A 70,986-nucleotide genomic window follows, 5' to 3' on the forward strand; every position below is an offset into this window, starting at 1 on the left:
TGCTACGCCGTGTGTACCACATCATGGTTTTGGAAGTGACGTCATGCTGCCCGGGCGCGTGGGGATGGTGAAAACCTCGGCTAGTCTGGGTGCGTGCGTGCGCTCGCTCGTGCGTCCAGACCGTCAACGGTGCGACTAGAATGGTAACATCACGTGCACCCTCCTGTCATGGAGGCTGCTCGGCGTTCGTTTTGTCAAAACCAATACTGACACGAATAAATGACACCATAATAATTATTTACGCTGCGATCGACCGTCAAAATGTGCCATTCTATGATTAGAGGGCTAACAGGCACCCATAGCAGCGAAAAAAAAACGCAACATGAAAATTTCATGTCAGTACTCCTTTAAGGTTGGTGGCCACACTGTCTGGCATGCACACGACGCATACGTGTCGAAAACGATCTTTTGAGCGGTACTTCTCCTGTAGAGCTTGAGCTCAGACTTCCTTCATACCCTCATGATGCCGCGGGTGCATGTTACCAGTTGCAATGGGTGCAGAGTTTTTTCCCCTTTACCAAACGGAACCCCTGTGTCGTCTTCATGGACGCATCATCTTTTTAACTGGGCTACTCCTCCCTTCCCCTCCTTCCCCTACCCCTATTTTGGCCGCATGGCCTTCCCTCGCCTAATAAAGGACTACAACAACAACAACCCCTTTACCAAACTTTACAGATAAGGCTCAAGACATTCACAAACTTATGAACTAAGTACCCAACAGGATGACAAACAAGAATTCAGTGAATTGACAATGCCGTTCCTGTAAAAGTTTTTGCAATCTTAGCTTGTTTGATGTAAATGAATAACACTTTCTTTCAAGTACAGTAGGCATGTCTGGCATCAAAAGAATTACAAGGGCCACTTCGTTCATTGGCTCTGGGCACCCTAGCTCCCATACGACAGGGCAGACCAGTGTTAAAGGCAACACTAACGAGTGGCCTATGCTTTTTAACGCCTTTTAAGCTGTAAGTGTGGTGCATACTAAACAAGCGTCCCTACCTCAAAAACAGACTCTTCCACATTCAACGCACCAGCCTATTTGTTTCTTGGTGCCTGTCAGGGGCGTTCTTTCAGCCCCAACAGTGCTCTCGTGTTCCACATCACAGTGGACTACACGTAGGGTACCCGACCATAAAAAGTTACGTCAGGAATGATCTTAATTTCATGACAACACTTGTTTACCTCGCTCAACTAGAAAAGCCATTTACACGCAACCTACAAAGCTCGTCACGCAGGTAAAGGTATGCACAAGCATGATATTCATACTGGGGATTGTTAAAGGGACAGACAACCGATTTTTGTCGCGTATATGTTCTCTAGCTCATATGAAAGCCAGCAATTTCTAAACAAACTGGCGGAAATAATTTTAATTTGGCAGCAAACTTCCTGAAAACGGAAGGGTGGCGGTTCGTAGTGTCGAAACTTGGCACTACAATATGTGTCCCTGTCACGTGACCTGCAAACCTAGCAGCTACTGTAACTGCCTAAATGTTTATTTACGTATTGGAAACCTTTTAACATAAGTATTTGTACAAACTTAAATTGTATATGTATTTTTTAGCATTATTTTGAAATTTTTTTAGACACGCCGCCCGCCGCCGCTGGGTTGCTCTCAGTGTGGCTAACTGAGCCTCCATGCCCAGAATCAATGGCAGCGTTCAGTAAACAGACCCAGTGAAGGAGCTTTGACGATTCTGCCCGAGTCAGAGGCGTTTGTTCTGCCAAAATATTTGATTTCAGTTTCCAAATACGCCAACGGCAGCGTTAAAAAAAGTAAAAAAAAAAAACCGTCGCGCCCGGGGAGAATCGAACTTCCCGCCACCACAACGTGAAACCAGATTCTACCTATCGTCTATCCCAACAGATGGCGCATTCGTGCAAAATAGACTAGAGTTCCTGTATATAGCTCCCGCAGGGAGCTAAGAGTTGCGCGACCGACCGCCATCTTTGTTATCCGGATTGCTGCGGGAAAGCCGCCCGTCGCGAGTGAAGGAGCCTCGCCGCCACGCTTCCGACGGCGGCCGACGCGCGGTGGGGGCGCTTCGGTCAGCGGCGCCGCTGGTGCCGCCCGCGTCGGCGGCTGCGGCGCAGCCGTAGTGGGGGCTTCTCTGCGCGGCATGGATAACCGGAGTGTCGCAATCACGGCGGCGCGTGGAAAAGGGTCGCGCAACTCTTAGCTCCCTGCGGGAGCTATATTAAGGAACTCTAAAATAGACGGTTGCATTAAGAAAACACTAAAGGAACAGGAAAGCCTGCGATTCAAACTTTTTTAGTTGGGAACAAGTTTTTAAATATTGTTTTTTATTTCGCATACAGACAAAAGTATGTTGCCGAGCTACTCTATGTCATGGTTGCCAGCATTAGTTTTGGGAGGGACACATACGGCTCGTAGATAAAAAAATTCGATTTAAAAAGTTCTAGGGCGTTATCAGCAAAACCGTTTCTCGTCAAGGTGCTTTAAGTGATGCCCTTTCATTTGGAATAGAGAATATATACTCGACAAAAATCGGTTGTCTGTCCCTTTTACCCCCTTCCTATTCTCGTCTCGAATTCTTACAATGTTAATGCTTCCAATTCGTGGTCTGCCTGAGTTTTGCGATTTTCAACAGCTGTGCCACGAGAAATAGTGTGGAAAAATAAACCAAATAACCGCCTCCTCTTAGTTTCTGTACAAATTCGTAGCAATGCACATTTAATCGAGAACAAAAGACCACATGAAAATTCAGGACGATTACTCCAGAGCAGGTGTACAAATGACTACTCTGGCAGAAATATGAAATTTGCACAAGGGTCATATGCTGAAAACATTTATTTGGATAGCCACAAAAAAAAAAAGCACGTGCTCCCCCCAAAAATGTCACATGCCTCACATAAAAAAATTAAACCACACGTACTCACAGGACTCGCAACAATATGAACAACAAATTCAGAGTTTGTGAAAACAAATATGCTCCCAGAACACAGTCAAACATTTTTAAAAATTAACCTGCAAACAACGCGCTGATGGGCATGATACGATCAGTGCTTCTGTATAGCTGCATCAATGTCATCAATTTGGTTTTTCAGTGCGTTCCACTGGTCCAACTGGAGACAAATGCCTGAAAATGAAGGATACAAGTGAAGCATGAAAATTGGGAAAATTTGAAAACACTTCATGAAACACAAAAAACCTTGGCCATATTTTATTCTGCAAAGTTGCGAAGTGCATGAAATAGCCTTGCACCTTAGGTTGAGTTGGAGTAGTTGCGGGGAGAATTTAGTGCATTACAGATTATACTGCATTGCAAACGCAATGCCCATAGCAAGACTACAACATAATAACTAAGTTCCCATTAAAAAAAAAAACAATCAAGAGGGGTAGCACCAAAAAATTAAATGCCAACTGCACTCAAAATTCTAACCTTTTGAAAACACTTTCCATATAGTCGACTGAAAAAAAAAAAAAAAAAAAAAACATGCTGCAAAATACAGCAGCTGCAATACGCGCATGGACGCCCCAACCTGTCAGCAAAAATCGGCGATCTTGACACCAAAATCGAGAAGAGCGCGCCTGTTGAAGGGACGTCGCAGCCGATAAGCGAGTGGCCGGATGGCAGCTCGGGAGCAAGCCTACGCGCAAGCTCTACCTGCGCGCAGGGCAGCAAATGGGTGAAGCGTTCGCAGCCGAGCTCGACCGGTTCTCCAGCTGCGTGGCTGGCCAGGGGTAGTAAGCTGAAGTAACACGTCGGCTGAAGCGCCACAGGCGCGTTATGGCTGTTTACACGATCTGCCAGCAGCGTGGTCTGCGGCAGAGCTTTTTTAAACGTTCCCGAGTGATTAACGAGGCATTTCGCAGGGCTACCACTCGTGTCCCAGCTGATTACTTGCTACTTACTACACATTAAAAATAAAATTGGTCGAGGTGAAATTTGAGTGCAGTTGGCCTTTTTAAGGAACAATCAAGAGGGGTAGCACCAAAAATTAAAGGGTGCCAGTGATAGAGTGGGAAAGGGCCATTGGATGGGGGAGCAAGCTGGTTAAAAAGCAAATAATACACAGGGGGAGCGGGGAAGCACGCTCCAAAAGCACACTTATGGCCATAATTTGAACCATGCATTTTCCTTGTAAATCTGATGGGGGCACACTTACGATTAACCGAAGAGGAAAGAGAAAAAAAGAGAAGAAAGAGCTCCCATAGTTAATTGACAGATTAGCTCTGCAGCCTGTGCACCTCACAACGTGGTGAAGCGACACTGCATGCCAAATACTTCTGTATACCTTTCCTCTAGATTTTTGAATTGTTTGCATTTTTGCCTTAATAGGTCTGGTTAACAGCTTGCTATGAGGATTACCTAATCAAGGCTCTCATCTTTCCAGAATGTCCACTTAACTATTAAAACGCTTTTAGAAGCCAAAAATGCAACTGATGCTCCAAGAATTGTTTTTTTTTTTCAAAGCATCAGAATTTCGTGTTTAGGAGACACACGGATGATCAAGCTCCATGATCACCATTTTGGTGTCAAACTCGAACAATTTCAAATAAAACCCCTGTGCTGCCTTCTAATGACATCCTAGTAAACGGAATGCCAAGACTGAAACTGAGCTAACAATTTCAAATTTCCTGAGAAAGAATTGGAAGTAGTGTAGCGTGGATGTGAGAAACATGATGGAAGGTGAACAGGTGGGATGGAGATTGATTTGATTGTGAGGTTTAACGTGCCGTGCCGATGCTACATAGGCGATGAGGCGCGCCGTAGTGGAGGGCTAGGCGGGCTAGGCTGGGGATCTTTAACATGCGCCGAAATCTAGAACACACGGGCGTTTTTCGCTTTTCGCCGCCATCAGAAAAGCGGCCGCCGCAGCCGGGAATCGAACCCGCATCCTTGGGCAGGATGGAGATCCACTCAAAATATTTCCACCATTAAAGGGATACTGAAGTGGTTTGTAAACATTGCAAGATTACAAGCGCAAATTGTAGTCTGGAGGCCATGTTTCGATGGCTTTCGCTGCATTTATGCGACTTTATTCACCAGAAAAATCAATTCTAAAATGCTGTCCTCCTCTCTGCATCCTTGCTCATTTTTGGCGCGTTTTGTATGACGTCAGGAAAAAATGGCTTGGCTTGACTGACTACAGCACGGCTCGCCGAAGCTCCGACAGAGTCAGTCGGCCCAGCACCGCCGGCCGCCGACGGGTCGTCGCAATTCGTTTGCTCATTTGAAACTAAGCCACGACACGTTTGTGAATGGAAGAATCTGCTTTTCTTTAATTTGCTAGTTTGTAAACTGTATCAAGAACCAAGTTCAAGTCACTCAACCCAAGCACTGCACAAGCGCAAATGCAACGCTTCGCTTACTGCTACGAGGAAAATCTAAGGCCAATTGGAAACGGGAAAAGAATCAGCGAAGTTAATATAGGTACAAAGAAAATAAAATCAAGCGAAACTTTTGCCGTACGGTGTAAAACTAGGCTGCAGGAAGCACTTTTTTGTGCTAGGTGAACAAGAAGAGCGGTCAGCAGCACGTCCACACGTCTGTGAACGCTTTTCCGTCTAAGATGGACCTTTTTCCAGTACCGGTCCCTCTAGGGGCCGCCACGGCGAACTAAAAATGGCAGTAAGGCACACCCCCAAGAAAGTTTGGCTTTCGGAGAACTCGTGCACAAAATATCCTGGTCCTGCTGCCCCTCCCGCACTGACCCGTCACCCACACCTTTCACATGAATGTCACCGTAGCAGGCGAACGTTCTTGTGACTAATCTGCAGTGTTCGAAGCGCCCGCCACTCCCCTCCCCCCCCCCCTTTTTTTTTTCCTTTTCGTAACCCCCTCACTGGCAGCCACGTGCTGGCAGCGTGGTCAGTCTCAAGCGTCTTCGCCCCTTTTCTTAGAAATCCATTATTGTACGCACGTACGAACCCACCACGAGGAGTCCAAAGAGAAAAAAAAAAGAAAACGTGCAGATTATAGCCGCTCCCTCAGAAAACCCAGGGGCGCGCTTTTGTTTATTTTGCCCGAGGCGACTGCCAAGAATGGCGGACCGGCAGCCCGCGCATGCGCAGATCGCTACTGGAAAAAGGTCCATTGCTAGACGTGAGATATTGTGGAAATTTGGGAGACACTTACTGAAATAGTGCTATACAACAAATAGTCGTTTAAGCTGCTTGAAATGCTAAAACTAAATAAAAATGTAGACTGCTTGTACGTTACATAATTTATATATCTAACTCCGGCAGCGCTGGCACGTGGACGAGTAGTCTGAAGCGCTAGGTATGGTATTTTGCAAGTTCGAATCCCCGAGAGTTCATCCTTCTTTTTTTGTAAGTTGATTTCTTCGCTTTTGGCCGATGTTTCATATACTGAATTCACCATTTTTGCGCTGTAACGTACTGTGCTCCGCAAGCAAGTTTGCAGAAGGCGTGCAGACTGACACTGACGCGCTAGCGAGTTCTCATTGGTGTGCTGTTGCCATAAAGCACTGACTGCTTGCGGGCAGTGGGCAGAGGCCAGAATCAGCAGACTCTTGGCCTGGTGCGAACACGCTTTTAAATGCAGAGCATTTCAGTAACTCACGATGTCACCCGCGTTGACGTCCGTAGTCCGCACCGCACCCCTCCCTACTATATATAAAAAAAATACTATCCGGCGCCAGGTTTCGATCCCTCGACCCTGTGGGCAGAACGCAATGTACATGGTGCTCTACCCACTGCGCCACAAAGCCGACACAGAATGGGACACTACGAACGCGCCTTATATCGTTGACTCATTCAAATTACTGCTGACGAGCGCTCTCTCGTCAGCAGTTGCCACAAGTGCAACAACATTAACGTAACGCAAACTACTTAACGCCGTGCGCCCCCCGGAAATGCTCTGCATTTGATCGTGCCCCTCGCGAGGGGGATGTTTCACTGAGTCTTCTCTCGGTCGCGGGACCCGTGGCGCCATCTGGCGGAGGCGAGGCACAACTTGTAGCACTTTTACGATACAGGCACGAGTGAGGCAAGCTTCGAATATGCAGGAAAAGCGCATGGCATTTGAGCGTCTGTGGTGACGCGGAGGGTGTTCATCCACTGCAAAGGCCTACGATTCCAAGCCGTCCTGGTAGGCTAATCTAGCGCATTTTACAGCCAGCAACAAGGCAGAAGCGTGGTATGGCGACTATTGAGATATCGAGAATGCCCATCCAACGATGCCGTCGGATTCCGAACATGTTTCAGAGAACCAATATCGAAACTTGTTTGAATGCTGATCTTGGACATCGTCCAATCACGTAGCACCTTTACCTGACGTCACTGCGGTTAGCTGGTGCAGCCACCATAAACCACGCATGGTAGTTTTCAGTTTTCCTTCTTTCAGGCTTTATAAAATAAATACCACCCATCGCCCGGATAAACGATAAAAAGTGTGTTCATTCGAGCCAGTCTACGCAGTGCAAGCAAAACAGGGAGTGTGACGAATTCCCTTCCGTGCCCCTTTAACATTCCTGAGAGAGAAAAGTACGGTAAAAAAAAAAAAATAGAAAGGTACGGAAATAAAATGGGGACAGATGCCCCCTTCCCCAATTCTTTACCTGTCATGCTGTTTTTTCTGTTTTCCAAAAAATGCTATCGATCCAACTAGGTGCATAAAGATGGGGACGCAACGAAGAAACAGAGGACATTGTGGCACATCAACTAATATTTAGTTTTGTGCGCGGAGACGAACGCTGGAAAGTGTCGATTCAATGAGTGTGCACCAGATACCACATTATGGGCATACAACACAACCATGAATGCTCCACTCGCCAACTCCTGATATTAATATTTGAGTTCACTGTTTGTGAGTGCCAAGGAAGGACTGCTAACGCAGGTATCTCCACATTTTTAATGGCCTTATCATAATACGGGTGATCAAAGGATCTCCTCTAATGGCTCTTCGTGGAAGTTGTGCCCCCACCAAGCAGAGTATATTTGCGTCCACTCTGTATGTCGTCTTTTATGCCTGCCTTATTTCCACTTTCACCCTCACCATTTTTAAACTTTAACCAACTGGCCGGGCAACGAGTTCTATGCAGGTAATATTTCATCTGCACAGCTAACAATGGGCACTGTGATAATGGGTAATAAATGAGAAAAATAAAAAATAAAGAGAACCTTTCTTTCCAGGCTTTAGGTCACAATTGCTGTCCTCATAGTATTCGCGGATGTCAACCATGACTCTTCCTTTGAACTCCCGCACGGAGACAAAGCGTTTCTTGCCAAGCTGGGAAAAAAGAAAAGAGAAAAACAAGGGGCATTCCACAAAATATTCAGTGCAGCAGGCCTACATGGGTACACTAAAGATACGAACAACAGAAAAGATTTTCCCAAGATAATGGTGAGACAAAAAATTTCAACGGCACTAACTCAACCTTTATTACTTCGAAAGTACAGCGCATTTTCAAATGTCGAAATGTTTTCAAGCCCTTAAGTTGTACCCAACTGTATGCGGCGAAATAATGAATTCTACAACAGTTCGACAGTACAAGATACGTACCGTGAACATGCCATCTTCGTTGTCACCACCTGATGATGAATTACCCTTGCTCTTGTTCTCTGTAGCCTTTCCCTTCTTTGCTGGGGGGTTCCTCTGCAATAAGTGATCCACAAGCACGCGTTTACTATTACCGGCCGTCGAAAACGATGACCTGCTTAGTTTTGTTTATTTAAGGGTACTTTCCTAAGCTCCTATTTTGAAGTATCCAGTACAGACATCATAAATCACTCCATGTTTATGTAAATAAGCAAAGTAACAGAATGCCGTCGGGCAACGACGCGATGCTACAATGGCATCCCAGGCCACGTACTCAACACCTGCTGTAGAGCAACCAGACCCCAGACATATCAAACGCAACAAAAATAATTTGCGTCAGCATCCGTCCGCATAAACGCACCAAATCGCACGAACGCTGCTGTACCAGCAACTTACATCTTCGGGGCCCGAGTCAGAATCACTGTCCTCGAGCTTTGACCTCTTCTTCGACGACATGACTTCGGTTATGGTGTGCTAGGCGCCTTCTTTACGAACTTCAGCGGGGACAGCAGGCTGCCGTATGCACATAAAAAACAAACAAGGAAAGTTTAATAAGGAAACCGCACGGTCATGCCGACATACTGACGGTAAGAGAAAGCACACATCTAGAAAGAGCTCCTCACTTTAAAACTCTCAATAATCTCCCGCTCTGTTTGAGCCCTCCAACAGCTGCCCATCGGAATAAACTTTAGTTTTACCAATAACTAAGTAGGACTGAAGCCGAACACCAAGGGATAACTACAGCCAGGCTTAACGAATGGCCCGATTAACGACGATTGGCTGCGAGTTTAAGATTTCTAGCCCAACATTGTAACTTTCCAACGTTCGCTTAGTTTTCAAAATAAATCTGCAGTTGTAACTCACCTAACTTGGTAGCTTCGAATGCGATAACTAACCTCTGCAAAATGCCGGTAAATGCGCCGCGTGAACAAAAACAGTCTGCAATAAACGTTTGGTGATGCATTGGCGATGGGCAAAGCAGTTTTCGCAGAGTTTTCACGGAGCAGCAGAGGCGGCAGCTGGCGCGCTTTTGCGTGCGCGCGGCGTGGAAAAAAAATAAAAGGAAAACGTCGTCGTATATTTTGTCCAGCGGGGCAATATGCGTCGAAAGAGTCGGGGCTTCACCTATGTTACACCGTCTACAAACACGTGCCTTCTATTATCTAATTTGCCAAAGACAGGCGCCGAATTGGGACAAAACAAAATAGTGGGAATGTAGTCTTGGCCAGAAGTCCCGGGCCACAGCAAACGTTTCCAGGCCGCAAAGTATTCCTCGCAGAATCTTAACAACTGAAGTCAGACAAAATGTCTTATGCCATCGAGAGTTAAGCTTCTCCTATTTGGAGCCTAGAAACTTTGGACCAAAACTGTACACCGTTTTTTTTCCATAATATTGATTTTTTTTTGAATAGGAGTTAATTTTGTTTTCAGAGAATGAAGAAAACCGCGGAATATAATCTCAAGTAACCACGCAAACAGAACACGCCTGAGCTCATTTCAAAAATTCAAGGCGGTCTTTCAAACTGAACGAACTGAACAACACCAGGTTTCCTGGGAACCACCTCACCAATCTTAGCAAACGAGTTAATACCTCACTCGGTTGACTCCTCATACCCAAACGTAACCAGGTCAAGACCACTGATTCCTATCAACAGCTCTCAAACTTATCAAAAGAAAAGCCTACAGAACTTTCAAAATTTCAAAAATACATCACGGCTGAGGAACCAAAAAGAAAATGCATCCTCCCACTGCCGACTCATTAACAGAAGAATTATTGGACGCTGAGCACGCAGCTATCCTCTTTGCCCACATTTGTCTGACGCAGCCCTGCAAGTATTAGATATTCACATTTTGTCACCACCTCTGAGCCCTTCGCAGCCATAAGTATACCTGGGCATGATGGGACTGCATGGAAATTCGCAATCTACCTCCACCTGCCCCCCTCTCCTCGTTGACCACATACTCATCGAGGCCACCTTGAACTCATTGTCATATATCCCCTATTCCAAAATCTCTAGACACATGGACTAGAACAACTGATGCCTTCATTCTTTGACTAGTCTCAACCACTGCCATTCTCTCTAAGCTTATTTAGCGCCTTATAAACCACCACCTTTTTCTTTACCTGAAATATGTACAGTCGCATTTTTAATTTGTCCAGGCAGGTTTCCATTCACACCTACACACTCACCTCCACAGTGCCTGGGCTTTATGAAACTCATGCACTGTGTTGACTCACATCTAGAGAAGACGAGGGTGGCACCACAGCAGTCGTCGCACCTTTAAACGACGAGCTTGTAACTCTCAAAACAGACGTATGCACTATCGATGACCTGGAAACTTGTTTCATTGCAAGTCATCCACATTGCTAGTTACTAGGGTTGCCATCGGCCCGACCAGTTTTTTAAACAGCGGGCTGGTTGCCGGTCCATACTTAAAACGGCCGTCATTGGCCGGTTTTCTGGCCTTTGTGCCTCGATTATGTCCGTTTCGGTGTTTTGTAAGAGTCAATTCAACAACTAAGCCGATAAATATGTGTTGACAAGCTGCGCAAAGACACACGAGCAGAAAAATACGCTGGTGAGCGTGCTGCCCGAGATGGAGGGGGACCTAAGGGAGGAACAAAGCAATGGAATGTTGCCGCCGCGGTCAGAAATTACATTTTTTTTTTTCAGTGAAGCAAATACAGAGCAATAACCAAGCTCTCAATCACTTTCAATACAAAAGTTATGTTGATTTCTCTCTAAGAAAATGCAACAATAAATGGCACTGCATGTCAAAAACGTGGCGTCTTTTTTTCAACACAAATTAAACATTCTATATACCCCACCCCTCTTGGCTCGGAGGGTCGGTTTTTCTTTTCGGGGAAAGGTGGCAACCCTACTCGTTACCAAATACCCATAACCATTGCCACACATTTGCAAGCTGCATGCAGACAATTATTTTGCAGTGACCTGCACCAGTGCACAGCCCGCCTAATCCAAGATGCACACAATTACAGCCCACACGTTCCATATTTGGACTCCTGGGCACGAGGGTTTGGCAGGAAATGAGCGGGCGCATACGCTTGCTGAGCACTCTTTACCAGACACCCGACCAGCACTCCCCCATCTTGCCAACCTTAAAAGAATACACAGCCATCTTCACCTTGAGCTTTTCCGTGTGTAGCGCAATTTACAATTTGTATGATCCCTCACAAGGCAGATCCGAATAATGACAATGTAAAGTTACGACATGCAGGCAGATACATCAAAACTTTTCAAGCTCATTTCAAGCCCTCATCAAGGCTGATAGCATTGATGGATTGCAACCTGAGTAAGTTCCGATAACATTTTGCTTGTGCTACGACACATGGTATTACACGACAAAAAATCAGTGCATGCCAGTGCTTGAAACTGTTCCGGCAATTGAAACCAGGGAAAACAACCTCCATGCCAGGGGTTCCCACCATAGCTTCCTTGCTTTTGTAGGAAAATATTGTGGGGCTACGTCAGTGCTATGAAGAACCACAGAGTGCTAAGTTTGCATCGGCTGGGAGCACAGAACTGCAGCTTTACTGTCTAATAACATGCTCCTTAGATAGCTACAATTGTACCGATGGTGGTATGACAACAGCTCCTTGTTGTCTCAACTTGAAAGTGCGGTTTACCTTGCAAGCTTGTTTAATGCCACTTTTTAGTACTTTTCAGCGCTTTTCAGTACATGATTAGCCCGAGGAATTTTCTCGCCGCAGGAAGGAAGTGAAAAACAAACTGAGATCGTGTCTTGAACAATTCAGGGTGAGTCTGGAACTGATAATACAAGGCCACTCTGTTGTTTGAGATCCTCCCTATCCTGTGTAATGGCTGGGCATGCCATTACTCCATGCCAACGACTGGTTCTGCCATGCGTACTGGCTGCTCATGCTTCTTTATACGTAAGTGCCACAAGAAAGAAAGCAGACGAGAAAAAACCTGAGCATCCAAGTTTTTATTTGAGGTGAAACTTGGCATTATGTACAGCTTTCCCAGTAGACCTCAGTAATAGGGCCGTCTTGGGTTGTTCTGGAACAAACAAATACACAGAGGTGTTAGGAACAACAAAACAAATACAAAGCGCCGCAACCACTTTTTAAAGAAACCTCTCAATCAAACAACCCTCAAAGCACAAGTTACAGGGGTGGCCTGCTGCAAAAGTCGGAATACAGGCCAAAATATTTTACTAAAAAACTTGCCTAAAAGTTACCCCTCAATCTGTATCCCGGTCATTGGTATAATGTTAGTTGTAATCTGGCAAGCAGGCAGTTTATCGTGGCCACCGACATCAGTCGGACGCGCTGCTATCTTCCTTTTTGTTGCTTCTATTGCTGTCAATGAGCGTGTGCATATTTTCTTCTTGCTCAAGATAAGTTCAGGCGCTTGGCACGAGTTCACCACAGCGATTAAAAGAAACGTCGTACAGTATGCCCAAGCCAACGGCAACTCGTCCGACTAGTGCCAGTCCAGGGTCACCAAAAAGGGTTCGCGCTACTGATGTAAGCTGAAGGGGCAGCTCTCGGTATGCAACGCTCAGAAGACCTTGTTTCGTGGTCGCCACGCTGTGCAGCTGGAACTAAAGAACAAGGTGACGTTTGTCTGGGAGCATCATGCAACGTCTCTACGAAATGGATGGGTGGCGACAACCCCAAAACGCCTGCTGGCCACCTGCCCAGACTGGCTCTCACAGAGGTCTGCACATGGATGTCCCATGCTTGGCGCTCACCCCCTGATCACATGTCTTTGTGAGTGTTTAAAGGAGCCATGAAGAGAAAACAAAAGTTTGTTTTATTCGAAAGATTAGGTGTTTCATAGTACCCCAAGCGCTTTCCCGGAAGCAAATGATGCTTTATTCACTGAGAAATAAGGCAATTTAAGCCAAAATTTTAAGTCTCCCGCTAAAATTGCACATTCCGTGACGTGAACAATGGCGTCATACGAGCCGGTCCATGAAACAGATACTTAGTATGTCGACTCCATATAGCACCCACACGCGGGAGTCCACCGAGACGGCGGCCATTTTAAAAATACTAGTAAAACCTAGTGCACCCGCAGCCCTAGTCATGGAATCGCCTGATCCGGAGAACAAAACTCTCGCCGAGGAGCTCGGGCTTGCATTTAACAACCTCACACCACTTGAACGCTCAATGCTTCTAAGTGCACGAGCGGCAAGAGTTGTGGGATACGCGGTGGACGCGAAAGCGACCATTCCGCGATAGCCACAACAGATGAACGCCCTGCCGTCGGCACCGCTGCCTCGTCAGCCCCGTCGCGACGGTACGTATGTGCCGTATTTTTATTACGGTTAATAATAGTTCAATTTCAGTAGCAGTATCGCTTATGCCAGTTGGTTGGTGTCGTGTATGGAAAGCCGTTCGCGCGAGCTCTCTGCTTCGACCAGAAAGATACGAGCGTCAATGCGCGGTGTTTACAGCATTTTTTTCCCCCAAGGCCAGAGCGCTTTACGGCGATTTGACGAAGTCGGCGACGAGCGCCAGCATGTCCCAGGAGTGAGCTAACGTAAGGGTCCCTGCCGTAATCACTTCCTCGGAAATGAAGCGAACACACTCGTACTTCCTTTCGCTCTCTTTCTCCTCCGTTTGCAAAGTTCACAAAACGTAGCCACTTGCTTCGCCGAGGTTCGTCGTTGGGCAGCACATGAAAGGAGATCTCCTCACCGGGGATGTCGCACTCCCTCGACGATTTGCCCGTACTACATGGGCATTTCAAAACGTAGCAACGAAATTTCATTGTAAAGTACTCGAACAAACTGAAGTTTTCAGTGGTTGTAAACTGGAAACGAGCTTCTAACAATAGCAGCAAGCCAACACCATTCCGAAACTGCGACGACTGTCACTATCTCGTCGCTGCTTGCCTGTCCTTACTCCCCTCGTTTCTATTTTGACCTTTGCTGGTTGGCGATATGATGGCCAACCTCCTGTGAAGGGATTACGATACCAAGCAAGGTCGCGGCTGTACGTGCTGGAACGGTTCGTTGGCCCCGAAGAGCCTCGAACCAAAAAATTCGTCTGCGCGACGGCGCAATGTCGAGCTCGGCCGGCGGTAGTTTCGTACGCATTGGCGCACACGCATGCGTGTTCGTTCGGAACTTCAACCGTTTACTCCACCGTTCTTTGTTATAAAAAGAATGTGCAGTATGTTTCACGGGCATTTAGCTCGCTATGCAAACTGTAAGCCCTGCCTAACATGCGTTTGCTTTTGCCGGCCTCCGCCAATCGCAGAGCATTCTCGATTGACATCATAGGTTCTGTTGCGGAAAATGAGCTGGTGGGTCGCATGGTCATTTCCTTTTTTCCTAATTATGTAGCTTATTTGAGCGAAGTTTGCGTTATAAGTGGTGTCGTTATGGTTCTAACGAGGCAATCTTTCGAATGAACCAAACTTGTGTTTTCTCTTCATGGCTCCTTTAAGAAGTGCTCTATAAGCAATTCCCCCGACTGCACCGAGAATGACTTACTGTGTGGTCGACAACCAGACAGAAGTGGTCAGCCGGCATGACGCCTGACGGCTCTAATTAACAACCTTAGACAAAATAAGTGCTTATAGCTTCAATAACTTCTTTCCCATTTCTCGGCCACAAGGTGAAAGGGTTGACTTATACTCTGGCTCCACCTATATTCTGACTTGTGGTTCAATGAGCTCAATTTTTTTGTGGCCCACTTGAGAGCGCGGCATTAGCACAGGGGCCACGGGCAGTATGACAGGCCCTTATAAACTGTAAAAGCTGACATCACAATCCCAACTAACGTATGGTAGTACCACCTTGCAGCTCTATTGCGACAGAATGCACAATTCTAGGCGATTCACTTGCATAAGCTTCAGTTGTACTACAAACAGCTACAAACAGATAATGTGTTTCGGCACAAGCTTGGCAAATTCACTTGGCACAAGCTCATAAAAGCGGCTGTGCTAATAGAACTACAGTTAAACCTGGATGTAATGAACCTCTATGTAATGCATTCCTGGATTTAACGAAGTTTTTCAATTCCCCATTGCCAGCCCCATTGAAGCCCATGTGTTTGCGACCTCCATGTAACAGAGGCATTTCTATGGTTAACCTTGACGTAACGAATTCGCTATGCTGATAAGTCATTGTTGTTTGCACTTTTTCTGAAAAATCGGCTGGAGAAGTGCACTAATGTTGCTAATCTCGCCCGCACCGCAAACTACCGCGTTTCCACATGCGTGAGTGCGGTGTCGGTTAGGTGCTTGGCATTCCTGTTGGTGTGTAGTCGAGCATCTCCACTCATATGATTTCTATCTGTGGTGTCAGTTCATTCGTGATGAGGTTTGCTGCCAGAAAACAAAAAGTTCTGTCTTTTTGAGAAAATCTGGCAATCTTAAACGTTGCCTCTGCCGGCGAGACAGAAGAACGTCGCCCCCTGGTACAGTATCCCAGCTAGCACCCTCTCAGCGATTTTGCGTGCGGAAAAGAACCTTACATTCATCAAATTCATAAAAAGGTGCCCTTTCAGAATAAGTTTGGACCATGAAATGCATTTGCAATGAAAAAAAAAAGTGCCAAAGGCAAAAGTGATACTGAAGTTAGTCTGTGAATATGGGGGTAAGCGACGTTGCTTCTTTGGAGTACTGTGTAGTTACTAAGCTCGTGGGAAAGCAGCTGGCGCAAATCACGCGGTTTTCACTGTGAGATAAATCCTCGAAGGCGAGTTCACCGTCACCAATTTCGAGCATTTTGGTTTCGTTTTTCGTTCATTCACGTGAGCCTAAGTCGAAACCTGCATGTAACGAAAACCTGGACGTCACGAAAAGTCGTAATGTTTTGTCAACTTCGTTAAATCCAGGTTTAATAACTGTACAACAGGCCATTGCACGTGCATCAGCAGGTCACACGGCCAACAAATGACCAGGGCACATAAAGCTAAGGAAACGAGCAGTCAAGGTTGAGTGGTGCCGCACCAGGGGATTTGGACGGAACCGGTAGGCGAGCATCATCCGCTTCCGGTAGGCCTCGTACTCGTCATCACCGGCGTGAACGTCGTCCGGCCGGCCCTGGCCCAAGCCAGCATTGTCCACAGGTTGGAGGCCCCTGCACGATTCATCGCAACCGGTCACAAGAAGTTGACACACTCTAACAAACAGAAAAGATTACAATTTCATTATTACATTAGGTATCAATATTATGTTATTATAGAATATAGTTATAATTGGTATAGCAAACGTCACCACATTATGTATTAATATATTTGCTAGATGTATACAGTCTAGTCCACTTATAACAATATCCAAGTGTCAAGGAAATCCCATCGTTATAACCGATAATTGTTATAAGCGGGTTGCGAATAAAAAGATGGAACAGAGCTCAAAACATTTTATTCGCATGCCAGCAAGGTCGTACTATTACTGATTTGTGGAAAAGAAGCCACAGTCGGTCACCTTTGTTTGCCGCGTGTGAAGCTAGCGCAAATCTTTTCCAAGAGCGTCTATAGGTGGTTCACCTAGCTGAGGTAAATGTCCTTGAGTGAAAGAAAGTCCCCGAGGGATTGTGTCACGCATTGGGCCTCCGACGAAGACACTACCTGAGTAGGCTGCACAAACGCGTCATTAAAGTCGTCAATGTTGCACTTTTGGTGCTCAATGTAACCGGATTCAATCGTTATATCCGATATCGTGCACTGGAACATTGTAATAAGCGGTTTATTTTACCATAGAAAGAATACAAAAGCGGACGGTGCCATAGCTGTTCATCGTTATATCCGATGTATTGTTATAAACGGTATCGTTATAAGTGCACTCGACTGTATGTATATACAGCGTAGACCGCTTATAACGTATTTCGCGGGAGCCGCAAAAATCCGTACTACAAGTGGTGCCGCACTGTAAACGAAACATGCGCGAATCCAATCACATCGCAATCTACCTTTCAATCAATTTTTGTTTATCATCACTCAACGAAGCCCTTTTAAAAATAGCGGCGTGGTATTTATTTCGTCTTTTTTATCCGCATCAGACGCAACAGCGGGGTTTGCACGCTGCTGCATGGTCTTACAAACGGCTTTCTTCTTTGTGTTTGTGTTTTGAGGGAGCGCTTCTACGTTTCTTAGCGTCTATGAACGGATGCCGCGGGACACCGTGATAAGAACGCAAGTAAGATTTTCTTCTCTTTTTTCATTTTTGTTCCCACCAGCTCACGTTCGCCATGTCGAAGGCGGTTGCCAAACGTACAGGTAGGGAAAACCTTAGGCATCGCAGCTCGCTATCTCCATATGTTCGAAAAAGAAAAGGGCGGTTGCTTATATACCCAACGTTGCAATAGAAACAACTTAGTCTTGAAAGGGGGTCAAGGGGAAAAGGGGCTTGCTATCTTCCAAAGTGCGTCAAGCGAGGACAGTTGTGGTTATCATGGGAGTGCAAGCAGAACACACAAACTGAAGGGTGCTTATTTTTTTCTTTTCTATGTTGAAGTTGGAGGAGCGCAGCGAGCGCGCACCGCATGGGGATGGCTGGTTCCGTCTTTTTTATTCTTTCACGCAACCTAAACGATGCCCCACCTGTGCCAGTTGGTCAGCGGACCCGTCAAAGAACCGCACTATAAACGGATAGTATTTGCGCTTCGGGCAACCACATTATAAGTGGTAAGCTTATGCATTGACTTCTATGGGAGGCCTACCAGTGGCCAGGAAAACCCGCATTATATTTGGTGCCACACTATAAGCAGTTACATTATAAATGATTTACACTGTATATATAATATTACTTATAAGCTATAAGGGGGAAAAAATAATAAGAAATGCTACATAAATTTGAGCACATTTCGGCTCTTGGCACTTTCAAGACAAGAGTCTAAGTTACTCAAGTATCGAAGAGACAGAGAAGGGAAGAAGGAGGCACAAGCTGCATTTTTGAAGTTACAAACAGGGTCCGTCCTCACTTGTTGACCGGCGCGGTGATGCCCCCGCCGTCGGCCCCCAGCCCCTGGCCCTCGGTCCAGCCGAGCTTCTGGAGCATCTGGTAGCCGACGTTCTCCTCGGTGAGCTTGTACTCCCGGTAGTCCGACAGGTCGGCCGGCCGGCCCTCCTTGAGCGCGTCGTACTTCTCCATGAACTTCTCCAGCTCCTCGGGGGGCAGGAAGTCCCCAATGTGGTGCTTGCCCTTGCCCAGCACTGTCAGCTCGTCCGCCCAGGCTGCACGCATACGGGCCAGGGGAGGAGTATGAGAAACCTGGCTAGCACTACTGCTATCCAGAGGGCCTCAGCCGTGTCCTTTCGGGGACAAAAATATGGTGTGCTGTAAGAAATACTAAACAGCACCGAGACTCTCCCGGCACATAAGTATTTTTGTTAGCAGCCTCAAAATTCTTCTGACATCTGAGGGTCGAGCTGCAGTTGGCTTTTTTTTAATTTATTTTCGTTCTTTGTAGTGTAAACCGCTGCCTAGAAACTGCAAACACCCGAAAACTAAAGATATTGGAAAAGCGAACCCTCAGCCTACTTATGTTTGCAGTGGTTGGTACCAGTGGCACGCTCTGGGGGAAAAGAAAGTATGAAGTGACTGAGAGGACTGCTTCAGCAACTGATCAACTAAAAGCTGTTTACTATATAGACTACACTGTTCTATAAAACTCAGGTGTAGACCTGGGTTTTCTCGCTGGCAAAATGCCAAACTTTCTCAACGAGGAGGCTCCATGTGCTGTCCAAATGACGAGACATGTTGAATCGCGGTAGAGTCGAAGTAATTCTTTTTAGAGTTTCGCTGAGTAAATTATCTTGCTTGTTACATTCGGGGACGCATTACAATCGTGCAACTGCGGTAGGATAAATAGCATTCACGACATCAGTACAGTACCCGCACCGGCTACAGAGAATAGCAAGAAAACTGGAATAAGAGAGCAAAACCTACTGACAAGCAGCTGCCACTGTTCACGGCCAGTACCTTTGATTACTCCCCTCAACTAAATTCCAATAATGCCAAATCGTCCACAGACTCACTACTGCTGATTACATCATGGAAATCCATCGACGACGCAGTGGAATTGTGCGATTCGGGGTGTTAGTAGCCAGAGTCATCATGGCACACACAGCCATTTTCATCTGCAAACATTCTATGCACTTCCAAAATCTGCATGGGTTTCATCACTGCCTAGATAACAATAAACCAATCATACAAAAAAAAAAAAAAAAAAAAAAAAAAACACACTTCTCCAGCAACAAGGCAGAAGGTACAATGTGAGGTTCCGTATTTTGGGTCTGAATAAATGCAAAATAAACTTCAAAGCGAAGCCACTTATAAGCACTGATAAGCGAAGTCCCTGCGGAGCCTATGCTGCAAAATGGAAGATGCACCAGGGGTTTCAAGACACCCAGTGTAGTCTCAAGATCAGCGCTTGAATGTATCGTTTCCCAGCTGACGAGTTCTACGGGATGGTACAAAAAGAGTTAACAGTCACCAGCAGTCAGAAGTTGTGCCTGCCTCTGCAATGCGGGAACAATGACTTCCAACCAGTTATCGCGGGATTAGAAACTTGGGCTCCAGAGTGCTCTTAACGTCGTACACACAAGTGCCCTTCTGAGGCACTGCAAGCCTCGGCCCATACCTTTTGTCTTTTCCATCTCCATTGCTCGCTTTTTGTGCTCCCAAGTGCCTCCGTCAGTCTCCTCGTCCGAGTCGTACTCATACTTGACCTTGCCAGCACGAGCACGGGCCTCGTCGGCCCGTTTCTTGGCCTGCATCATCTCAAACAAGGCCCGCATCTGGCCGACCACACGCAAGAGTCAGAATTGGGAGGACCGGCCTAACCATCCATTCTGCCTGCGAGTGATTCTGAGAAGCAACACGTTCCTTGGTGAATTCCACTGGTCAGTCTAGATTTATCCCTGTTTTGTTTTTTAACTGTCTTCATTCAACTCACTTCACTCTGAAGCCTCCCTTTTCTCTTCGCTGAGAAACCTCCCCTTCAGGTGGAACCAATCGCACTTTGCCACTCCATTCACAATTGCTCCGCCTATGTCAGATCTTATTAACACTTGCTGGATTTGGTAGCTGCTTCAGACCAACCAGTGAAATCCACAGCAAGACATCCAGTCAGGCAGACGTACTCAAACTAGTGTGACGGCAGCAGTTTGATAGGCTGTGGTTTTTTGCTGGAGGGGCCAAAGAAAAGGGTGCCCTGCTTGAGAAGAAGAAAATGTGGGTACTTAAGATCTGTCAAGTTCATGCCTTTCAAATAAGCTTGGCTTAAACCGTGCGTTTTTTAAGCCAGCAATGTGCTGGGTGTTACTGTCAGCCTTGTTGAAACAGTTGAGAAATTATGCGAACCAAAGCAAACGATACATTATGTCTACCCTTAAGCTTCCCAATTTAACAATGCAAACCAGAGATTAGATGAAGCAATCTTCGCAAGAACATATTTACACAGTGACCAGCAGAAAAGGACAAACTAACAAAAGCCAAATAAAGTGGAACCCCGATAATACGACTTTCAAGGGATCGCGGAAAGCGTCCTATGACTGGGGTATCATATGATCGAGGCACGGGTAAATGCTCTAGTAGGCGGTCTCACGTAGCAGGTGGGCTAACAACTTGTTTAAATTACTATATTTAGTGCCTACTCATGTAATGTGCGAACCCCTAATTTAAATCCCAAGTTTCATTAAAAAAAAAAAGCCCATTTTGTCCCCCCCTCCTTCCCTCGCGCAGTGTCTGAGCTGACCGCCGGCCCTGCACCTCGCGCACACGAGATAAGCTGGTTAGGCCAGTGAGGCCTAGCAATCCAAGAGGGGAAACGGCAAGAGTTTGGACAAGGCCGCAGGCACAATATCAGGGGAGGGCAAGCAGGCGAGGGAGGTGGGAGCGCGGTCATTGCGATTGATTGATTGATTGTAGGGTTTAACGCGCCGACGCAACGCAGGCGATGAGGCGCGCCGTAGTGGAGGGCTCCGGATTAGTTTTGACCACCTGAGGATCTTTAACGTGCGCCGAAATCTCGTACACACGGGCGTTTTTGCTTTTCGCCTCCACCAGAAAGTCATTGCGATGGGGTAGTATTGCGTATGTTTTTTCAAGTTCGTCGGCTCAATGGGAGCTTCAAATGGGCGGTCCACCGGCCACTCGGACTTCTCGTGATTGGTGTGTTGGCGCTCTGCTGCAGCACGAGACCATCGAAGGCTCCCACCCACCAGTACCCACCTGCGTGCTTGCAACTGTTCAGCAACTGGTCATGCCCGCCGCGGACTGTTTACCTTTGCACATCAAGCAGTGTCAAACGGTGAGTGGGTAAGAAATAAAGGTTGGGACGAGGCAGCGAAACGGCGTAAAAGGTGGGAAAAACGCCGCTTTATGCCCGCCAGTGTCCGTCGCATGGAGTGGATCACATGCACCTGAGCATCGGGGTTTTTAAGGCATTGTTTCTATGGGGGGTTTTCCGGGACCGCTGTGATCTGTCATAACAAGCGTGTTGTTGTAAAACCAAGGGACGCATAATCCGGGTTCCACTGCACATTTTTAAAATTGATGCCTCAAGTGACTTGGTAATGGAAAAAGCACAGTGCTTGTCATCCTACTATTCAGACTGTTTCACCACACATCTAAACCATTCAATACTGTGCATTTGTAATGCAAGTGCACTGCACAATGCAGAGAACCAGGCCAGCTAACCTTGCGCTGATCTTCAAGTTGTTTCCACTGGTCGAACGTCAGGTCGGTGGAATTGAAGACTTGCTTTGCATATGCAATCAGACCAGGATCTGCAATGGGCACAAACCGTTTTGTTGTTTTTCTTTATGTAACCAAAGCAACACCAAGGCAAGCGTAAATGATACGTCTAACAAGACCTTGTGCACTAGCATAATAATAATAATAAAGAATCTGCTTTTGGTAATTTCACCTCTATAGATGCATTAGCATGCACAGGAAGTGTGCAGGACTCAAACTTATCGTAGATGAGGGAAGGTAACGCTATATAAAGGTGGGGTTTTGTGCAGCACAAAGAGAGCTATATTGTAACAAGAAGCCGACACTTTTGGACACACACACACCGACATGGTAGCAGCGGCCTGCAATGGAACCCACGACTCCAATAAAAAATAAAGGAGACTAAGTACAAGTCATGCCATCGTTATAAATGATGCATTAATGCTACTTTGTTGTGTGCGCAAACTCCGTGTAAGGTGTCACAGTTCTTAAAGCGACACTAAAGCATGTTAAAATTGCAATAGCTGAATTCTCTGCTTAATTTTCAGCCAGGCAGCCCAAATTTTCAGAATTTTTTCTTTCCTAGCAATTTACGAACAAAGAAAAATAACGTATTTACTCGAATCTAACGCGTCCTCAATTGTAACGGACACCCGTTTTTCGCGGTGCGAAGAAGAAAAAAACGCTATGTCCTCGATTGTAACGTGCACTAGCCTTTCATTAGTCAATACAAAAAATGCAACTTTTTCTCACTTAGAACGAGCAAGGTTTATTCCAAAGGTGGCACGAAATGAAATGTGCTGGTTATTGCTGGCAAGACAGACACCACGACGACGGTGCGGGGCAGCGGCGTCGCCCCGGCAGCTCTGACCGGTCTCTGAGCCGCTCGCTGCTGCTGCACATACTCCACCAGCGGGTCTTCTATTTGGGGATATCGCCCCTTCTTTGGTCTGCTGAACCCTTTCCGTGTCGCTTTGCTTGCGAAAATTTGCTCTTTCTGTTTGCGCCAGTCCCGCACACAAGTGTCCTGAACACGGAACGCACGTGACACGGCCCGATTTCCATCGCTTTCCGCGCACAAGATTACTTTCTTCTTAAATGCAGCATCATGGTGAACCCTCCGTGTCATTGCAGTGGGAAATTTCATGGAGGAAAGAACAGAGGAACAAAAAAAAAGAGGCTACGCAGACAACAAAGGCCAATATGCACCGACTACGAAGTGCTGGCTAGGCCTTCAGTACTCAAGCAGCCATCTTGAAACGTCGGTGGCGATACGGCGCCGCAGTTCTGAGTTGTACTCGATTGTAACACGCATGCGATTTTGGGACCTACTTTTCCGGAAAAAAGGTGCGCATTAGATTCAAATAAATACGCTAAGTGGGCCCCGAATTAGAACCTGGGTCCTACAAATGCGAGTCCAATATGCATCCCCTGCACCAAAGCAGAGCCCTGGCAACAGCAAACAAACGGTGGACCTAGTGGATGTGTTGTGGCCTTCCAACTAGAAATGTCTTTTGGATACGTGCATCAAGTCTTGCAGGAGTAATTTGAGCATGCTAATTACAGAAGCAGCAAAGCACGTTTACGGTAATAGCAGATAATGTAGGGCTTACAAGGGTGACAATGAAAGAAACAAAAGAGAAGAAGAAAGCAATCCCTCTTCACCTGTACACTAAAGGAGATGAAGAAGCAAACCGAACAGAAGAAAATGACGCAAAAATAAAAAGAGAAAGAAACCCTCCCATGCAATTGTAATGAGAGGGCAATGTAATGCTTTTGCGATCCCACACATAAGGAGTCTTAAGTGTGTCCCTGAATTTTTTCACGCAAGAGTGTAATCAAAAGTCGTATCTGCTTTTCTCCACCCCATTCATACAATTCAGTGATTGATGACCATATATGAAGGAAGGCTTTGAGATGTTTGCCATAACATTTATTCAAGGAAAAATTGTAAGAAAACATCTACACTAACGTGAAACCTGGGTAGGGGCAAAGCATGCAGTGTATAATACCCTAGTTACACGGCGGAAGTAACTGCAGTTACATTTTACTGTGGTTACTAAACTTGAACCGCAGCTATCGCAAACTGCGGTTTTGGCTGTTACATGCGAAATTCTACGTGTGTCAACAGCAGTCACTTGGTTGTGAGAGTAACAAAAAAAAAAAAAAAAACAAACTTTTAACCTCACGATAAAAAACAAAAGAGAAGCAGTGTAGACAAAAGGAAATATCATTAAGACAGTTGCTTCAGAGCCAAATGCAACGCACTTGCGCGCAGCGAGAGAGGGGCTTCCCCAACAGTTCTCAACTGACTGTATTCTCGGATCGGCTCGGTGTTGGGAACTTTAGGCGTAGCACCGCGGGGGATATTTGACCGCCGCTATCTCTACAACTACGAATTACAAAACATAGCACAATTTTTCACCACATCAACATCCACTTTTTCGCATGTGGAAGTTCTTTTCCATGATAAGATTGATTTTGAAGAGTGGCGACAAGCTATTGCTGCCGTGGTCTGGGCCGGTTTGAGCCGCTTGCAGTGCGTGCGGGCAGGCACGGACGACGTGCGCGCGGATTGTTTACAAGTGCTGAAAATGCTTAATGATTGCCTGCTTTGTCCATTTTTTTGGTGAACGAAGTGCGGAATTTACAAATTTAGCACGGCTTTTTTGTTGTAGTTGAGCGGATGGATCGGGAAACGAGCCGCTGCTCACGGGCCGTCGCGCTGACTGCGAGAGCGATGCTAATAATGCAAGCGCATCTTGGGGCAGCTTTGGGGCGGCGGTTGAGGGCCTTTATCTCCTCCGAACGCCAGGTGACTTCCCCCCCCCCCCACCTTCGCTTATGCGTGCCACCACTTGCGTCCGAACTGACTTGAGCAATTTTGAACACTGTGGCTGCCTCAACTGCGGTTAGCGTGACCGAACTGAGGTGGCCAAGCTCAGTTTGTGTTAATCATGGTTAGCGGGGTAACCGCAGTTTCGTCTGTCGTGTAATGCAGCAAACTGCGGTTTTGTCTAACTGCGGTTTGCTTAACTGAGGTTAACTGTGCCCGTATAACTAGGGTACAAATGTATTCTTGGCGCCTTGGCATTTTTGCCAACGTAGATAAACTGTTGGGGGGTAGAGCCATACAGCTTTGCTGTAAAAAGCTTGTGCCTTTGAAACATAAAGCTCCCTAGCGTGAGGTGTAAACGAGTGTCCCGGTGTTTTTTCAAAGCCCATTACGAAACGCTCCAGTGCAAGGCGTAAACGAGTGCTCCGGTGTTTTTTTAGTACGCATTACGTTCTAGCATGCGCCGTAAACGAGTTTCTGGTGTTTTAGTACCATGACTACATGAGACGACGATTACGACAGGAGACGCCAACAGCCCCGGCACTTAAGGGCCTTCCTCCCTAATATTTTGGGTAGCTGAGAAAGCATCAAGCCACATTTCAAACCTGTGTCCTACCATTAGGATATCCCAAGGTATTGGCAAAAAACATCTGATGTTCTCTTTTGTTCCAAAGTTTTTAAATAAAATAATGCTTCAAAGCACTTGTACCTCAGACCAGTCTCAGAGAAGTATGCTGCTAACAAAAGGGGGTTATTACGCTCACTTTAGAATACAGCGTTGAGGAGAGAAAGAACTGAGGCTGCATGCTCACCAGACTGAACAAATGCGGGTACTTCGTTGGGGGCGTCGAAGTCCTGGTAATCGGACGAATTCTCCAATGGCTGGGGGTCCCATCTGCTCTGGCGCTTCCGCTTCCGTGATGCACCATCGGCCGCGTCTTGCTTCAGCTGGGACTTGGCGTCTGCGGAAGGCAGTGCCAGCAGCAGTGTTAGTGACTTCAACGTGACTTTGCTTGCAGTGAGAAGAGCCACTGGAGCTTCCGAGAAGCCCCTCGGGAGACTAACACTGTGACACCCAAGAGCTTCACCCTCAGCAACACTTATTGTGAGGAGACACGGAAATGGGAGAATAGCGGCAAAAGCACACTAGGCAGCGTCTCAATAGTGGCCAGGGAAAGCAACAGGCATTGTTCCTGCTGTTCGTTTATTTTATATAAAGCGTTAAATTGAAGTGGTGTGGCCACTTTTGCACTTCCTGAAAGTAGGACAGGCTCCCGAGAGGGGGTGAAAAGGGGGGTATAGAGAGGGCAGCAACCCGACAGTTGAATCAATGGTGGCAGCTGTTCGTGAATTTTCTAGCTACGCCATGCACAAGAGCTGAGAATTCCAGTGATAAAGCAAACTAAACCACCCTACAAGAAAATACATTGCATTTAAATATTTCGCACAACTTCAGGACTCTTATAAACATGGCAAACAGAGGCATATGATGTTATTCCCTTACTACGAAATGACACTGGGTGTCTTGAATGGGTATAAATTTAAGTGCACTAACACCATTATTTTATTGAACTAAATGAAGAACATGGCTGACAAATAATTAGAGTGATGAAAGATGAATTTTGCAAACAAAGCATAACCTCCTCTGTGTGATGCACAGCATAAGGGACTAACCCAATACAAACTCTCTTTTAATTATTGCTCTTAGCGCTAAACTCGAAATAAGACAGATTCGACTAGTTTAAACCAAATGAAGGCCAGTAGTATGAAGATTTCCGCTTGCCACCACAGCTGGGCCTCAGATGGAGGTCAGGAAGCGACCAGCAGTTCTTGGAGAACAGCAGCTAGCAAACAAAGTCTGTGCCTCTACCCACAAATACAGTAAAACCTCATTATAAGAGACACTCAAGGGAACCAAGAAACGTGTCTCTTGTAACCAAGGTCTCTTGTATGCAATGTTGATAACATGGCGAACATAGGAAAACCAACCAAACCGCTTTCATTCAAATGCCTCTTATAACCAAGAGTCTCTTGTAACAGTGTCTCTTATAACAAGGTTTTACTGTAATAAGGAAGACAAGTAGTAAAGGAGGCTGCAGGTGGCGAGCTTCCTCACCGAGCCGGCTGGAGGGAGGCAGGGCCCCGGACTCCTCTGCCCGCTGCTTGGCAGCCGACAGCGCCTGCACGCGCTCCAGAAAGCGGCGGTACTCCGCTCCCTCCTTGTTCCGCAAGAACCTGCACCAAGGAGAGGAAAAGGTCAAAGGTCAAGGGAAGCGGGGAGGACCCAGACACCAATGCCGAACCTCTGTCCCCAGCCCCCTCCTCTGTTCTGTACTGCCACTGAGGACATACATAGTGTTAGCGCCAAAAGACGGGACGCAGAATAGTATTACATGGGACAAACGCTGTTCCGTGTAATATCTGGCGTCCAGTCATTCAACGCTCACATTCAGCGCTAATACCTTCAGTATCATGCAACCAAACAGCACAAATTTCTACCCTCAACTTCGTACTGGCCTCAGCCCCACAATGAATTCATTTTTCAGCCGGTACCTTTGAATGCAGAAAACACGCTTCCTGCCTCAAAATTTGCTGAAGAAAAGACCTTCATCTGGGAGATGCTCTGAATGCTGTTCCAAGTTGTCAGCAACTTCTGAAGCAGGAAGCCTATTAATCTGTGGGATCCTTCGAATGCATTTCCCATTTGCAGAACTTAAACTGCACAACACCTAGCTGCCACTGGATGGGAGTGCCGTACCTACAAACAAGGTGTGTACCAGCATGCAATAAAAGAGCTGTGTAAGAAGTGGAAAACAAGGCATTTTTATGGCTAGGAATATTCAGAATAGAACAACACAACACTTAATTAAAAAGGGAGATCAATACATGCATATGAATGTATGCCAATCCTGCTGCAAAGCCCTCTAGCAGTAGAACCAAGACAATAAAATAAGGAGCCCACTGTCAATAAAACTGGCAGTTTGTCTTTTTTCATCTACTCCAGTAGAAGTGCTAAAGCTTATAAGAAAAAGTTTAAAGCACATTAAGTTGTGAACACCCCTTGTGTAGCCAGAGATCCCAGGTTTGCTCTTAAAAAATTTCAGGGCAAGTATTGACTTTCCCATTCCAAAATTTATACACACTTGAGGTTCGCCATCCTTTTGGGAAGGGTCCTGAATTTCCCCTTCCTTCCCCAAACAACCTGGCTCTTATGCCAATGGCAAACACACTGGAGTGCACATCTGAACCCTTTCTTTCTGCACTTGCAGCTAAGCCTCCCGTTCTTAACATATAAACTAAACAAACTAAAGGCACTACAATGTGGTATGTTTATGATGCTGCATGCAGAGGCTCTGGGTGAAGCTTGCATCTGGCGCAAGAAAGACAACCGCCCTGACTACACTGCCATCTCAAACGCGCGGTCGTAGGAGACCAGGTGATCTGCACAAGGGCTTAGGCGGCTGGGCAACTCACCCGTAGGCCGGGTCGTCCGCGTGGGCGGCCCGGGCGGCCTCTTCGGCGGACAGGCCGTTGATTGCCACACAGATGGCCACCCGCTCAATGGCTCCCTGGACAGCCTTGCCTTCTGGAGAAGAAACTGGCAGGGGCCCCTCTCAGACACACACACCACACAACTTCCTCCTCCTCTTCCACCTCCTCCCACTGCGGGCCCCCCGGCCGAGGGAGAGAAGAGAGAGAGAGAGAGAGAGACCCGTGGCAGCAGTCGCAACCGCCTGCCCCCCCACCCACAGCCCACGGCCAGCTGGGGGACTCAATGGGCGCCAGGGCACACAGCTTCATACTAACATATACCACAGGTAAATCTGGCGCCAGCCTCTACAGGAGCCACGCTTCAATGACCATGCTGTCATCTACTGCTGAGAAGTGTTCCCTTGTTACTTAGACTGGCTCGGAAGTTATCTATGGCTGCAAAACTGATTATTGTTATCAAAAGACTAGTTAGTTATTTTAAGATTACAAAACTGTAGCTAAGAAAAATCTTTTTTGTCAGAAGGTTCCTAAAAGCTTCTTGCAAATTGAATGAGAAAACAAAAGTTGCCGATGTTACCGCAAGCCAGGCCACATACAAAGGAATGCTTCCAGCTGCTACGGAGGCACCCATGATGGCACGCAACTGCAGCAAGATTTCCCTCTAGTAAGTATTAACATGAAGCTCAATGAAGCAGGGTGCCCTTTAATCTGCATGGTGTAAATAAAACTGGTTCTGGCATAACCAGTTCAATTGCTACACATCGCAACAGTGCAGCGTAAGACTTACGCAAACTTTTTTTTTTGACACTTTGTTTTTCTTTCTCTGTTAACATTTGTGCCCTTGGATGCCTCTCCCGCTTGAAGTGAAGTGCAGTGGCCTCGCATCCTTTCTACCGCTGAGTCACCTTCACTCAGTCCTCCAGTTAGTCTGGTTAAGGGATTCAAACAACAGGCCGCGCTTTAAAAAAAATCCTGCTAGATCAATCCTTCGAAGCTAAGACAGCAAGCTTGGTGAGTTGGTGTGCCGTCATTTGTGAAGAAGGCCAGCACATAAAAACCTAGAGAAGGGGAACATATAAAGAAGAGGAACGAAGAGGGCGCTGCACATGCCTTTCCTCTTTTGTCGCCTTTGTTACCTGCATGCCGCTTTTATTTCCCGACGTATCTGCTGCAATCAGTTCTTCAACCTGGTTTTTCAGGCAAGCAACACTACTAACTTGCTGCAGTGATGAGCCCTATAGCCTCGAGCGGTTAGTTCCCACACTAACTGAGTTGCAGTTTTTAATGAAAAATATAAAATCAAGAAATGTGTACAGTAAGTGTTTTTGGAGGCATTCTCAACGTACTTCACTTTTGAACACTTCCTCCTTATATCACTAATGTTACAGTGCCCTTCAGACAAAGTTCTTTTCATTACACTACAAAACTTGCATTCTTCAAGGGAAACACTTTACTGCCACAGCAATAAAAGAACGCAAAAAAATGAGCTATCAGTGCCCTCGGATTGCATGAGCAGAAATTTACGAAATGATCCTACCAGAAGCGCATAACTCTACACATATTCAACATGAGGCTGACATGCTCACTGAGTGATGTGTACAAACCGTACATGACAAGGGCAGACAGCCCACCTTTCTTGGCTCACTGTGTCAATGTTTTGGGTAACTCAGGCCTGTGAAGGCCTTAGATCCTTGTTACCACATTATTTCACCGTAGTCTGACCTGGTGAAGAGTCAAGAATGAAGGAAACAGGACGAAGGGAGGACTGAGACAAGCATAATGGAGCTCTAACTTAACACTGCGAGGTTCATCAGAGGCTTCTACATGCGCTTACTGTTGCATTTATGGACAAACATATCTCTGGTGGTACATCTCTGGTAACAATACAAAGTAAAGGGCTTGCTAATGTTTATCCTGTTGGTTTGTGCGTTGAACTCCTTTTTATGTTAGATTCCCAATAGACCCAACAATGTGCAATTCTATTTACCTATTTATTTGTCTAATTCTATCTCCTTTCACCTTCGTGTCAATGTGCATTCGGGTGTGGGCAACGCATGATGTGTGGGTGTTAGGTTTGTGAAAAATGGTTAAGGAGCCAAAATTCAAGCGCATTGAAAGGCGTGCTTTCCTGAAACAAAAAAAACACGAGGAAACATAACGAAACAAAGAAGATACAAGCACACACCAAAACCCCCTAAGAAGATACGCATTAACATTGCACACTAAGCCATTCTACCACCCATTTTCTAACTTCTGAAGGCAAGAGAACAATTTCACTTGCTGGGTACCAGAGCATACCTTTCGTGTCAACTGTCTCTTCCTCTTCATCGTCGTCATCGTCATCGCCTTTCAATTTCGCTGCCACTGCTGATGGCTGCAGTGTCCTAAAAAAAAAAAAGGAAAGGGAAAAAAAGAACATGCGGCTGCTGTGAGGGCTTGATAGGAGATGCCAACACGAGTTGCATTTTTTTTGTTCGAGTAACAGCAGCACAGTAGACTATGAGGCTTGCTGCAGGGAAAGGCTACAGCACAATCTGAAGAACACACATTCTGTAGTGTTATATAAAAGTTTGTATTTCACACTGGGTACAGCAGGGAAACAAAATCCACCATGATGTGTATCCAAAAATGAACTATAACTGGAGAGGCTCTGGCTATGACTGTCCAGCAGTGTAAAGTAGTAAACAGAACTCCAAAACTGCCAAACAGCAGTAAGATTTCAATTAGAGGATAGCTGGCACATCACTTGAAGCCCGAGTGCAACGGAGAAGGGGCCCCAGTACATAAGGCTTGACACACCAGCTTGTTTGTAGCAGCACAGAAGTGCCACACCGACGGCTGTTCCGACCAGAAGCACACTAGCTCTTTATTTCGCACGCACACTGTCAACAATCCTCAGGACGTGAACCTTGAGACAGTGTCTAGCATTGCCATCTGCATCTGAAGCACCATGTGGCCGGGGCAGTTCCGCATGTGATGGGCCAGCACACGACCAAACAGCTCTGCCTCGTCTTCGGGCTGCTGTAGGACGGCATCGTCTTCGACGGTGGGTCTCGTCCTCTTTCTTGATGACACACACGTGACCTGCGGGTCACTCGACCGGCTCGGTGAGCAACTGCTAATGCTGTAGACGTCCTCTCTCCCCTGCACTTTCTCGGGCACCTCTTTCCTTCCTTCAGCCCTCACCACTTCCGCCACAGCTTTGGGTGTCACTTCGTTCAGAACTTTCACGATAGCTGCTTCTTCCGCCAGGAACGCTTGAGCATCTCTGGTTGTGCAGGCTCCGAAACCTGATGTGAGAAAAATTTCAGAGCGCATGAGTGCACTATGATCAGTGCCCACCAAGTATTCCTCAAGGACACAGACAACTGATTGTTAGAAACTCACAGAAAGCTATGATGGCACACCTCCAGTTACTTCTTGCAGGCATCATCATAGACTTAACTTTGCAATGAATACTTCAGTCAGCCCTTTGAATTAAAGCTACCATCACCTCCCCTAATCACTTAAAGCAGCCCCTATCCTGAGTCAGCCACAAGGACTGCTTCCTGTTGAACTTTCTAATCTCATTAATCCACCTAGTACTCAATGGCCATGTTTGAGTATTGCTTCTGTCCTCGTATACTCCACCTGCTGCTCATACTGTACCCATCACATGCCCTGTTTAAACTGTGATGCCTACTGTTTGTCCTTTCGTCATCCTTTCAGGCTGGCCTACCCAGGCTTTTTGTGAAAGGGCATCACACAACCCCAAGTTTCTGCCTCATAGGTGAGCCCCAGAAGGAGACACTGACTGCAGCAATTTTCTTTTTAGGCCAAACATAAGCTGTTCCAACAGGCACACCACGACACATTTCCACACCTCATCCCACGCTAATTTTTGGCCTGACTTCTCTCGACGTTTCTGACTTATATTGATTGCTAGTCTTAAGTTACCACACTCTCTTGTGCCTCCTCTAATACGTTCTAACTAAGGTGCTGCTTGATCTCTCGGTAACACTCCACAACTCACTCCACTAGCACTTCAAAAAATGCCTAAAGAAACCCACTACTTCTAATACCTCTCCAAATATTTGGCAGAAAAAAAAATTACGCACTGAAATGCAGCCTTAGCTTGAAATTCCTCTGACAAAGTGCATAAAGCTTGGAAGCAATCCTAAATTGTCTCTGCAGTAAATCACTTCACAGCTGGGGATTTTTTTGGGGGGTGGAAGCGCAAAACTGCTGCCACACAAAAAGCAGCACAGAAGTCATAACAGGCTGGTAAATGCCTTTCACGGCAGCTTACAGCAGATGCCCTACTGACATCACCTTCGATTGTATAATGAAGCAGTTTTCAGCTAAAACATCGAGGTGGTGACCACCAATTTATCCAGGAATGCTATTCTTCAGCTTCCTAACAGCCCCTATTTGCAAACTGTGAGCTGTCTCCTCGTCTCGATAACAGGAAGGCTACCACTTTTGTTACAACAGAGTGAATATGCTTAGAATACATTGCGCACAGCAGCTATGCAGGTCACCTCACCCCACCCCCTGGCTCTGCAAGGCTTCCATGACTGCTCTTGTTTGCACTCAGGCATAAGAATTTCCGTATTAAACGTGAAATACAAAGTTTAACAGCATGAATGGTGCCAACTCTGGTATTTGGACTATATATTTACAACACACCTGTCGACGTAAACGTCATCCCTTGTTGAGCAGTTCTTTCCAAACCCCGTCTATTTACCTTGGCTGATAGAAACACATTGCATCACATGGTTGCTTTACTGTCATTTTTAACCCTTTGAGGATTTTTGCCGTATATGCACGACACTGGCTTTCCATCCCGCAAGGTCTTTGCTGTATGGGTACAGTTTCGACCCTCTGTTTGTAATTTCGCGCCATGACAACGATGCACGCTTGCTCAAAGGTGCTGTCACCTCCTAGGACTTACAAGAAGCATTAGAAACTTGATTGTGCTACTTTCTTGTGGAGATAAACAGAACTCTCTAGCTTCAGCGCGTGACACGGTCTGTGTCAATGCCCTTCCGTGGTTTGTTTTGCCGCGTGATTGCAAAGCAGGTGCGCGAAACTTGATTTTTATCTTTATCGGCACTCCCTCAGGGGCGGCGAAAGTCAATTTCCATCTATACAGGCACTGCTAGTAGCTTATCACCATCTGGGAAAGTTAATAAAAAAAAAAAAAAAAAAAAGACCTTTAAAGGGTTAAACAACTTGCACACAACAGACTAAGTTTTGCAGACTCTCAATTATAGGCACCCACTTTTTTTTTTAAATCCTGTAACGATTAAAGCAAGGAATGTGACTGGAATCCACAAAATGTGGTACTAATTATTTGACTCTTCAGCACCCACTTTGCATGTAGTATTATAATTAGGCTGCTTTTTTCCCCTCAGGTTCTGGTGCCTTGAAAGGGCAACAAGCAGCACCAAACCGACGCTTCCGGAGAGAGCACTGGCCCCATGCTTCCTGCTTTGTCTGGCCTTTGTCTGACAAGCAAGTAAGGAGCACATGCAGAACACCGACCTTTAAGTTCTTCACCCTCTCCACTAGAGATAGACATGGGTCCTTTGCTGCCAATATCTTCTGGCACGCCACCACCCAACTTGAACAGCAGATTAGAAGCAAAGGTCCTGTAAGGAAGACAAGGCACCCATTGTATGCTATCAATCTAGGTTGCTGCACCTCCATATGGACACCCACACTGCATGGTGTGCCATTTAATGCATTTTTTACATCACTAAATCGCAGCATTCGCATGACTGCCCTTGATGCATGCGAATAATAAGTACATGCCCCAGCCACCAGTACAAGGCATGAAAGCCGAGAAACGTGTATCATATGCACCAATTTTTGAAAAATACAAGACCCCAACAAGTTATCTCACGCAGCCACAAAGTCAAGCTGAAAAAAGCAGCTGGTGACAACGGATGTGCCCAACATATACACAGTACTTGCACCTCACTACCACATTCTTCCCTTTTCAATGTACCAGATGACAATGTACTTTGCCACAAAGCCATCAACAACACCCATACACAGGGCATAAAAAAAAATACTTTACAAGATTTTGCCTCGTCCTCAGCAATAAGCATACGTAGCACTGGAAGCATTACACAGGCGTTAAAGTGAAAATGAAATTACTTCCTTTGTTCCTTTGGTGTGAGTACAACGGCGTCTCACCCTGCTCTCCACTGATGTGATAAGCGAGATTGAGGGTGAAGACGCACATGTAAAAACCTTTGCTAGAATCTCCTCCAGTAATGCTTCTAGTGCAAAGAAAAATTTATGAAGGGCAATCATTTCTTGTGCAATCAGGCTTGTGAAGACAGTGACCAGAACCAGTACTTGCAAGAGACACCAGCAGCATGCTTTGCAGGCAAGAGACGTCACAACCAAAGTTCAGCAGCACTAATCGTGCTCATGGATCGTTCCCACATAAAAATTTTGGCTAATATAGTGGTAAGGTGCACGTACTTGCCATTTTCTTTGAAGCCGCGAGCTTGTTGCACAAGCTGCCATTCAGGTGCCGTCCTCTTCCTTGTGTACCCACACCGCCACAAAGATGCCGTTAAAAGGACTACTCTCTGAACGCAGTGCAACCGCCAACACAATTCTACAACGTAGAGTAGAAGGGTAAAAACCAAGTAGAGAAGTGTAAAATGTTGTTACAGTAATCCCTGTAATGGCCGTGAAACAAGATGCCAGCAAGCGTAACTGAAGGCGCAGGGTCTCAGGCGACAAAATAATGCTGACGCACTTTGAATGTATACACTGAACACGGAAGGTCACATTTTAAGTTGCCTACTACGCTGCATACCCTGTTCTGAAGTACTACGACTTCTGCTATTGTGGAACATTTACAAGGAGCCAACAATGCACGTATGAATGAGACTGAAGCAAGGAGGACAGCGGAAATGCCGCATTGACGTTTCACCAAATACTATAACAACAAGAGGTCCCTTAGCACCTTGCATATGAAAACAAGTGACACAGCGAAATACTTAATGACAATCTTAGGCACTATGGGTCTCGGACTTCAATTAGTGCCACTACATCGCACAGCAACAAGTGGCTTTAAAAATGCAAGTCTTATCTGAGAACCTGACACGCCCAACTGTCTTAGATGTCTAATGTTCACAATTATTTAACACTGTAGTCTAACATTTTGGCATCACTCTTGTGGGTTCGGTGAAGCTTCCCATTTTAAGGGCGAAGCCCCTTAGGGGCTCGGGCTGTCGGCGTCGCAGTCAGTACTAAAACACCAGTACACTTGTTTTCCAACACTTCACGTTAGAATGTAATGCGTACTAAAAGAATACTCCGGGACACTCCAATGCCTCGAGCTAGAATGCTTTGTGCTTCAAGCAAAGCTGTATACCTCTACCCCCTAACGGTTTCATCTCCGTGGGCAAAAACAGCAAGGCGCCAAGAATACACTAGTAATACACTGCATGCTTCGCCCCTCACCAGGTTTCCCGTTAGTGGATATGCCCCGGGATTTTTCTTTTTCTTGTGTTCCTATAGCCTTTACAAATATTTTGCAGTCCTGTTCAGAATGTAGCATTTAATAAACTGAAGCTGTAACTAACAATGAACACACCCAAAGAAGCAAAACTGTGTATGCTGCATCATTACCATTTTTGATTTCTGAAGCTGCACTGTCCTACACCTCCCTTTGTCTAGGCTTAAAACAAAATGGGTGTCACAACTCAAAACAGTTCATTTCGCTTGTTATTTGAAGAAAGGCCCTGAAAACTAAGGATCTGTGCCAGAAAAGCTAACCTTGGACAAAAAAAAAGAAGACAATTTCAAACTCAGTAAAAAAAAAAGGTGGGGTGTGGGTGTGGGGAGGAGATCGGATATGAAGAAAACTGGTTATGCCCAACTTTTTAGGTTAAGACAGCAGAGCAGGCTGTTAGGAAGAAGCAGAGAAACATGGTCCTAAGCAACTCTGGCTGCTTGCATTTAGTAGTGGTACTCTTTTTAAACCCCATTACACCAGCTGATAGCCCTTTCTTTCTAGCCTTTAAACAAATTCTACGTTTCGTGTCTCCAGCCTTTGCTTTGTGTTGTTCTACTGCTGTTTTAAAATTTCCAACAGCAGTCCGCTGTACTTTCAATACAAGGTCTTCATTTATGTTTATGGCCTATTACGACCGAACAACAGTCAGGCTATAAAGTGCACACAACAATGGATCATCCTAGATAAATTAATACAGCCAGACATTCCTCAAAGAAATGCTGAATTGATTTTTTTAAACATCACTTAACAACATGACAAGCTTAAATTCTAGAATATGTTGGCACCGAACGTGAAACACTCCAGGCGAAACAAAATGGAAAGTGGTATGACCATAACATAACACCAAAAAAGCCAGTGTAATAGTGTAATACTAGTCAAATATTAAAACCTCTCCCATATCTACCCTACTGATTCCCATGAATGGCACATATACTGAGAGACTCAGTATTACAACATAAAATATGCCACTGGCAAGTTAAGCTTACCACACATGGAAAAAATACACATCAGTATGGACCCAGGATGTTGTAAGCACCTGGAACAACTTTGCCCATTGTTTTAATAAATGCAGATGAAACAAGTACAACTACGCATGCCACCAACGAATGAGCACATTCCAGCCTAAATGACACTATTCAAGGCTTCGCATTGATATATGTTTACAAGAAATTACCCAAGGTTTCTTGGTGTCTCAAAAGTTTGGACCTGTCACAAGCGATTAAAGGTATTTCTCTATCACAGTGGCTGGGAATCAGTTCCTCCCATCAGATTGCTTGGCTTCCGGCTTCAATCTGTGCTTTATCTGTACCTTATCTAAATCCTCCCTACTCTGAGCCTGTTTTGGTTCCGTCAACTTTCATATGCCACTACACTCTCTTTAAAAAATGTGGCAGTTCAGGATGGGTGCAGAAATCAGTTTTACAACTAATGATGCAGCACGGGTGATTATTTCCCACCACGCAGACACACAGCCAATATCTGGTACCCCTGGATACACTGTATTAAACTCAAGTTCCAGCTGTCAAAAAATGTGCAAGAGCCTGTAGTGTTGTCATATTAGAATAAAGTCAAAGACACAGAGTTTAGCAAGAGATTGGTTTATTCCTCCACACTTCATCACTGGGACATAGGTTTCTAATTCTCATGAGACCTTGCATTCTTTTCAACACCATGATACTGACATAGCTTTTCAACAGGAAACTCGAGTCCAGCTGTTTTTGTTTTACATGTGACATTGCTAACAAAAGTTAATGGTAACTTTTTTAGACAAAGAACGGCAGGAGCAGAAAAAAACACACAGCAGAGACAGCATCATCAGCTGTGGAAAGTTAACTAATTGTTTGCAAACTATACACTGAGGGAATCATGGGGGCCCATGATCCTGATTTTGGGTTTGTCACTGGGAAGAGAGGCGAGTTCATCGCACAATTGAGCACAGCTAGCAGGTGACTTGCCCAGCACATGGCCCCAAGCGGGGGGGCTACTACACCAAAGCATACCTCTTTCCACTGATAACGTTCAGACTGGCCCCATCAGGCGGCATACTCAATCCATGTGAGCAGGCTCAAACCAGAAGACCCAAGACTGTGAGGCAGTGACGAGGGCACACCTCAGGCCAGGGTAAACTCTGCCATGAGCTGTCTTTGACTCAAATTTGCCTCAAATATTTGGCTCGAATACTACCCCCCGCCCGCTCTACCAACTAAATGCATTTCTTTTGCACCACCGAAAAATGTTTCTGAGTGTCCTGAGGTGCACTACGCAGATGGACTGTGGGTTCCCTTCGAGCAAACAGGGGGCAAGTGCCCAATACTGAGCCCAATGTCAGATATGTGCAAAGTTTGCGACTGTACCTATCGCTCATAAAGGTCATGATGCAACTGCAACAGAGGGTCGATTGTGTGACACCACCTTGCAAAAACCGTCGAAACCTGCCTGCTGCCTTGGAAAATACTCCACCACGTGCATGCACAGCTGTGTATAAAACAGGCATTTCCATTTCTCACCTTCATAAAAATGGCAGCCACTGCGCCCTGGTTGTAAGCAAACATGTTTGCCACTCTAAACCAGGGGTCAGACAGCCTGTGCAAGCTCAGGATGCTCTACATGGAGCAAAAAGCCAACTCACTTGACAGGCTGTGGCGCTTGCAGCTTAATGACGAGGCCCGTGGGCTGCGATGTCCCTGTGCCGTTTTCTGGTCGTTCCGTCTTGATCTGCTGTCCACCAAAGCCATGGGAAGAATTGCTGTTTGAGTTGTCTTGTGATTCAGCCTTCACTTTCACTCCACCAGATGCCTGTTGACTGGCTGTACCTGAGAATAAGAAAGTTGGCACGTGGTAGTGTTGACATTATTCTTGGCCCGACAGAGCAAATATAAGAGCATCTAAAGAGAATATGTCATAATTAACGAATTTGAATGTTTATTCTACATTAACTAGGTGTTAATAATGGTTGAAGACACAAGCGAGGTATCATTAAGAGGCACTGACATTAGGAGCTGAGCAACAAAAGAAGTTTCCTGTTTGCGTGATGCGACAGGCGTGAGCAGTATATCACCTTTATGGGCAACAGCATTACGCAACAAGATTGGGCTGTAACAAGAACTCCATGTTAAAAACTTTTGTCGCGCCACTAGGTTTTCGCCAAACACAAAAATTCATTTGCTACCCGGAAATCATAATTATGTGATCCCCAACAGCTGTTGCTATACGGTTACACTGGCAGCAGAGGCTCTTCGTCATGTCATTTTGTCGTGTGACAAATGTCACTGGCAAAAACATCACTTCATGTGCTTGTGCCTTAATTGGCTTGGACAGTGACTGGTGACGTCAGATAATAAGAAAACGACGCAAATTCAGGCTTGGAAATGCAGATACTAGTCCAGCAGAAACTATATTCATCTAAAGGACACGCACAGGAATTTACCTTTCACGTTTTGCAATCGCTGAAAGTGCTCCAGGAAGCTTCCATCATTTTTGAAGTTGTTCACCTTTCCCGCCAAGAGGGCATCAGAAGTTGGGATAATCGGGACAGGGGTTGGAGGCAGATCGAATCTCCTGCGCAGCGGAAGCAAACATCGAAGTCAAGCACAACAAAAAGCTCACAACGCATAATTAAACTGCGCTTCATTTCACCACGGCGGAATTATAGGCTCTGCCCTTTTCAAAAACTATCCGCTTTGAGTGTCAGAAGCGGCTGAGATGAAACGGACGCCGTAATAAGCAGGGCCGCCGTGCTGCCTCTGTTACAGCTGTACCAACGAGGCGTTTGTGAAGCGGACAAAACTCGGAATTCCGCCACAGATCGCGCTGCTATAGACAACTAGTGCGCTACTTACGACTTGTGCGGTAGCGGCGTCTGCGCTTTCCGAGAAGGGCCAGCGCTTAAGCCTACGGCGGTGCTCTGTGCCTTCGCTTTCTCAGCGAGCTTTGCCTCGATCTCACGTTTCTTCTGCTGGATCAGAAGCTCCTGCTTGGCGACCGCTGATCCACCTTTGGCCAGTTCCTTAAGCTTGTTTTCTAGTATCTGGTTGTAGATTGACATCGCTATTATTAAGACATGTAGCACTGAAGTAACGCTGCACGACCAACAAAATTTTTACGATGAAATCACAACGAAACGAAAACAACGGAGACAATCAGGGTTACCAGACGGGCGTTTCCAAAGTCCGCCAAAGCGCATCGTTTGTCAAAATAGTAGAATTCTGGCTGGAATTAATTATCAAAATATGTTGAGATTGACACAAATTTTATTTTAACTTTTTTATCTGAGGACATTAGTAGCTTAAAGGTATTAATAGAACGTCTTCTGCAAGGAGACAGCCGGTGTTCTGCCAGTTCTGCTCCCGCAAAACCAAGTGTTTATGCGCAATCTGACCTGGATTTAAAGTGTACTAAATTACGCTGTGTGCTCACTGAACCCAGCGCAAATGTATTAGTATGCAGCTCTATGTACCGGCAAAGTGTCGCCGTCGAGGTTGAAAGGGAGCGGAAGCACGTGGTAGCGTGGTCAGGCCAGGTCAGGCATGGTGACGCTCGAAGAAAGTTGTTCTGGTTGCTCTCTCTCTCGTCGTGCGTTGCAAACTTGTGCTTTTCAGCTTGAAATTATTCAGAGGTGTCAGAGGCTGGCAAAAATAACTGAATTACCGGAAGTACGCTTTTAATGCACTAAAGAGGCACTTAGAGAGTGATTGGTGACGTCAAATAACAAGAAAACGACGCAAATACAGGCTTTCAAACGCAGATACTAGTCCAGCAGAAAATATATTCATCTAAAGGACACGCAGATGAATTTACCTTGCCTCATGGATGGAAGCAGTGAGGCAAACGGCGGCAAATGCCATTCGCCTAATCCGCCATATTGCGCCAAAAGCGGGTGGTGCAAGAACTGAGCTCGCTCGGAGGCTGGCCAGGCTGGCTCACTCGGAAGAGGCTGACGAAGAGAGCTGAGCTCGCTCGCACGAAGAGGCTTCGTCAGCCTCTTCCGAGCGAGCTCATCCGAGCGAGCTGAGCTCGCTCGGAAAAGGCTGACGAAGCCTCTTCGTCCAGATCCAAAATCTGGACGAAGAGGCTTCGAGCAAGCTAGGTGAGCCGAGTACAAGTAGAAAGATGGCGAAAGTATATGATCAAAATATCTTACGAGATGGGAAGCTGTTTCAAAGTACAAGGGATGGCTAGCAGCCAGTAAAAAAAGGGCCCCTGTACTTCTAATGTAAATCATGCAACGCTTATTGCAAAGGTGGAAATTAGGAAATCGACCGCCACCTCGCAAGCTCCAAGCACAGGAACAGTGCGGCAAGCTTGCAATCGACCCGCACGCTGATGCCTGCAGTGAGTGGGCAAAGTCAATTAGACAAACCTGTCAAAGAGGCGGAAATCCGGCTTGCAGCGTTCATCACAGAGCAAAACCTGCCATTTAATACCATGGGGCACTTAGTTGACGTTATTAAGGCAGCATGTGATGATTCGCAAATTGCAAAGAATGTAAGTTGTGACGGGAGAAGTGCACTGCCATCGTAAAAAAAATGTTCGTGGAGAGCAGAGTCGCCAAGACATCTGTGAACCCTTGCGCAAACAGAAGTTCTCTCTTCTTGTCGACGAATCTACTGACAAGGGAACAGTGAAACATCTGTCCCTTGTCGCCCGAGTTATGAACGCCAACGGCGACGTAGTGGATGCGTTTCTTGACTTAGTACCATTCAGCGATGGGACCGCCCACTCTTTCTACAGTAGTCTGAAGGCAATCCTTACTATATAGCGCAGAAATTCCGTACGAAAGAAACTTGATCGGTTTTGCGGTGGACGGAGCAAACGTGATGATGGGGTCTCATCATTCCGTCCCATCGATGATACAAGAACAAATTCCAGGCATTCATCCGAGATTGCCTCTGCATACGTCCACTCCCGCGCAACATGCACCCAGTGCATCACGCGGAGCGCAGGTGCCAGCGCGCCCGTGCCCTTTCAGATAAATACCCCATCTCCCCCACCACCGTGTATGTAGACGCCGCGGAGTACCGACACGCGGAAGCATTTGCTCTCGCAGTGGTCACTCACCCCAACTCTCCCCCAGTCACTTCCCTTACCGTACGGGCACCTTACCCCGCAACGGCGGAAGAGGCGGCAATAGCCCTGGCCCTTATCACTAGGCCGCAACCACACATCATAATCACTGATTCGAAGACGGCCGTTCAAAACTTTATTCGCGCTAGCATTTCGGCTACGGCACTCAAAATTATCCTCCAAAATCCCCCTCATCAACCAGTCGACATCGTCTGGACTCCGGCCCACACTGGGGTGGGAGGCAACGAGGCGGCCCACAAAGCAGCACGAGAACTCACCAGCCGTGCTGGGCTCGCTCCTGCTCCCTACCATGGTGCTCGGACGGCCCGCGATCGACTGCTCTCGTACCAAGAGGTCACGGAGCATTACCGCCTCTCCCCCACACATCCCTCACCAACGATCAGGAGCGCCTATGGCGACTCCTTCAGACAAACTCTCTCGCCAGTCGGTCCCTCCTCCACAAGATCTATCCCTCTGAGTTCCCTTCACCCAACTGTCCCCTCTGTTACTCCCTGGACACTCTAACCCACGCCATGTGGGCCTGCCCTCTTAACCCACTCCACCCCATCTCCAGCGTCGAGCAGTGGGAGGACGCGCTGGGCAGCTCGAGGCCGGGGGTGCAGCTACTTCTGGTTGACCGAGCTGCCACCGTCACCGCCAGCCTTCGGCCGGCAGCCACCACGCGTTCCTAGCCAACTTAATTGCTTGGAAAATAAAGTGATTTCTCTCTCTCCCTCTCTCTCTCTCTCTCATTACCCAGACAATACACAACATACTCAGAACGTCCTCAATTAGCAAAAACATCCTCACGTTTCCTTAAACGCCCTCAGGATATGTTTCCCCAAATGAACTCAAAAGGTTCTTTAAATGACGTACTCAGTACGTCCTCAAAATATTAGCCGTAAAGTTGTTTCAGAGGCGTCGTCCCGTGTCGTCAGGCAGGGAGATTCTAATTTCTGTGTTCTTTTCAAATTAAATCAGAGCATTTCACAATTTCTACCTGTTAATTATAGCATTTATTTTTTTTTTTCAGGCCAGGAACCCAAACTGGCGAAGGCATTCAGTCTGATACTCCATAGTACACTGATATAGTGTGTGTGTGTGTGTGTGTGTGTGTGTGTGTGTGTGTGTGTGTGTGTGTGTGTGTGTGTGTGTGTGTGTGTGTGTGTGTGTGTGTGTGTGTGTGTGTGTGTGTGTGTGTGTGTGTGTGTGTGTGTGTGTGTGTGTACAACGTATTGTAAAGTAACTGTCAACGTTGGGCCACTCAAGTTGTTACTGTAGTCAAGCCACGCCAAGCCAATTGCTTCACTTTCGAAATGTCTGCGTATGATTCCCCATATTGCGATTGCAAAAAACACTCCAATGCCATCGCCGACATTGCCACAACCCCTGAAGAGGGCAAAAAGAAGAGCTGGACGACGGGGGTTGTGCTTCTGGACGTCGCACGTCGCCTTTAATGCAGTGAGACATGACAAAATCCTTGCTGAGCTATGCCAGTGCGGAGTCACAGGATGGATGCTGCGCTACGTCGAGGCATTCCTGAAAGACCGAACTGCTAGCGTCTCAACGTCAGGAGAAACAGGCAACCCGAAGTACCTCGCGCGTGGAGTCCCACAAGGAAGTGTGCTGTCTCCTCTCCTATTTAGTGTAGCACTTGCTGCCTTCCCACAGGCCATCCAGATATCCAGCAACAAACGCCTCAATAGCCAGGTACACCTGGCAGTGTACGCTGATGACATTGCACTATGGTCAAGCGCCCGCGGAACTCAACGCCTCACCGTTCAGACGCAACTTCAAAAAGCCCTGGGGCGGTATTCTCGTAACTGTCCCTTTCGAAAACGTCCCTTTTGCGTCCCTTTCAGCGTGGCGTACTTCCGGTTAAGCAGTGGGCCTTTTATTCAAATAGCGTAACTGTTCTTGCAAACGCATTTTAAAGAAGCGAAACCGTATCAGAGTATCTTTTATGTGTTTATTGTTCCGCGAGCGAACTGCGACGAAAAATCGTCTGCTCCAAATCGTCTGCTCCGAGTAGCCACGGCTCATAGCTCCGCCGTGCTTGCATGACGTCACATCCGGGGGTTCGCTTTTAGCCAATCAGGGCTCGCTCAAAAGGGACACTTTGAAAGGGACACAAAAGGGACAAAACACGGGAATACCGCCCCTGATGAATAACACCCGCCACTTTCTTGCTACACTTGGCCGAACACTATAAGCAAGCAAGTCGGTCGTGCTGTGTGCAACCCCCCGTCGAACACCCAAGTTCCAACTGGAGCTGCACTGTGGAGGCATACCGATTCCAGTGCAAAAAAGAACCATTTACCTTGGTGGCACATTAAACGGCAAAGCGGCATGGAAGCCCGCTGTGAACAATGTCCTCAAATCCATGGCTAAGTACACTAACATCCTCCAAATGCTGATGGGACAGAGCCTTGGCACATCACAAAGCCTTCTGGGACTCATACTGTCACGATTTCGATCAGCTGTCACGGGCGCGGCCTGGAACGAGCACAGCGGAGGGCTGTCTGTCTGTCCTGTCTGTCTCGGACATGGTGTAAGATACGCTTTTAGGTGTGGACACAGCAGCCCAAAAATCGGTAGCAGCAACCATATGGAGGGGCGCCGCCAGCACCCACTCAACTACTTCGTTGTGACAGGACTAGCGCTGCTTTTGTAGCCGTCGAGTCATGGACGAAACAAAGGCTCTTCTCTTCTCTCTCCCCCCCCCCCCTCTCTTCCTATCCTTTGAAACACCACCCCCTTTTCCTGGACTGGGTTGTATGAGGGTGAACTCCCCGTTGAGTTCAACAACATCCCCAGTTCTTTTCTCTTCCCTCCTTTGTTAAAATCTCCACCACCACCCCCGTGCCGCGTGTTTGTTTTGTTACCGGCGGTGTGTCTTCGGATCCATAGGGTCGCGAAAAAACGGTAGAGTTTGGGTTTAAAGACGAAGGCGGACACCATTACACCGGTGGAGGCCAGTGAAAAGAAATCGTCGGTTGCAAAGGCATTCGAAATTCGTAATGCCTCGCAGCACGTTTGAGCACGACACTGCGCAGCAAGCTGGCATAAAGCGATGACAATTCAGCACGGCCGTTATGGAGCATGTCGTGTGCGTGTTCATTGCTGCAGCTGCAGGTTCCGCAAAGCGGCTTCGTTGCGGCTCCAGGCGAGAGGTGTTCGGATACAAAAGACGGCGTTGAATGCCTCGAGAGGGAGTGAGACAGCTGTCAGCATTCCCATGCGAAATCCTGGGCGCCGTGACAGCACATAAGTTTGCAAGCGTTGACGACGTCGTGCAGGCTGTGGCGGGTTGCAATGATGCGCCGACCGCGGCGGGCATCATCGTTACCGAAGAACCGCACCGTATTAGCGACCCTGACAACGTTTCATCCGAGCTTGCGCCAGCGTTCAACGTAATTCGTGAACGTGACGGCGCAGTGGTCGGCACCTGGCTTCCTCACTGGAATGGCGTTAGTAAGCTTGAGGTCAGTTTGGTGCCCTTCGTGGCTCAAAAGACAATGCAAGCGAAGGTCAACGGACGTTTTTTGTGCTAGATAAAGTGCGGTGGTCGTCGCGCTGTGTTTCGTATTTTCTGTGATTTGAGGAACAAATGGGGAAGCTAGCGCTTGTCGCGATCTCGGAAAGTTCCAAGTGGTGTGCGGAGTTTTCGAATAAGTTTCAGATGTTCGTCTTTTATATTTCGAATTATCGATATATCGAACTATTTCGCGATCCCCGTGGAGTTCGATATATCCAGGATCATTTGTATCTGCCTAACAACAAACCCGCTCATGTGAATCCCCCGTGACCGTGACGGCAGCCGTGAAAAGCTCACGGTCACTTCACCATTTCTGAGACGTCAACGTACCCACGTACAGTGGCGTACGCAGGGCTTCATTTCAAGAAGGCCGATTCAAACGCGGCCTTGTACACACACATCGGGTGTGCACGGCGTCTCATCAGGAGCGAAAACCATACGCCCCGGACATTTGTAACCCTCATGATCATGATCATCATTATTATAGTTATTATTATTGTTATTGCAATTATCGTCTTCTGTATAAGTTCTACAAGGTGTCACAGTAGAGAATTATACCCACTTCTACCCAGCGCGAAGTCTGCTGAAACAGCGCAGCTGCGGTTCTCTGGTGTCGGCTCGAACGTCACCGGTTGCACGCCTGAGAACGGCATCATTCTACCTTTGCCGCGCTAATTCTACGCAGACGAAGACGAAGTAAGACACAAACACCACATACAGGCACCAACTTCCAACTGTTTATTCATGAAAAACACGCTTACAATCGAGATTACTGCCATGAAAGAACATCTGCTGACGGCTATCATATAAAATAGTAACATCATGACGACACAACACACGCACTACTGATACAGCGTACGCATAATCATGACGACTAACACACATTCTACCCTGGGTGCTTATAAGCTGTCTTTAATAAAAGACAACTCTTTATCACTTGACGGCGTGCTGACGCAGTCATCCCCCGCTTTTTTGATGAACTAAGCCTCGATAATCTCCCTTTCCGTCTTGTTCCCTGCTTTTTTCAAGAAGGTCGTCTGGTCCAGAAATGGCGTGCACCCGCATCGCTTGCAGTGATCCGCCAAGTGCCCGCCGCTGTTGCTGCTAACAGCCAACCGGTGCTCTCTTGCCCGGTCGTTGAAGCAGCGGCCCGTTTGGCCAATGTACACCTTCCCGCATTTCAACGGGATACTGTACACGACTTCGCTGGCACAATCTGTGTAGCGGATAGCGTGCTTCTTGGTGCACGTTGCTGCTGGCAGACCTTGAAAAAAGCAGGGAACAAGACAGAAAGGGAGATTATCGAGGCTTACTTCATCAAAAAAGCGGGAGATGACTGCGTCAGCACGCCGTCACTATCACTTAGTGATAAAGAGCTGTCTTTTATTAAAGACTGCTTATAAGCACCCAGAGTAGAATGTGTGTTAGTCGTCATGATTATGCGTACGCTGTATCAGTAGCGCGTGTGTCGTGTCGTCATGATGTTACTATTTTATATGATAGCCGTCAGCAAATGTCCTACAGTTGGAAGTTGGCGCCTGTATGTGGTGTTTGTGTCTTACTTCGTCTTCGTCTGCTTAGCGCCCCCTTTATAGTCTTTCCAAAAAGCATGAACCAACTAGCTCAACAAGTTTTGCTAATTCTACGGTTCGCGCAAAGGAAAGGAGTGGCGGGAGGCTCCCTCCCCGTTCCCTCCCCTAGCGGGAGGGAGAGAAACCCACCTCTCGAGACCACTGCGCCCTCTATCGGTGGGTCAGGGAACCGGTTTATTTAGCCCGGCCATTCACATGTGCGAGGCCGCCTGCGTGACGTACGACCCACGTTCGTACTACGCAAGGCTTACGCCACTAAAATCGAACCACCATCTTCATAGAGCAGACTTACAAAAGGTTCAACCGGCAACAGCTCCGCTGTTAAAATTTTGGATCCGCGCCTGATCACAGTTAGTGGCACGTCAGGATTTCAAAAGCGGTTTTCGGTATTTGAAGCAGTATTGAACTCCGTAATTTCAGCTCTCTGTAAATTATTGGCGCCATTTCATAGTGAGCATTCCTCCTCTATTAATGAACCACAATAAACAGAGCTCAATCGTAGAACACTAGCTCCTTTTCTCAAGTCAGAAAGAAAGGAGGACGTTAGAAAGCATTTAAAAGCCGCGGGAAAAAGAAAATTTACTGCTATGTTAAACTGGCTCAGAAGTCATCCCCTCTTCCATACACGCCTCGTTTTCTCCTGTTTAGGCACTTTGTCAAGCTTAGCAATTAGCAAATGGGCTCTCATCTTGAAAAGGCGCAAACAACGTGGACGTATATAGTCCAGGAGTAAACAAACAGAGTGTCCTTTTTAGCAAATGGGGTCCACCGGGGTTTAAAAACTTGTTATCCCATTTACAGTGGCGTAGCCCGGGGGGGAAGGGGGGGGGGGCTGACCGGGCTTCAGCCCCCCTCCAGAATTTTTCCCGCCGGCGCCGTGCTGCCTGGTACGTCGCGTGAGAACAAACCTGCATATCTCTTACAAGTGCCGCTATTGCAAACATTCACGACACAATTCCTACCCTACGCATTCGTGCTTACACAAAACGAAAAGCCTGAGTCAGGATAATTGCGGAGGGGGGCAGCCCCAAAACCGATCCCGCCTTTGGGTAAGCTCAGCGCACGCCAAAGGCGTACATGGGTGAGGACTGGTACGATGAAGGGCCGAAAGGAAACAGACGAAGGGAACTGAGCGGCGGTGGCAGTCCACTCCACGGCCGCTCCATCTCCTAAAAAGGGGGAGATCCAGCGGCCGTGGGCAGACATTCAAGACTCCTGCAAGGTAATTGAAGATTGCGATGGAGGGGACGTGAGACAATGGCTTAACTGGGTGAATGTTGTGCGTGGGCAGATGGCCTTTGTGAGTGAAGGCGCACAGCAAAGTATGCCCCTCTTCCGCGCGTCACCCTTCATTCTTCCTTTTCCACGTTTCTGTCGAGCCCGGGAGGGTGTTGTTGGTGTGGGATATTGTATGGTCTCAGACTGCGCGCACTGCGTGTCCCCTTATGAAAGCGGTGTTGCGACAGTCTTTTTCACCTCCGCGATTAGGCAGATTTGTTCGGCGGTATTTTTCTCTAACCTAAGAAGCTGGAGAATAGCGGGTCCAGGCTTTATCCTAAACGTGAGGGCACGACGGTCACCAGCCATGCCGCAAGCAGACGGCAGTCGAGGCAGTAACAAAGAACCGTTGGCCATCTTCAACCTCGGTTGCAACTAAAGTCCCTCAATTGCGTCCAAGGCCACTTTTTCCCTGGGCGGTGGCTGCCCGCAGCTTGAGCCACAATAACGGCAATATGCTGCAAGGACAGAAGTGCCCATGGCTTTGAGAAGCTCATGGTCCAAGTGGCAACACACAAAAGAGGCCTCGAATTGTAAATCATTTTCTTCCACTGATTTATCCTTGCATGATCACTGATGTCTTTTGACAATGGAGGTTGCATTGTGCCTTAAGTTGTGCGGTGTAGATCAATTATGAATTCCTTGATATTTAAATAATCACTTCCTAATATTTACACGATGTCACAAAACTTTTGCGTCTGCGAGCTAAAAAAAAATGTGTATCTCGTTTTATTTCGACTGCAATATTCGTTGGTCGTTGAAAGAAGTGCCCGCGGAAGCGCACAGGTGACTTTGAATGAGGGAAATCGTAAATTCAACTCGTATAAACGCCTAAATATTTTGTTATGCACAAAGTGGGAGAGGGTTACTCAGAGTGTATCGGGACAGCGTTTGTATCAGTACACGAAGAGTTAAAAATATATTGGTTCTCGCTGCTGTTTTAGTAGTTTGCTTTTACAGGCATTTTTACGTTTGTGCGGTAGCCGCTGTCGCATGGTGTGCCCGTTATCGGGAACTTTTGTTACCGCGTTTCATACCGAAGCGCGCATCCACTGCTACACACAATTTTAAAATCATCATAGCAGCGTGCTCAAGTGAAGGACCTTCGTACTGGTGGCGCAGGGACGAATGTTCCTTTCTTGTACAATTTTCCTTAACTCTTCCGGGCGCAGTTCTGTGGGCGCAGGAGTATCGTTCTTTCAAGGCTAAATTGGTCTGACATGACAACAGAATTTCGTAATTAAAGAAAACAGGCTACAGACCACAAGCCCTCTATAGAGCAACAGCACACCTACGCCCTCTCCTCCTCCTCCTCCTCCTCCCCCCCCCCCCCCCATACAGGTGTGCGCTGGTGTGATTCTGCCTACATATACATTCTAAAATGTCGCATGAAGGAATTCTGTCATGTCCTAGCCTGAAACCATGCTTCAGTATGAACATCACGGTAGCTGTCAACCAAGGCAATACTGTAAATGTGCCATTACTGCCCGTTTCGTGCTGAAACACGGTAGTCTGTAGCATTTATGTATGCGGGGCCATGTCATTACGCATGTTTTCTTGGTGCACTCCGGGAAACAAAATGCTGACTTGTTTTGCGCATCTCATGCTGGCTCTGTACAATTGCCCAATGCTCCGTTTTCTGGTGGACCAATGAACTTCCCAACATAATTTCCGTTTCCAGCGTCTCTAACGAAAACTACAAAATTCCTGTGCGCCCTATACATTACAGAGCCGCCCATGCTCGTACACTGCAAAGACTGTTTTATCGTTTATCTTTAAAACCGGCCGTGTGTACTCGGCTGAACAATGGTAGCGCACGAGTCAGCTAAAAAGGATGTCCTTTCATTAAAGTCTGAAATCAAAATGGGAGGACCTCATATAACCCCTTCCTCAGATCTTACGGCAAAATTCCAAAGACAGCAGTATTTTGCTCAACTTTCACAGAACATGCCTAACAGCCGAGTATGGCCAGACACCACCGTCTTTGCGTTATTATTTATTTCTTGCTGTATTTAAAGCTAGATACAGCATTGAATAGTGAACTTTGCAGTGACTTGCCCTACCTTATCCAGGAGTGGTGTTACACCTAAAGGGTGTGGCCACCCCAGAAATGTTACTGGACGCCTCCAGGAAGACTATAGGGCATTTATGAATAAAGCATTGAAAACTTGACGGAGAATAATGCAACTATTTCAGAACACCAAGTGGGAGCTCATTACAGTATACTCGATATTTGGGCTGTGCCGAAATGTCAACCGCTGTGTTACAAAGCAGCATCTTCTCATGTCCGCCCGGAGTCCTGATAGAAGCTGCGAGATTGACGGCGTTGAGACCCAAAACATAAGCGGAAATTTTAACTGGCATGGCTTAACAAATACCGATGGCTGAATTATTCCGCTTTGCGTGAGGGCTAATCCTGCCATGTTCGTGTAATTTTCGCCGTTAACAGCGCTGTTCTTGTGCGTGATGTCTGTGTGTTTAAATAGGTTTATTATTTGCTAAAATGTTTGCTAGTGATATATCGCTTCTTGTTTGCATAATTTATAGCCTGTCGTTTTTTTAAGGAAAGACTTGCGCTAAACATAACCTAAGTGCATACATTCGAAGTAGACTGCACAGAATGGGCTCCATTGGCCTTACACTGAAAGTTGCTCTACGGGCGTAGAATGCTTACATGCAAAAAAAAAATTCTTCGGAATTTTGGGCAAGAACAACTAAATAAAAAGACACCAGGGAAGCATCCCATTCTTACGGCCTACGTCATTTCATTGCGGATGTCATGCTCATCATAGTCAACACGTTGAAATAAAGCACGTGGTCTGCGGATTTTCACCCAGTTTACAACTTCACCTGACACTAAAATACTATCATAATCAGCACCAATATGATGAGAGAGACCATTAAGGGCCATATGAAAACAAAATACAACCTTAATCAACTTGAAAGAACTAGCCATAGGTAACTCAATCAGCTCCATTCCAGTCCTATGACACGTTTTTAAACCGAAGCAATGCAACAAATAAAAAAATTCAAATTTCGGGCTGCAGTGACTTTATATCGGAAGGAGGGATGTAGCTTAGGCCAGCACTAAAACGTAGTTATGAGCGTGTTAACTTCACGTTAGAATTCAAATCATATATGATCAATGGAGGCACCATTACAATCACGCAGCCTTGTTCCTTGGCGGTGGCTTAGGTCGTTGGGCGCCAATCGTACAAACAAGATCCTGTGATGTCATAGAGAAATCGCCGGAAAGCGGGCGGGGAGTCGTCGCTGTTTCATGTGTTTTATTTAATATCTCGATTATTCCTTTGACGTTTGCGATTAAACTGGTATTATTGCTATCGGGGCAATGCAGTCGTTTTAATGAACCAAACATGTATTTTATGTTCATAGCCTTTAAGGGCGCTCGCAAACTGCCGCGCTTTTTTTCTTTCAGGCAAGGGGGGGTGGGGTGGGGGGCTTAAGAACAACCTTACCCCCCCCCCTTAAAATCCTGCTACGCGCCTGCCCATGTAAGGCTGTCAAGATGCGTTACGGGGCTGAAATACGCGCAAAGTTCAGCACTGCACTTCCAACATTGGGCTTCCGTCTACTGTCCGCAGCTGTTATTCCGCGAGCAGGCGGTGACGTCCGATACATTGTTTATTGTCATTCGTCCTGTACTCATATCCAGAAAAGTACTTGACATTAAGAAAGCCCGTCAACTTTGAAGCGGCTGCCATACGCACGCGGGAAGGACGGATGATATCATTTAAGAAGCTGCCAAAAATTTTATTCGACAATGTTTCATCGTGCAGAGGTTGTTGTTCCCTTAATTGAAAGCCGCCGGTGCTCCGTTAAGTTCGGAGGGTGCATTAGTCCTTTTCAGTGAATTGTGCTTGATATGCGCAGTGTTTCGCGCTTCCAAGATGATCTTCTCGACCGTGGTTTTCCTACTTGTGTCTATACGGGAGGGCAACAGTGCCGCCCAAAACGGCATCGCTCCAGCACTGCAGCTAACGATATTGCACACCAACGATATTCACTCGCATATTGAGGAGAGCACGATATATGGCGGCGTGTGCAGCGATAGCGACAAGAAAGACGGAAAATGTGTCGGCGGTGTGACCAGGATCACAGCTAAAGTAAGTGCATGCAAACATCGCGTGCAACAGCGCGAAGCTTTGCCACCGGGCTTTTCTTGCCTTGGCTTGGTTTTTTGGAGCATCGCTAAGGTGCAGCCGAGGATGCCTGTGCACCCGGAGCGGAATTCAGGGCTTGCGTCTGTTTCAAGAGCATTTGTTTTGAATTAATGTGTCGATGCGAGCTAGTTGGTACTTCATCATGGGAACAGGTTAAGCGCCAGGCACAACTGGAGGAAGTAAAACAGACAGGAAAGGGGGCGCCCCCTTTCCTGTCTGTTTTACTTCCTCCAGTTGTGCCTGGCGCTTAACCTGTTCCCATGATTTGTTTTGAGTCTGACCAATGCGTTCGTAATGGTAGGGCTGGGCTAGAACCAACGCTGGGCTCAAGCAGGAAATTTTTATTTGGACGCCAACTCTGAACTCCGCGCGCACCCTTAGAGTTAGCCATAACGCACTTCAAATTTGGGTCACCAGGTTCTACACATTTTGGTGAAATATTCGCTTCAACCTACGTAAACACTACTTGCGGGGTGCAACTTTACGGGTCATTACAGTTCCTTCAGAAGTCATTACTCTGGAATTACCCAGCCTAATGCAAAGTATTTTCGTACAGCTAATATTGAAGGGTAAAGCTTACCTTGGGTTTAGCTTCAAGTTTAGAATATTTTACCTACCGGGTTCCAGGGCCATGGGAGCTATCAGCTTTAAATGAACGGGCAGTAACTTTTGGCAGCGCATTACACAAAAACTATTTAGATTGCTGTAAAGATTTTAATGGTGTTCCTATCCAAGTATCCATCCCTCTCGTGTCACGGTCTTATCAGGTTCCTGAGTGGTCGCTTTTTGAACGTAAGAACAACATATGCAGGTGAAAAGGAGAGCAGCACGGGGAGGGCAGCCCCTTTTTGACCCCAGGGAAGCATGCAGCAAATTATCCTGTAAGGAAATGCATAGAAAGTTGTACGGTAAAAAAATGTGGAGGAGGGTGCAGAGGTATATCGTGCAGTAAAAGCGCGGGAACTCTGTGGCCGAAGAGGAATATAGTAAAGAGGGAGCGCGTGCCATCATTGCCTTCCTTTTTCGGTCTTTGTGTGAGATAGCGCTGTATTCTCTTTGACGTTTTGCAAGCTGAAGACAAGGTGCACGCAGCCCATTAGCGCCATTTAGTAAAAAAAGTTAAAGAATCCGAGATGGTTAGGTGAACGCAATGATGGGAGCGGAAAAGTCAATATCGGTCTATAAAACCGCCGCACGAGGCATTAAGAAATGTGGTTTAATACGGCCACACAAACTGGGCTGCATTGATTGTTGAGGCTGAAGGTGGCAGCGTGGAGAACAAATGCTCCACGCTGCTATGTGAGCAAATGCTCGCAACAGGACGAGATGCGTGTATATGTTGGTGCGAAGACACGCTGCAATGTATCCAGTTGAACGTAATGCCTAAGCGTTCAACAAGTAGAAATGGAAAAAAATTCTCGCCTTCTTTAATTGCTCTGTTTTCACAGAGGCTGGAATAGAGAGGTAGAAAGAGAGGGAGAGAGAGAGAACAAGCTGTAATGAATACTGAAGCGGTTAGCCTCACGAGCGGCGGGGCTTGCTCGTTCATGGATGTGAACAAGTGAGGCGAAAAAAGAAAAGAAAGAAGAAAAAGCAAGTATAAGCAATGAATAACAGGGAGAATAAAATGAAATAAATAAAAAGCGCTGAAAAAATGTGATATCAAGAGAAAAGATCTCATGACCTCATCATCAATCACCTCAATCAAGTCATCAGCGCGGTCAACCCGGAATCAATTAGAAAAGTCAAGGCAGGCGTTGTCCCTAGCGCAGCGTCAGCACAATTACGAGGTTAACTCGCGTACAGGGGAAACTAGAAAGGGCCGGTCAGGATCTTGTTGGAAGGAGAATGCTAGGAAAAGGTGGTGACAAAGCCGTCACAAGCATATATGTTTGAGAGTACGCTCAAAGAAACAGATATGAGCCTATGTTTTTAGGAGGAATAGATGGCGGCGGTTAAATAATCCACATTAGTCAACACCAACCCATACTAGCCAAAAATACCTAATCAATCACAGTAAGCCTGCTCTTTATGCGCTTGAGCGGCAGCCATAGTGGAATAACTTATCAAATCAAATTTATTTTCCTTGGTATAATGTACAAGCATGGCGCAGCCAGAAAGGAGCTACTGTTATCAGAAGATTCACAAAGTGACTGCCATAACTAAAGACAGCAGCACGTAAAAAGACGTAAAAACGTTAAAATTGGCAAACGTAAAAAAAATCTCTTTTACAAACTACAAAGGAAGATATCAAACAGCATCCTGTTGAGAGAGAGAGAGAGAGAGAGAGAGAGAGAGAGAGAGAGAGAGAGAGAGAGAGAGAGAGAGAGAGAGAGAGAGAGAGAGAGAGAGAGAGAGAGAGAGAGAGAGAGAGAGAGAGAGAGAGAGAGAGAGATCACTCTTATTTAAATAAGAGTTGTCTCTCTTTCTCTTTGTTGGCTGGACAAGTGTTGACAATTGTTGGCTGGAGAGGCCATCTTTGCTAGTGGCAGCTGCTTGGTACGTCAGATGGAGATGATTATAATGCATTGAGGTGGCTGCGAGAGATCGGGAAGACAACAATGTGAGAGAAAACAAAATTTAAATATAAAGAACTATACGCAATGAAATGCAAGAAATGAAATTCTAAAGAAAGTTGAATAAAAAAGTTGAGCAAATGACGCTGAGCAAGTACAGAACGCCAAACCAACAGAAGGGAAAAAATTATGTCCGAATATAGTGTCATTGTTAGAATATTGACATCACATGAGCATCTATTTCAAGCATCTTTTGGCTGATTACTGTGAAAAGCTTAAAAATTTAAGAGATCTGGAAGACATTAACGCTATGACTGAATGGCATACTTGTCCTGTGGTTTTTGCATGTGCCACACGTCAGGATGACGTGGGTTACACTTTGGAACGCTTTTTTTAGTGTAGATACAATGTGGTGAAAACGGTTATTGTTTTTTACAGCTGTTCACTGTGATACACTAAGTTGGAAGTTATGATCAAACACCTTAATTTGGGCAAATTATCTAAAAAATTCTATGTGGGAGTCATAGTTTGCGTCAGCTAGTATTCTCATTACTTCCAGACATTCCAGACAAAATACAATACCTAAGTAATATTGAAAATAGGCAACATGTCATGGAAATAGGATGGATTTCGGCAAATAATTTACACCTGTGCTACACGGCAACTTTCTATTGGCAGTTGAACGCTCACCGTCAAATGCGCCCTATGTATTTACAATGGGGTACTCGATAGACAATTTGTTGAAAGGCCTACGGAAGGCCTTTGAAACGGCCGTGTAGCACAGGTATAATTATTGGTTTCGTGAAACGAGGGTTGGAAAACTCGCTGTAACACCCAAACTAATTATAATAATAATCATAATCAGAATAGACAAGAATAAAAATACCTGTCAGTAAGGCTACAGAATAAAGACAATCTGAAACATTCGAATTAGTAATGCATCAACAAGAATTATTGATTATAGGACCAATACAATATAGTTTCGTTTTCTGAATACCAGGATTAGGGCTAGAAAACTCGCTGTAACTTCAGAAATAATCATGACAGGAACGCGATTTCTTTGTAGAGTGTTTGGGGATGATTAAAATACAACAACAAGCAACTTGGATAAAAAGATTGACTTTTGATAGGGGCCTACCACCTTAACATAAAGTCATGTAAATAATACATACAGATAGTAGCGATAGTAGTATCACAGACTACGCATGCATGGGGGAAGGTGATTGTCCACCGCCACAGTCATTATCACGTTATAACAGTCACTATCACATGGACCCCCGGTCACAATGGCCTTGCAGGGAATGAAGCACCTCACTACCGGACGTTCCCATTAGCACGGGCGAACCTGGGATCCTACCCTCCTTCCCTCTCCACGGTTGAACCCACGTACAGCACCATCGATACCCTTCGATACCCTTCCCCTCACCCTCCCCTATCCACCTACGAGGAATACATCTTGCGCAGACTCCTGGCACCTATTACCACCCCACTATCCTCACCCCATATCCGTATCACTCTACAACCCCTTATGATAGCACAGAAACCTCCCTTCTCCACCTACCACTTAGTCTTTTCTTGCATTGATTGTGGAAACACATCGGTTGACAAGATTAAGTTGAATGTCTGCACGATCAAGTTTAGTGTGTGGGGCTTTGATAATTTCATTTACGTACTTAAAAAGCCACAAACGTCTTTTGGCTTCTTATGAATTTTAGGCCTTTGTGGCTTTTTAAGTACGTAAGTGAAATTATCAAGGCCCCACTCATTCAACTTGATCACGCACACATTGGTGATGCTAATGACTAACGCGCCGACGCTACACAGGCGATGAGGCACGCCGTAGTGGAGGGCTCCGGATTAATTTTGACCCCCAGGAGCCCTTTTATCGTCGCACTAAATTCACCGTGAACTGTAGAGAGAGAAATAATTATTTATTGGAGAGTTTAGCTCCAACCCAAACAGGAGCTGGCTACTCCAGAAATTTGTCCGAAGTCTTTTCTGATTGGCTTTCAATTTTGGTAACGTGCACCCAGTTGACAATGCGGTTATGTGTGCTGTCGTCATTTTGGCGTTTCATGACGTCTACTGAAAGTGCATCATTGTTGGCCGGCAACAAAAAACTAGACGATATGCAGCGGACATGACAACGTACGCTTGTCTGCTATTCAAGAATAATACGGCTTGTATGTCATGAACTCTCTGTGATTGGCTGAGAAGGCGTGACGTAATTTAAACGGCTAGCGGGAACGATCACATCACACATTGGTAACTACAGCCTGCGTAAACGTGACATAATGTTACGTAACAGCTTGAAAATGGAGGTTGCTGTCGCCGTGAAATAGGGCAAAACATTTTACCGACCTTCGGCGCCGTGTGAGAGAGAGAGAAATGACTTTATTGAACATTTGTCCGGCGGGAGGAGACGGGTCAGGCCACGCAGGGCTTCGCCGTCCCCCCTGTCTATATGGTTAGGCAGACCTCGAAGCAGTGAAGACGCCGTTAATTTGCAGCAGGCGCAGTTTCGCATGACGGGCGGTTTAGAGCATGTTTTCTACAGAAAGAAATAATAGTTTTGACTGTTCCCAAGTCAGCGATTACGGAGCATACAAATAACGTGCCGTACTATGCTTTTATGTTTGGCAATAACACAAAAATTGTTTCGCGTAACAGCAACATAAGAGGGAAGTGCAAGCCTCTCTATGACAAAGAGAACCCAATGCATTGCATTTGTCCACACTCCTCCTAGTAAGTTGCTGGGTCACATGATCGAACTCAAGGGAAAAATAACAAAGAAAAGCGACTTTTGTTCATTTCAGTTCTGATTGAAGTCGAGCTTGACGAATGAATGAATCGGCGACATCACTACGTTCCGCGGTTATCAGGCCCTTATGCGTCATACAAGCGATGGTCGCGACCGTATTTTTCTGTGATCACGCCATAAACTTGTAACAGCAGCATACGATGGGGACGGCCGCAAAGGTGATAACGCAACTAAGCTTGCATTCAAGCAGGGAGTTACTTCATCACCTTGTGATGTTGACGCTAATTTTGATCTAAAGAAATGTGTTTCCCTAGCCAGCCTCAGATACCATCCTAATTTTTATAATACATCCCAAGTGTCTTTATATCTTTTATGAGCAATATTTGATACCTTGGTTGTGATCTTTATGAGTGAAGCGTCAAATCATACTGCATGTCGTCATAGCTATACGTGCATCACGTCACTGATTGCTTACGTTTGGCTTACGCAAAAAGCATGGAGAGAATTTATGCAGTCGAGAATAGGGCCCCTGGGATCTTTAAAGTGCGGCGAAATCTCGAACGCACGGATGTTTTCCGCTTTTCGTCTCCATTAGAAAAGCGGCCGCCGCAGCCCGGAATCGAATCCACGTCCATGGGCTCAGAGGCACAACGCCTTTGCCACTGAGCCACCGCGGCGTGCCATGCACACATTCAACTTAATCTTGGCAACCGGTGAGTCTCCACTGTCAATGCAACTGCTAAGGTAATTCTGATCTACAACGGTTGGGAGAAAAATATAATGAAATATTTCAGGGCTATCCTGATCTTGCCCATTCACTTATAGAAAAGCTGACACACTCGACATTATCCACCTGTTTAACGAATACAGGAGTCGTTAGAGGTCAATGGGAGGTGCCTTCGTCCTGCAGTGGACCTTAGTAGGCTGATGATTATGATCATGACTTAAAAAACTTTATTTGCAAACTGTCAGCGTCGCCCACACTTCTGTTATTATGGGGAAGAAGAAGAAGAAGAAGGTCGCCGTGCTTTGGCTGCACATTGGCTCCGTTCTAATTGATTTTTTGACCTGTTTTACTCATGTGCTGCACTTTTTTCGGTGACAATGGCTCCTTGAAGTTCATCGCTGTCATCTGGCCGCTGGACTTTTGAGGGGACGCAGCTCAATCGGAACTGTGGGGCAAAGCTCGTTTCCATCTGCGCTACGCCTAACACCAGCGCAACGTCCGCGCCACCAGCCTCTCGCCTGGTGCTGCGGCCGTCGTTGCTGCAGCAGCCACCCCTGTCGACATTGCCGCAAGCGTTAGTGTCGTCCCCTCAATGTGTTGCCCCACCTTTGCTTTGTGCCTCTCAGCCGTCACTGCCCACAACGGTTTCTATGAGGCCCATCTCTACCTCGTCAAATCGAGCCTCGACACCGCTACGGCCTGCCTCTCTTAATCGAGTGCCTACTTCACGAACTGTGCCTCCATCACAGCTCGAATCTGTGACTCCAATGGATGAAGACGGTCAGGCTCAAGACGAGAACCGCTCCCAAGACGACCCCATCCAACCTGACCCATCGCAGTCAGCTCCTCCATCGACGCTGCAATCTTCCGTGCAACCAGTGCGACAGTGGTGCCGACCCACGATACGAGCTGAAGATCGAGTAACTCGCACCGACCGGGTGAGTAGGCCCCGCTCTCAACTTGTGCTACGACCGCTCATCAGATTCAGTGTTAACGACATTCCCAAGCATACTTTCGCACATGTCATTGGAACAACTGCCCCCCAACCATTTCTAGCTGAACTCGCCTCGCACAAATATGACACCATAGGCAACTGTGTTTACATAACAGTCTATGATGACACTCCCGCATCGAGACTACTCCTCGTCACGTCACTCCATTTCGACCTCAAAGGTGCCCGTCAAAATGTCCCTGTAGAAATCAAACTGTCTCCCTACAAGCCCAACACTTCCAGAGGAATCATCACAATAGAGCCCGATGAAAGCAACGAAGAAACACTCCGTTGGCTCCGCTGTGAGCAGGCCAATATCCTATCTTGTACCCGTCTCGGCCGCACAAACCGTGCCTTGCTCCGATTCGACACACCCACGCTACCAAAGGTAGTCAAATATTATATGGCCATTGTGAAAGTCTCCCCGTACCAACCCAAGAGGCTAGTTTGCTACAACTGCCACAACGTCGGACACATGGCTCGCTCCTGCCCGGCAGAGGCAGTTTGTAACTCCTGCGGCAAAGCGCACTCGGAAGATGATGGTTGTGGCCCTCAGATTTACTGTGTTTCTTGTAAGGAATTTGGACACATTGCCCTAAACCCCACGTGCCCCAGCAGAATCCCTACCCCACCAGCCAACAACCCTCAACGCGATGCATCGCGGGGTGTATCTTGGGCTGATCGCATTCGAACTAATTCAGCATCAGCGGATCAATCCGATGCCGTCGCATCTTCTTCAAGTAAGGCCCAGGATGCAACTTTGGCCTCCATACTTTCGCAACTGGCTGCATTGCGTTCCGACATTCAACAGCTGCGAACTGAAAATCGCCAACTCCGCACAGAGAACCAAGAGCTCAGAAGCCGCCTCCTTGACAGAACAAAGCCTCCCGCGAAGTCTAACTCCAAGCTCCGCCTGACCTCCCAAAACAGACCCAGCCGTAGCCCCAGCACCAAGCGCACACCAACCTCCAAGTCGTCCCACGACTCCCCTCTTCAACTTGCCCTCCAGGCTGTCCGCACGGACATTCATTATGAGCGTCTCGCGCGCCAGGCAGATCGAAAAAAAGACCAGGAAAACTTTGACAACCAACTCAGCCAGATCAGAACCCTAATTGAATCTGTTATTCAGAAACTGCCCAAGCAAGAGCCCCCCAAAGAACCCCCTCGCAAAGTCCCATCGCGACCCACCAAACAGCCACAATAGGTACACCCGCGACTGCCCTACAGTGGAACTGCAGAAGCTTCTGTCAACAAGAAACTATCCTCAAACAGAAAATAAAACAAATTCAACCACTCTATATTCTCCTCCAAGAAACACGCTGTACCCCTCACGTAGCTGGGTATGTTACGTTTTCTAACCCCTCTATACCTCATCACATCCGCCGTGGTTCTCTTACCACTTCTGTTCTCCCTGGTTACGCTGCAGTTCTGGTGCGTTCCTCCGTAGGTACCCAGCAAATTTTTTCTAGCGAATTTAACTCCAACAACCATGAAGTCGTCGCGGTGCACACCCGCTTACCTAGCGGTAAGGCTATGATCGTGGCCACTGCCTATTACAAACCTGTCAATTCAACAAAAACTAACGCCTCTTTCGCCTGGCTTCCTGCTCTCATGGCCAAATTTCCCGGTACCCCAATCCTTCTCGGTGGTGACTTCAATGCACAGAGCACCACATGGGGCTATGCCCACACTCATTCTCGTGGACAAGCGCTAGAAGACGCCGCCGAGGCCTCAAATCTCATTTTAATTAATGAACCAGGCATGACCACTCGAGTTGGCCTTCATTCCTCGCAGCAAGATACGACCCCTGACCTAACCTGGGCTACTCCTGGCCTTACTCGCAAATGGTTACCGTTCTCTACAACTTGGGGCAGTGATCATCTCCCAATACTTATCCACCTCCGTGGGAAGAAGATCCGGCGACGGAAGACCATGAAGCGAATTGATTGGGATGCCTTTCGGGAGGCTATAATTAGTGCATCCCCACCAGCCTCATTACGGGACTTCTGCTCCTTAATCACCACAACATCTACCCGGGCACAGGAGGACATCGAATGTGCTATGGAAACACCGCACATGGACAACCACATGGCTAACCTTTGGAAAAAAGTACATAAGCTCACTCGCACCTATAGATCTAATGGAAAATGCCAGAAAGATCTCCAAAAGATTCGGAAACAGTACCAACTTATTACCGCTTATCAAAAAGAGCTAAACCAATATTACTGGACAAATCTATGTGACACCCTCAGTCACGCGAGAGGCTTACCGGCGCTTTGGCGTCTGCACCGCAGCCTCACTCAGAAGACTGCCAAACGAACGCCTCTTTTCGCTACCCTAACCCTCAGCGCAGACCCGTCAACAGTGGAGCGGCGACTTATAAGTACCTTCTTTCCCCATGCTTCCACCTCTCCCCCCTCTCCACTTCCAATTATTCATATTCCTCAGCCTGACCCTGACTTGGAGCTACCTTTTACAATGGCCGAGTTACGCATCGCAATCCGCCAGGGACGGCTTCATTCTGCGCCCGGTCATGACGGTGTCACGTGGCAGCACCTCCGAAACCTCCCGTCTGAGGCCTTGGAACAGCTTTTATGTCAGATCAATGACCTCTGGGAGCACGGACAAGTGCCAGAACACCTTAAACTAACGCTTATTTTCCCTATCCCTAAACCCAACAAGCATTCCAGTGAAATCAAGAACCTTAGGCCGATATCCCTCACGCCCGTTATTTGCAAATTGATTGAGCGCCTCATCAACAATCGGCTCACACATTATTTGGAATATGTCCAACCGTATTTTCACCCAGCCCAAACAGGTTTCCGGCCCAATGTTGGTACGCATGATAGCCTCTGGCTTCTGCGTAGGGTAATTAACCGCCCCCACTACCATCGCGGCACTCCTGACCTGATCATGGCGGTTGATCTGCGAAAGGCGTTCGACAACGTTAGCCACCCGGTCATTCTAGAGGAACTTGCTCGTGCCTACCCCAGTGCCCGCACGCAAAATTGGATTCGAGCATTTCTCCAAAGCCGGCCTGTACGCCTTCACGGTTCGCACCCTGGATGGGAACCTACGACTTACTACCTCGACCGCGGTGTTCCCCAAGGGTCGATTTTAGGCCCTCTACTTTTCAACCTGGCCATGACCAGAGTAGCTCGACAACTTGAAATTGACACAGGCGCCCGCTTCACCATATACGCCGATGATATCACGGTCTGGACTGAATCGGCCGACTTTGATTCTTTAGAGGGCCAGGTTGTTGAGCTACAGGCCGCGGCTAATAGCCTTGAGCTCACTCTGGCTCAGCTAGGTCTAGAACTCGCACCTGAAAAAACCGAATTTTTGGCAGTATATGGCTGTAAGCCACCTGACCCGCCCCAAGAAATTGTAGTCAACCTAGTCAACTGCGATGTATCTGCTTCAACTGAGCCCATTACACTCCTAGGCCTTCCAATTGGAACAAAAAACAGTCCTGGCATTTGGCTCAAAAGATTAAAACAGAAATGGAATGCCATACTGCACTCCATTCGTCGATTGTCGAATAAATATGGTGGAGCATCGCAGAAAGCCATCTTGAATATGGCCAGGGCTGTCACTGTGAGCACCCTCACGTACGGTGCAACGGCTTACGACCTCAACAAGACGAACACCAAAACCATTCAGGTGCTACATCGGGCGACCCTCAGGACAGTCACTGGCTTACCAAAGCACACACCCATTGGTAAACTGGAGCAAGCTGTACCTCTTCCTCCTATTGAAGCCATCATTCAGGAGGCCAAAGCCCAGGCGGACTTCAAAAGACCCCTTACACACCAGGGACACGCCTTAGTAGCGTGGGACGCCAGAAGACCACCAGTATTGTCAGATTACCCAGTCCCCATAGCACCCTGGCAGCGACCAGCAATTGATACTTCTACGCACAGCAGACCTATAGAGCGTGCTAATACTCTATTGCGACAGCGACGAATCCGACGCCTCGAAAGGGATCGCCTTCAGAACGAAGTGGACATTTTCACGGACGCAAGCGTAAACCAGTACGGCGCGGGCCTTGCTTGGACATGCCCTGAGGCACCGGTTCTCTCAGGGTACACTACCATACTTGGCAAAGAACTTTCCAGCCTCGATGCGGAGCTGTACGCTATTAACAACGCAGTGTCAGCTATCGCTTTTGACTGTGACCCACCTCTACCGCCCTCCATACGCATACTCACAGATTCGTACGAGGCCCTCACAGTTTTGCGATCGTATGATTCGACCCACCCTGTCGTCCACGAAATTCTGTTTCAAATTCAACTCCTCAAACGGAACAACACCAACATCCGCGTCGACTGGGTACCTGGCCACGAACCATTTTCTTCAGGCAACCAGGCGGCTCATGTGGCCGCTCAGGAGAGTTCCCCCTCTTATCCTCCACTGGTGCCTGGGGTAAGGCCGTCGCGGTCCCCCTCTCCCTCCCCAGCGATGCGTATTCATCAGCACAAGAAGGACCGACGCACACGTCTAAAAGCCCTAACTCCAGCTGGCTACCTCAGCCGCCTACCTCCTATTCCCCGCTCAGGCGAAATTTTTATTAACAAATATATTGCAAATTCAGCATACACACCTGAAACACTTCGCAAGTGGTACACCCCTCAGCTGCCCCCTCGATGTCCTTACTGCCGTGCCACCACTCCATCAGACCTCGCACACCTAGTTTGGTGGTGCCCAGCTTTCGCCACGCACCGTACATTTAAATCTCCCCAACCCCATCCCGATCCACAACAAACTGATGCACAACTATTATATGAAATAGCGGTTTATTCATTTAAAAGCGGTCTGGCACGGGTTGTTTGAGCGGGTCCTCCCCCGAACGAACTGGTGTATGTGCTCTAACCCTATTGCGATCACCATGAACTGGCCCATGAATTGCAGGTTCTAAGAACTGGCCCAGTTATTGAGTCTACTGAGAACAACCAGCATTTATTTGTTTTTTTTTTCTCTTACCCTCCCTCCCCATTCCTTTCCCCCATCGTGACCAGTGGTCATCCTTTTCTATTAAAGGCTGTCTCTCTCTCTCTCTGTTATTATAATTCAACATCGTGGAGGAAACTTGCTTTCCATCTGTTGGGCAAAAACACGGTGCTTTCGTTTCGTGGAACACGCGGTAATAAGCGCCGGCTTCTTCCGTTGAAATGCTTGATGTTAAAAATCGGTTCCTGAAGAAGTTATTTAGGAGGTTGGCTGAGATATTAATCAGTAACATTTATGCCATTATGAGGGAGCGATTCAACATAATTTGGACCACGAGCACGACACAGCACAGTATCAAATTTCTTCCATATTCGGCCACAGTTCTTAGTATAATGATGGATAAGGTTAGTGGGAATAGGCTGCCTCATCCCTAAGGCGTACGTTGACAAGCTTTTTGTGACATTTATGTTCTTGAAAAACAGTATGATCTCTTGTTTCAAGAATTTTTTTATGAACACGGTTTTTAGAATTAATTTTTTGTGGAATACCTTTCGTCATTCGTCTTTCGCATTCTATTTACGTGCTTGCTTGACGTTTCAGTGAACTTTTCAAAAGACCGATTTTGTTATCTTTTTTTTTTTTGCGGAATAGCTTTTCCATTTTGTTTGCCTGCTTGACAGTTCGAAGAATAAAATTGTCTGTGTAGGTAGCCTTTACCGCAGCTATACAAAAGTTTCGTATATAGGCCTTATCAGCGTTCTTTAGCGCATATATATGTTCCCGTGTAAGGCTCTATGAGGCTGTTTTTAAGCGCTCAAGATGGGTTTAAGGTGTGGTTTAAAGAGTTTTTTTTTATCTTTTCCCTTTTTTGAAGGAGTTACCGTTTTCACAATCATGAACAGCTGAGTGAACACTTATATCAGCAGCTACAGGGTCAGCTGTTGAAAATGAGGATATATAGTTGATTACAAAAAAAATCAAAGTCGAGAACGTCTGCCACACATTTCCAACAGTTGTATAGTCTCACTGTAGTTAGCGCTAGTGATACAAGGGAATAATCTCCGTCTTGGGTTACATTCGATCAGGCAACTTTACATTGAAATCTTCACAACAACAAGCTTCGTTTTTTTTTCACCTGAGCAACACAAAACTCAGTAAAAACCGCACAAAACTGGTCGAAGCGCCTATTAGGTTATCATAATATACCCCCTATAGGTGATTTGTGATCACAGCACTGAATCCCAACAGCTTTATAGTCGTCGATTACGAGAGTGTAGTCGTTTGCAAGATAACACTAACAAAGCTTGTGCACGAGTAAGGACACACCCCTACCGCGCCTAGCATTTAGAGCAACAAAAATGGTGATGACACCGAAGCACTCCTTTAGATGTAGTGTTTGCGAGAGCATGAGCGTTCAACTGCTTATGTGTCGCACTTAAATCAGCGTTCAACGACACCTCGACTCCGGATCGACGGGCTCCGCTTGGGCCTACATGCCCATTTTGCTACACATCGCCATCGACCACAAACATCCACTATCTTCTGTGGACTTAACCGTGGTCTCCAGCGTTCCCAACGGCGAGTATTAAACAGTGTGGGGCTCAACCCAGGCCGGCCGCTCGACTCAGACGCTGGCTCTTTGGGACGTATCACCCGATACTTTTAGACTTCCTCACTTAGAACTATCCGTTCCCTTACATTTAGCCGCACTCGTCTCCACCGTTTTATGCTGTAGAGCAAACTCTCGAAATTAAAAAAAAATGCAGTCTTCTCATTATTATCACCGTCGTTTACATTTTGCGTATTTTCCCTCTTTCTGTCACTACGGCTCAGCAACCTCATTTGCACCGCTAAGCAAAGATGACATTAAGCGGCGACATACTTTGCTACTCTCTTCACACAGCATTACCGGCTTGGCCGAATGCGATACCCTCCAGTTTCTGAGCAGCTAACCAGGCCCCAACAGACTGCTCTTCGTCAACTCCAGGCGAACACGTACCCACACCATGAGAGGCTGCACGCTATACACCCCACCCTCTACGATCCCCTGTGCAGACACTGCGGCGTCCCTGCCACGCTTTACCACATGGTATGGGAATGCCAAGTTAACCCCCACATTGACCCCATCCCAAACCCCTCCCGAGAGCAGTGGGAGAGAGAACTCGCTAGCTCTTGCCCCAGCAGACAGCTGCAGCTGATCGAACGGGCGAAGACGGCGGGTTGCTCCAATGGCGCCCTCCACCCACAAGACTTTTCGAAACAATAAAAGTTGTAGTCCTCCTTCTTTATGTTAGTTGCGTAATAACCATGCTCGTGTCATGTTGCGCTGGTGGCAGGCCCAAGGAGGTTGTATTTATGCAACCTACTCGGGCAGGCAGAACTCTGTGCGCTTCATCCAGTAGCCCTGCACAGGGCCCTGAATGTCAGTGAGCGCGCGAAGCTTTCTCGCGCGTGCACGCGCTCAACCCCCGTCCAAGCATGAAGGGGTGACAGCCGGTGATGTGCACGTGCCTGAACGGGAAGAAACCAGCCAAAACACCTGCTGAAGCCGTTGAGAAGTCGGCTGTCTATGCCTGCCGTCCGTCAGCCATATACATGATTTAATAAATTCTGTTTTCACATTTTTTGTAAGATCCTGAGATCGTATTTTGTAGGTCTTATATGCCGTATTTTCGACAACCTCTTAACGTGTGCTTTCGCATTAAAATGGGGAGATAGTTTGGTCAGTGTCTGTATTCTTGGCTGTGATTGAACAGCATGTGGATTTATGATTTGTGTATGACGTGTTCATTGTGCATCGGGGAAACTTGGAGACGGCGGTAGGACGACCAGAAGGACGGTTATGTTGGTGCACGCTGGGGTGAATCGCCGTCGTCTCAGGCAGTGTTGCGATCCCTGACTTTCTGCGCATCGAACTTCTACTGCCCCTGGAATAAGCTTCGTTGTCTTCGACTGCACCACCGATTCTTGGATCATCGAGGGGGCGCAAATTCAAGAACAACGTGTATACCGCAAATTCGTCAACCAACATCATAACTGTATACATACGCATCTTTCCCATTTTTTTTTTATTCGTAAAGTTCGTAAAAATATTTGAAAGGACTCAGGACGCCGAGTCTCGCGGGCTCTCGTGCGAGACATGACGCGCCCTCCTCCGCCAGCCGACGCGCCGGCCTACTCGATGATGATGATGATGGTGATGATGATGATTCCTATTGGTTTCCCATTTGAAGCGGGGTGATGACATGTCATCTTACCAAAAAGGACTAATATAACCATGTTTTACACTCTTGGTTTAATACTAGCGCTGCTTAGGGCAGGCACTAAAGCTTATTAGGCCCGAAATACTTCCTTTTCCCTGTTACAGGTGGTAACTGTCCTAGGCAATATTCCCCTCTCTACTTTTCGTCCACCAGCATTCTAATCTTCTTTTCGTCCCCTCGACAGCCTTGAAGTTAACTTCCTCTCTGATACCCTTAAATTCTAGGGCTTCTGGAAGCCCAATATTCCCTTCATGCAGATTTGGATGGATACCCTCACATTCTAAGACTATGTGCCGCATAGTTTCTGTTTATTTTCCGCAGACCACACATACCCCATCATTTTGTGAATACTTCCCCACAAAACTCTTAGTTCGCAGGCAACCTGCTCTAGCCTAAAAAAAAAATCACGCCATATCCACGGAATGAATGATGATAAGTGGGGCGAAGCTCGAGAGGGGGAGATCATCGGTAACCGTAACTCTCCCGTGAAAGTTCGCCCATTACATCATTAAGAAAGACGTAAGACTGTGTGCGTACATTGTACAAATCAACTTTTATTTTCGGAGTCAATGCTCCCAGGCCCAGACCTGGTGAAAGACCCCGCGCCATCGAGGACTACCCCGCACCTCCACCACAATTTCTCACGTAGGATGGGACACAACGGTAAAGAAAGAACTTTTATTTAGGGCGAACTTGTGCCCGAACAAGACGAGAGGAAACGAGCAAAGGTCCTTGCGTCTCGTTCGATCTCCGAGAACGACTGCCTGCATTCGTGGCGTGATCTCTTGCGTGATCTCCCCCTCGCAGTGCACGTGCGCTCGCGCCTCCGTTGGCGAACACAGACAAGCTCGCGCTCCCGGTGCCGAGTTTGCGCTGCCGGTTGCAGCCGGTTCTTGCGCGTGCAACGCGGCCCACTTTGCGACATCTCCGAAAGCATGCGGCGGTCACGTACCACGAGACACAAGGGATGGACAGACCCATGGCTTTAGGAGCTTCGCCCCTAAAAGCAAAACACTGCCCTGGGAATTATCGTAGAAATTTTCCTTTCTGATGTTCATCTTCTCAGCCCTGTACATCTTTAACGACGTTTTAGCTTCCATTTTTTCCCTCCATTTATTCGTTTCAATCTGCCTTGCCTCTTTTTTGGTTACCTTGGCTGTTTTGGATTCCCCACTGTTCTTTCCGTATTTCATCGTTGGCCTTCTAGTCTTTCTTAACCACTGCGTGTCTACGCTTTTCAAGTATAGGTACCTAAAAACCTTAGCTGCCCATCTTCGTTGATTCATTGCCCTCAACCTCATCTCAAAGCATATTTTACTCTGAGCTTCTCTAACTTCAAACGACGCCCAGCCCATATCTCCCTGAACTGCTTCGTTAGTTTTTTTTCCATGCGCGCCTAAGGCCAAACGTCCTACCGTTCTCTGGTTTACTTCAAGGCCTGATAGAACGTCTGATTTTAAGCAGAGTACAGCATTCGCAAACGTGAGACCCGGAACCATTACTCCTTTCCACATTCCTCTTACTACTTCATATTTGTTATACCCCCACAGAGCTCTATGCTTCATTATAGCTGCGTTTCGCTTTCCCTTAAACTTAAGTTGCTCCTCGTGAGTACTTATAAGTAGTTATCCCCTTCGTTTATCCACACTCCCAAATATTTATATTCCTTCACTCTAGGTAATTCGCCTTGCTGCATAGACACTACGTCGGTGGTAGCGCCATTGAAAACCATTATTCCTGATTTTTCTGCACCGAAATTTAACCCGAGGTCAGTGGCTTCCTGGCCGCAAATATTTATTAGCCGCTGCATATCGGTTTGGTTCTCAGCTAAAAGAACAATGTCGTCTGCGTATAACATTCCCGGAATATGCTGTTGTACCACTTCGCCTTGCAGCATATGGGTTAGGCTAAACCCTACTTGACTTTCTTCCAGTTTCTTTTCTAACCCTGCCATGTAAAGCATGAACAGTATTGGGCTCAAAGGGCATCCCTGTTTCAGTCCCCGATGGATGTTGACCTGCTGGGCGCATTTCTGTCCTTCCCAAGTAAGGTGCACTGTATTGTCTATATAGATTACTATAAGGAACTGTACTACCTCGTGATCTAATCCCTGGAGTTTCAACATTCTCCACAGCCGTTCTCTATTTACGTTGTCATATGCCCCTTTAATGCCCAAGAACGTAATCCATAGTCGTCTATTCTGTGCTTTCGCAATTTCAATGCATTGCGTTATCACGAACAGATTGTCATCCAGTCGCCTGTCTTGTCTAAATCCATTCTGCAGTTCCCCAAGTATTTCATTTTTCTTCCATCCATGCTTGAATTTCTGATTTTATCGCCTGCATTACGAATCTATACACCACTGACATTACTGTGAGGGGTCTGTATGAATCAATACTGGCTTTGTCTCCTCTGCCTTTATATATTAAATTCATCCTACCTTCTAACCAGTCCTCTGGTACTTGTTTGGTTTCTATCACCTTATCTATTGCCCTCATAAACGATTCCTTACTTTTAGGTCCAAGTAGGTTTATCAGTTGCATTGGTATTCCGTCCTGGCCCACTGCTGTCTGGGGGGAAACCTTTTGCTCTGCTTTTTTCCAATCAAGGTTGCTCAAACTTATTTCCCTTTCCGCAGTCTTTTGTGGCGCTGATGTTATCGGTGCAGGTTTCCCTACCACTATTATCCTAAACTTCTCACTAATCACTCGATGAATATGCGCCAACGCGTGCTCTCCTTCTAAATGTTCCCCCTCCTCATCAATCAGGAATTTTTTATGGTTATCGTTTTTTGAGCTTAGTGATTTTACATGGTTCCAAAACTTCTTGGATGCGCTTTTGTCCTTCTTCCGTATTTCTGCCATCCATTGTTTGCTTTTCTGTTTGATCTTTGCTTGCACCATTTTCTGCACTTCTAGTTTTTTCCCACGGTAGACATCCCACTTTTCCTTCACTACCTCCGGTTCCATACCAGTTCTTTTTGCTTCTCTATGTTCTCTCGACGCCATTCTTCTCTGGTCAATAGCCTCTTTTATTTCCTTATTCCACCAGCTTCTC

General features: G+C 46.8%; 4 protein-coding genes across 5 annotated transcripts in view; 1 reads left to right on the forward strand and 3 right to left on the reverse strand.

Moving 5' to 3' along the window:
* Positions 1 to 2,791: 2,791 nt before the first annotated feature.
* Positions 2,792 to 9,525, reverse strand: LOC144170145 (activated RNA polymerase II transcriptional coactivator p15-like). Its single transcript, XM_077699748.1, has 5 exons — positions 9,390 to 9,525; positions 8,922 to 9,038; positions 8,490 to 8,582; positions 8,108 to 8,216; positions 2,792 to 3,098 (listed from the first exon to the last, which is right to left on the reverse strand). Exons 2-5 carry the CDS (start codon positions 8,979 to 8,981, stop codon positions 3,019 to 3,021), a joined length of 342 nt encoding a protein of 113 aa, XP_077555874.1. The 5' UTR covers positions 8,982 to 9,038; positions 9,390 to 9,525; the 3' UTR covers positions 2,792 to 3,018.
* Positions 9,526 to 12,479: 2,954 nt separating this feature from the next.
* Positions 12,480 to 40,194, reverse strand: LOC144170146 (SURP and G-patch domain-containing protein 1-like). Its single transcript, XM_077699749.1, has 12 exons — positions 39,903 to 40,194; positions 39,491 to 39,621; positions 38,693 to 38,876; positions 30,837 to 30,922; positions 28,521 to 28,644; positions 27,163 to 27,281; positions 25,859 to 26,008; positions 22,175 to 22,263; positions 20,115 to 20,271; positions 18,453 to 18,705; positions 16,481 to 16,610; positions 12,480 to 12,568 (listed from the first exon to the last, which is right to left on the reverse strand). Exons 1-12 carry the CDS (start codon positions 40,106 to 40,108, stop codon positions 12,542 to 12,544), a joined length of 1,656 nt encoding a protein of 551 aa, XP_077555875.1. The 5' UTR covers positions 40,109 to 40,194; the 3' UTR covers positions 12,480 to 12,541.
* LOC144170147 (uncharacterized) lies at positions 30,966 to 38,661 on the reverse strand. The gene is made up of 3 exons (XM_077699751.1): positions 35,016 to 38,661; positions 34,065 to 34,171; positions 30,966 to 31,828 (listed from the first exon to the last, which is right to left on the reverse strand). The coding sequence occupies exons 2-3, from the start codon at positions 34,099 to 34,101 to the stop codon at positions 31,434 to 31,436; spliced, it is 432 nt and encodes a 143-aa protein (XP_077555877.1). The 5' UTR covers positions 34,102 to 34,171; positions 35,016 to 38,661; the 3' UTR covers positions 30,966 to 31,433.
* Positions 40,195 to 52,241: 12,047 nt separating the features above from the next.
* Positions 52,242 to 70,986, forward strand: part of LOC144170148 (protein 5NUC-like) — an 84,024-nt gene continuing 65,279 nt past the window's right edge. For both annotated transcript variants that reach the window (XM_077699753.1, XM_077699752.1), the window contains exon 1: positions 52,242 to 52,661. In XM_077699753.1, the coding sequence (XP_077555879.1) occupies positions 52,446 to 52,661 (216 nt within the window). In that variant the 5' untranslated portion in view covers positions 52,242 to 52,445. The remainder of the gene's footprint in view (positions 52,662 to 70,986) is intronic.

Source organism: Haemaphysalis longicornis, unplaced genomic scaffold (assembly GCF_048455015.1).
Source record: "Haemaphysalis longicornis isolate Haplotype H1 unplaced genomic scaffold, Haemaphysalis longicornis Haplotype H1 scaffold_2, whole genome shotgun sequence".
Taxonomy (NCBI): domain Eukaryota; kingdom Metazoa; phylum Arthropoda; class Arachnida; order Ixodida; family Ixodidae; genus Haemaphysalis; species Haemaphysalis longicornis.

What these genes read in the sequence shown, in the direction of transcription:
- LOC144170145 (XM_077699748.1), bottom strand. Translation starts at nt 8,981, where the DNA reads ATGTCGTCGAAGAAGAGGTCAAAGCTCGAGGACAGTGATTCTGACTCG. An exon ending in ACGAAGATGGCATGTTCACG is followed by an intron (nt 8,217 to 8,489) that starts GTACGTATCTTG and finishes CTTTTTTCCCAG; the next exon opens with CTTGGCAAGAAACGCTTTGT. An exon ending in CCTAAAGCCTGGAAAGAAAG is followed by an intron (nt 3,099 to 8,107) that starts GTTCTCTTTATT and finishes CTTCATTTTCAG; the next exon opens with GCATTTGTCTCCAGTTGGAC.
- LOC144170147 (XM_077699751.1), bottom strand. Translation starts at nt 34,101, where the DNA reads ATGTCTATCTCTAGTGGAGAGGGTGAAGAACTTAAAG. An exon ending in AGAGGGTGAAGAACTTAAAG is followed by an intron (nt 31,829 to 34,064) that starts GTCGGTGTTCTG and finishes TTCTCACATCAG; the next exon opens with GTTTCGGAGCCTGCACAACC.
- LOC144170146 (XM_077699749.1), bottom strand. Translation starts at nt 40,108, where the DNA reads ATGTCAATCTACAACCAGATACTAGAAAACAAGCTTAAGGAACTGGCC. An exon ending in GCCTCCCTCCAGCCGGCTCG is followed by an intron (nt 26,009 to 27,162) that starts GTGAGGAAGCTC and finishes TGCCTTCCGCAG; the next exon opens with ACGCCAAGTCCCAGCTGAAG. An exon ending in AACTTGAAGATCAGCGCAAG is followed by an intron (nt 20,272 to 22,174) that starts GTTAGCTGGCCT and finishes GTGGTCGGCCAG; the next exon opens with ATGCGGGCCTTGTTTGAGAT.